At 37.9% G+C, this 61,043-nt stretch overlaps 4 protein-coding genes across 4 annotated transcripts; 1 reads left to right on the forward strand and 3 right to left on the reverse strand.

The window, feature by feature from the left end:
* Positions 1–20,512: 20,512 nt before the first annotated feature.
* LOC110897374 (protein VACUOLELESS1) lies at positions 20,513–33,319 on the forward strand. The gene is made up of 15 exons (XM_022144127.2): positions 20,513–21,408; positions 23,218–23,508; positions 23,608–23,747; positions 25,053–25,158; positions 25,687–25,779; positions 25,869–25,958; positions 26,948–27,061; positions 27,164–27,271; positions 27,772–27,845; positions 27,937–27,991; positions 29,131–29,312; positions 29,384–29,513; positions 32,102–32,204; positions 32,321–32,418; positions 32,859–33,319. The coding sequence occupies exons 1-15, from the start codon at positions 20,632–20,634 to the stop codon at positions 33,021–33,023; spliced, it is 2,526 nt and encodes an 841-aa protein (XP_021999819.1). The 5' UTR covers positions 20,513–20,631; the 3' UTR covers positions 33,024–33,319.
* A 1,129-nt stretch (positions 33,320–34,448) lies between these two features.
* Positions 34,449–38,867, reverse strand: LOC110897373 (ATP-dependent Clp protease proteolytic subunit 2, mitochondrial). The gene is made up of 2 exons (XM_022144126.2): positions 38,453–38,867; positions 34,449–35,018 (listed from the first exon to the last, which is right to left on the reverse strand). The coding sequence occupies exons 1-2, from the start codon at positions 38,766–38,768 to the stop codon at positions 34,615–34,617; spliced, it is 720 nt and encodes a 239-aa protein (XP_021999818.1). The 5' UTR covers positions 38,769–38,867; the 3' UTR covers positions 34,449–34,614.
* Positions 38,868–41,059: 2,192 nt separating this feature from the next.
* Positions 41,060–46,807, reverse strand: LOC110897372. Its single transcript, XM_022144125.2, has 3 exons — positions 46,280–46,807; positions 44,764–44,894; positions 41,060–42,163 (listed from the first exon to the last, which is right to left on the reverse strand). The coding sequence occupies exons 1-3, from the start codon at positions 46,481–46,483 to the stop codon at positions 41,338–41,340; spliced, it is 1,161 nt and encodes a 386-aa protein (XP_021999817.1). The 5' UTR covers positions 46,484–46,807; the 3' UTR covers positions 41,060–41,337.
* Positions 46,808–58,851: 12,044 nt separating this feature from the next.
* Positions 58,852–60,390, reverse strand: LOC110900408. Its single transcript, XM_022147298.1, has one exon. The coding sequence runs from the start codon at positions 60,388–60,390 to the stop codon at positions 58,852–58,854; it is 1,539 nt and encodes a 512-aa protein (XP_022002990.1).
* Between the last annotated feature and the right edge of the window lie 653 nt (positions 60,391–61,043).

Raw genomic sequence — 61,043 nt, forward strand, 5'->3', positions numbered from 1 at the left:
ACAGTATATTTACCCTTGTTGACATTTATAACCCTCGAATTTATATACTTTCAAGGTTTGTCAAAATTAGTCCTTTATTTATTATGGATGCCACGTGTAATCAAATGACACGTGTCAACACATCATTGGACACAAAAATTCGAGGTGTTACATCCTCACCCCCTTAAAATAAATCTCGACCCGAGATTTACTCAAATAAATAGGGGTATTTTTCTTTCATTGTAGCTTCGACTTCCCACGTATATTCAGGACCTCTACGAGCATCCCATTTGACTTTTACAATCGGTACGTGCTTTCTGCGAAGCTTCTTCACCTGTCGATCTTCAATCGACAAAGGTTTTTCAATGAACTTTAAGCTCTCATCTATATGCACATCTGTGTGTGGAATCACCAACGATTCGTCGGCGAAGCACTTTTTGAGATTGCAGATGTGGAATACATTGTGAATTCCACTGAGCTCTTCAGGCAAGTTTAGTTTATAGGCAACTGATCCGACTCGTTCAATGACCTCAAAAGGTCCTATGTATCTCGGACTCAGCTTGCCCTTCTTGCCGAAACGCATCACCCCCTTCCAGGGTGACACCTTAAGTAATACCTTTTCACCCACTTCGAAGTGAAAATCCTTACGCTTTGGATCAGCGTAGCTCTTCTGCCTATCGCGGGCAGCCTTGAGACGTTCCCGGATCTGGACAATCTTGTCCGTTGTCTGGAAAACAATCTCTGGTCCCGATAATTGGACCTCTCCTACTTCCGCCCAACAAACAGGCGATCTGCATTTCCTACCATATAATGCCTCAAAAGGCGCAGCCTTTATGCTGGTGTGGTAGCTATTATTGTAGGAGAATTCGATCAGGGGTAGGTTTTTATCCCAGTTACCACCTAGATCGATCGCGCATGCACGAAGCATGTCTTCTAGCGTTTGGATAGTACGCTCACTTTGACCGTCCGTCTGTGGATGGTAAGCCGTACTAAAGTTTAAACGCGTGCCCAAAGATTGCTGGAAACTCTTCCAGAAGTGAGATGTGTATCTAGTATCCCTGTCGGAGATAATAGACACAGGTATGCCGTGTAAGGCTACAATCTTATCAACATAAAGTTGGGCTAACATATCGGAGCTATACGTCTCCTTGATGGGTAGAAAGTGAGCTGATTTAGTCAGCCTATCAACTATGACCCATATTGTATCGTTTCCTTTCCTGGTCTTGGGTAACTTGGTTATGAAGTCCATAGTTACGCATTCCCACTTCCACTCGGGAAGCTCAGGCTGTTGTAGCAAGCCAGACGGCTTTTGGTGCTCGGCTTTGACTTGAGCACAAGTCAAGCACTTGGCTACATGGGCGGCTACAGACTTTTTCAAGCCTATCCACCAATAATTTGCCTTTAAGTCTTGGTACATTTTATCAGCACCAGGATGGACTGAGTATTTGGAACTATGGGCTTCCTGGAGAACAACATCTCGTAATCCTCCATAAATCGGAACCCATATACGTCCATTCAGTCTAAGGATTCCATCCTTGCTAAGAGTCAACTGCTCTGCAGTTACTCCCAGCTTTTCATTTGGATAATTAGCTTCCAACACAGCCTCTCGCTGTGCAGCCAAAATCCTTTCAATTAAATTATTTTTAACTTCAATGCTCTTGGCATTGATTCGAATGGGTTTTACCCTTTCTTTCCTGCTCAATGCATCGGCGACTACATTCGCCTTGCCGGGATGGTACCTGATTTCACAGTCATAATCATTCAGGGTTTCCATCCAACGGCGTTGTCTCATGTTCAACTCCTTCTGGTTGAACAAGTGCTGAAGGCTTTTGTGATCCGAATAAATCACAAATTTAATGCCATAAAGGTAGTGCCTCCACAATTTAAGTGCAAATACAACGGCACCCAACTCTAAATCATGGGTGGTGTAATTCTTTTCATGCACCTTTAGTTGCCTTGGAGCATAGGCAATCACCTTGCCTTTCTGCATAAGAACACACCCCATGCCTGTGTGTGATGCATCGCAGTAAACTACGAATTCATCTGTACCCTTAGGTAATGTCAACACAGGTGCGTTGCTTAGCTTCTGCTTCAGCATTTCAAAGGACTCTTGCTGCTTTGGGCCCCAAATGTACTTTTCTTTCTTCTTGGTCAAGGAAGTCAAGGGCGCAGCAATCCTTGAAAAATTTTCAATAAATCTCCGGTAATATCCTGCTAATCCCAGGAAGCTACGAATCTAGGTAGGCGTCTTTGGCTCTTGCCAGTTCATGACCGCCTCTACCTTAGCGGGATCCACTTGGATACCACGCTCACTCACAACGTGTCCTAAAAACTGAACTTCTCGTAGCCAGAATTCACATTTCGAGAATTTGGCGTAGAGTTTCTCACGTTGTAGTAATTCGAGAATGCAACGGAGGTGCTTCTCGTGGTCATCTTGGTTCTTAGAATAGATAAGGATATCGTCGATGAAGACTATGACGAATTTATCCAAGTATGGCTTGCAAACGCGATTCATGAGATCCATGAACGCAGTCGGTGCATTTGTGAGCCCAAAAGGCATCACTAGGAACTCGTAATGACCATAGCGAGTCCTAAATGCTGTCTTATGTACATCTTCATCTCTGACCCTTAGTTGATGATAACCCGACCTCAAGTCGATCTTGGAGAAGTAGCTTGCTCCTTGCAGTTGATCGAATAGATCATCGATCCTTGGTAAAGGATATCTGTTCTTTATGGTAACTTTATTCAGCTCTCTATAGTCGATGCACAACCGCATCGATCCGTCCTTTTTCTTTACAAATAGGACAGGAGCTCCCCAGGGAGATGAACTAGGTCTGATAAAACCTTTCGCCAGTAGTTCATCCAACTGGGTCCTCAGTTCTTTCATTTCCGTTGGCGCTAGTCTGTAAGGTGCTCTTGCTATCGGAGCTGCTCCAGGAATGATGTCAATTCTGAACTCCACTTGTCTATCTGGTGGCAAACCAGGTAGTTCTTCAGGAAAAACCTCGGGGTATTCAGAAATGACAGGAAGATCTTCGATCTTCGGCTTTGGTTCTTCTATTATTACTTGGGCCATGTAAATTACACAGCCTCTGTTTAAACACCTTGAAGCTTTCAGCATAGATACGTCTTCGGGCAATCCGTAGTGCGTATCCCCTCGAATGGTAAGAGATTCACCACTCGGAGTCTTTAAAACTATTTGCCTCTTGCCACAAATGATTTGGGCCTGGTTATGGGATAACCAGTCCATGCCTAGCACGATATCAAAACCCGCCAATTTGAAGGGAAGTAGAGATAAAGGAAAAGAATGGTTCCTAATGGATATTTCACATCCTTCTAGAATAGTAGAGACGGTTTCTATCGTGCCGTCTGCTAATTCTACTTCGTATTTTACGTCAAGGGTTTTGATTGGCATATTTAGTAGTTGGCAAAATTTCTGGTCTACAAAGGACTTGTCAGCGCCAGAATCGAACAGTACTCTTGCAAATATATTATTTACGAGAAAAGTACCTGTAAGCACATTGTCGTCCTTGACCGCTTCCTTTGCATCCAAGCGAAAAACTCTCGCATTTGTCTTCTTAGTCTCTTCTGCCTTCTTGGCATACTTCGGGCAATTACTCTTTATGTGCCCCTTTTCATTGCAATTAAAGCAGGTTGCATCCTTTATCTTTTTGCACTCCACTGTCTTATGATCCCTGGACTTGCATAGCCCACAGGATGGAGTCTTTTGTTGCGACTGTGAACCAGACGCAAACCTACACTTCCCGGAGTGAGGTTTCTTGCAGACCTTGCAGTAAGGTCTTCCATCAGCTTGCCCCTCCTTCCTTGCCTCCGACCCTTTCTTGCCCTCACCGTTTCCACGGTGCTTTTTACCGGACTTTCGTGAGGTATCATCCTCACGCTTTCGCTTCTCAGCCTCCTTGCTCCTTTGTGCCCTCAGACGGACAGCATCAAGTGTAAGAGACAAGGAGAGGTCAGTAACTGACCTGAAGGTCGTTGGCCTAGAGGCCTTTACACTGGCCTTAATCGCCGGTTCTAAGCCCCCAATGAATCGGGCAATTCTTCGTGGTTCTGGTGTCACAAGATATGGCACCAGGCGTGACATAGTGTTAAAGCTTGTCAGATAAGCTTGACAATCCAGGTTTGTCATCACTAGTGAGACAAAATCAGCCTCAATCTTCTCAACCTCGTGCTGAGGGCAGTAGTTTTCTTTTATGAGGGTAATAAACTCCCCCCATGTCATTTTATACAAGGCAGACTTACCTGAAGCCTGCACCAGAGCTCTCCACCATGCCAGGGCCTCGCCCTTGAATGACTGGGACACAAACTTAACCACGTCCCTCTCAGCGCACCCGCTGATGTCCACAATCGTGTCCATCTCGTCCAGCCAGGTGATACAGTCAACCGCACCTTTTTCCCCTGTAAATTCACGGGGCTTACATGATACAAAGTATTTGTAGGTGCAACCCTTAGCACTGGACGCATCAGTATATTCTCTATCGCGGTGAACGCTGTGCTCAGTAGACGAATGCTTGTCGTCATCTTTCTTAGGTTCAGAGGGTGGTTTGGAGTGTGTCTTTGGTTTAGAGGGTGGTTTTGACACAGATCTGCCTTGAGACTCAGTATGTTGACGATCAATAGCTGCCTGGACAGCATTGTTGATCAGAGCCTTTAGCTGTGCGCCTGTCAAATGTACTGACGCGTTGTCATAGTCATCTTCGTTTGTGTGGCTGTTCTCTCCATTGGGATCCGCCATTGTAACTTGAATCTGTTACAGAAGATAACAAAATTTTAATTTAGGAGATTATTATAAAATTGTCTTTTATGACAATTTGTCAACCATGGTACAGAGACCATATTTGGTTAACTTTTTATTTCATTAAATATTAGGATTTGAATATATCCTATTTTAACTATATAAATAGTATTGGCGGCATAAAGCCTAATCATGATGATGTTTTATAATATTAGCCGAGATTCCAGAGAATCAAAGGCATAGAGAGTTGAACCGTAGTTCTTCTATCTCTTTCTGACAGAGAGTCATAGACTACTACTGCCTTTTGTCTTATAAGACAATTTTTATGGCCCATAGGCACTACACCTCTAATGGATGTCTTAATACGGTTGGCCCGTAGGCACTACATCACTAATGGACGTTTTGATAATATTGGCCCGTAGGCACTACATCACTAATGGATGTTTTAATAATTCTGGCCCGTAGGCACTGCATCACTAATGGATGTTTTAATAATACTGGCCCGTAGGCACCGCATCACTAATGGATGTTTTTTTTATAATATTGGCCCGTAGGCACTGCATCGCTAAATGGATGTCTTTATAATACTGGCCCGTAGGCATTGCATCGCTAAATAGATGTCTTTATAATACTGGCCCGTAGGCATTGCATCGCTAAATGGATGTCTTTATAATACTGGCCCGTAGGCATTGCATCGCTAAATGGATGTCTTTATAATACTGGCCCGTAGGCACTACATCACTAATGGATGTTTTAATACTGATCACCTTCATTGGTGATTTAACCCACGATTTATAAATCATTTAGTTGGGTTTTGAAATCCTTAAAGGATTATTGTATAGGAATGACGTGCGTGATTATAACGAATCACATCTGTCATGAATGTTAACATGCGTACAGAGGTTAACAGGGAATCAGAATCCTTTCAGCTAGGTCGTACCATCTTGACTGATCGTAAAAGACCCCAAGCTAGGTTTCACCCCCTTAAGATTCTTTATTAGGCAGATCAATGTAAAAGGAATGGTTTTGATTTATTTTTATATATATTAAAACAAAACTCATAACATACATTCCGAAATTTCAAATACAATTACATATTGTCCTAAACGGGTCTTTCAAATAATACATACCTCCATAGAGGTTTTAAAATAAGTGACAAGTCCACGCAGGGACTAATACAGGATAGGTGTCCATGCAAGGACTAAAGATAAGTCCACGTAGGGACTGAAATACGATAAGTTGTCCACGCAGGGACTTATTTCAAAGTAGAAATTACAATAGTACTACTATTAAGGGCTAGTGGTCACGTTTCTTCTTTTTGCCCTTTAGTAGGTTCGCCAAGCCCTTGAGAAATCCTCGGTGGCTTTTCTTTTCTTCCTCGAACTCTCTCTCCACACGATCTAGTCGATGGAGTATTTCTTCCTGTTCAGGAGGAGAAAATCGTGGTTGTGGCGCTTGTAGCGGAACTGGAGGTCTGGGAGGTATTGGATACCCATGAGCTGAGTAATCCGGTGGCCCCATGTTTCCATGTGCTCCGTCAGGGTAGCGCGCATTATATCTAGCCGACACCACGTATGGGTCGCGCTCATAGCCGTAGTTGTATTGTGCTTGTGACGGTTCAAACGGGTTGTAAGCCGTTGGACCTGTGTAAGCTGGTATGGGTTGGTCATACCCAAATGGTGGCGAATTTCGTGCAGTAGGTGCGGAGTTCGCTTCTTGTATAGGACTTGAAGGTCCTTCTTCTTGTAGCGGCGGATAGTGGCTGCTACTAGAATGTCGAGGAGTGCTGAAGTGGTTACCCCCTCCTCCTCGTGTAGACATACGAGCATTGGTCCTCCTACGCCTCGGCGGATCAGGTATTACTGGTTGTGCCGGTGGTGGAGGTGGTGGCGTAACTGCCTCAAAGCGTGAATCCTCAGATGGATCCTGTGGATGTCTCGGTTGCGATGTCTGATGAGATGGTGTGTTGTACCACTCATGTCGGTCAAACAAAGCCATAAAGCTGTCTGGGCCTTGATACTGCGGACCATGATATGAAGATCCATCAGATACTTCTATCGGATGCGTGGGCGTACCACGAGCTGGTTCAGTTGGATCCTCATCTTCCTCCATGGGATCTTCAGAAAAATGGTCTTGTGGCCCTAGAGGAACAAAACCTGAAGGTTCCTGTATGTAGTCAGCCGGATTAAACTGAGCTACGTAGTATGGACTAGGGTCGTCATAATTCCGGTGCGAAACCGAACGTTGCAGAGGTATGAAGGAAGGTTGTGGATTGTTGGGATCATTTTCTGAGTTTGGCCCAAAGGAGTGCCGGTAGGATGGCGTCGAGCTGTGCGAAGTGGAATGCCTCGCGGGTTCGTAAAGATCTCTTCGTCGTTGTGGCTCTTCGCTCCTTGTCATCGAAGGATGTCTTGTACCAGATGGTCCAGCTTCTTGATCGTGATGTGTCACGATTTCTCCTCGGCCTCTACGTCCCCTTCCTCTTCCTCGGAATATAACAGGTGGCATTTTCCTGCTCCAAAACTTATTAAAAATCAATTCGAAAATAAAGACAAAAAGGAGTATAAATCCGAATTTGTCCTAAGTTCTGGTCTAGACTCAAGTATGTGCAATTGTGTCACTGAGATTAAACACAATAGGATAGTGTTTAATTCACTCAATGTTGGCTCTGATACCAACCTGTCACACCCCGATTTCCACGTGTCTCACCGGTGGGCCCGGTGGGGGATTACCGTGACGATGTTGGCAACAATATAGTCAAACCACACAATTATATAATGCACAGCGGAAGCATAAGATAAATATATAATTTCAACCTCTGATCGTAATATCAAAATGTATTACAGAAGTCGAATATCCACAGTGGATCGTAAATAGTCATAAATTATTGTTCCATCAGATACTGCAATCAAGCTTGCGAGGCTTATCCCGACGCTAGGGAGCTAATACCAGCCAATTACGTTTAGATACCTGCACTTAATCTTTTTGGGGAAAATACGTCAGTTTACACTGGTAAATACATTCAACTGACACATTTGAAAATGTTTATTTAAAATTGATTTGAATGCACAAGGCACAAACTCTTTTATAACTTGGGAAAATTCATAATGATCTTGTGAACGTTTTACATGTTCTTTTATGCGTTCAGTAGCCCGGGTCGTGCCGGGTTAAAGATTTATAGACACACCACGTTTGCGTAAAACCGTAGTACAGAAACCAACGGCTACGTCTTTTAGTTTTAATGTCGACACTTTATACCGGGTGTACGCCTACACCGGGATGTCGATGGTCGTGGCCATTTCGTAAAATGATGCCGAGGATATCCGGGACAACGGTCATTAAACCCCCCAAAGGCTTATAAGCAACAAAACTGTTTAAATGAGCCAATCATATTATTTAGTTATCCACCTAAGCGATGGACGAATATAGTGCTCAATCAAGCGGTATTAATATACCGTAACCCAAGCCCATATAGGGGAAATAAGTCAAAAGTATTTACCTTTGCAAGTATTAATCCTTAATTTAGATCAAGTCACCGATAGCTTTTACTGGGGCTCCTAATCTGGAACGAAGGTTTTAATTAACCTCTTAGAATCCTAACGGTCCTTGTATTAGCCGTAGCTTAAACCGGTTGATTCCGATATATAGATATGGTTAATTCGCACGAAAAGGCGAAAACCGAGAATGGAGTATGATTTGGACCCGACAAGTTCAGTGACTTGTTTTATATGGGTTTATAGTTCATACTCTGGATTTTGGGGTTCAAATAATATAATTTGACCCATATCGGCTATTGCACGAAAACTAGTTCCGTGGGCCGTACCGTGTGCGCAGATAGGCGAAACGGTTAACCATAAGAGTCGTACGCTTATTTCCTAAGTCAATATGCCTTAAAAGTACTTTGGTATCAGTAGGATACCTTCCGTAATGCCCGTAACGAGTTTAAGTTTATATTATGCCCCGTAGGGGCTTTTCGGTCATTTTAAAGACTTTAAAAAGGCTTTTCGAGTTCTACAGGAAATCTGAGTTTCCCGAACAGCTTATAAAGCTTAAAACACTTTATTTATTATTTAAAACCAGTAGCAACTGGAATCGGGTCAAAAGACCTTGTAGAACTCCCGTTTTGGCCAAAAAGGGCATATTCGGTATTAACCGAACCGTAGCCATAACCGCAGGTTATGAGCAAGGTAAAAATTATTAAAAATCTTTAAAATTCCCAAAATATTATCTTACCACAGTGGGTAAAAGTTTTGGTGCCGAAAACTTGGGTTAGATGAGCGTTATGCTAATTGCGCCATTAATTACAAAACTTTCTTAAAAGTGCGCCTTTTAGCATAACTCTCATTCTAGACCTCGGATTGACGTGAAACTTTAAGGACATGCTTATAATTTAATAAGCAAGGTTTTGGTCCGTTCACGTGTCCGAAATACTCGTTTTAATTTTAAAAGGCCGTTACGGTCATCTTTTAGGCGAATGACGGAAATGCGCTAAAGACTCGGATAACTCATGAAACGACCACAGAGGCTTATACCAACATGTGACCTGGTCCTAAGAGAGTCCTAAGGCATATTTATACCTCACTAAAACGGGTCAGAACTGAAGTCAAAGCAAAAGTCAAACTTTTGCGACTTTCGGCTCCGAACCGGTTCTATATAGTAAATGATCGATTCAAACGAGCGCAAACATGTTTATATACTTATTATCATGTTTTATGATTGTCAAAACAGGTTCCATAACATATATATCACAGATTATGCTTAAATTGCTAAAATAGCTTTCTGTTGACTTTTTAACCGCACGTTTGACTCGATAATTGACATAGTTAGAGTGGTGATCAGGGGGAACCATTTTAGAGGTTTAATACCCACATAAATACCAACTCAAAACTACTTTTGGTTCGTCATAAGACTGAACCATTTGCAAGACATTGCAATGACAACCGTTAGTTACGACGGTTGCGTTTATAGGCTATAACTATGGAAATGTGACACCACAAAGGGTTTGATCACTTACAGAGGTTGTGTTCTTGCTTATGGAACTTCAGAGAAGTCTTGAGAGCTTGAGAGATGATCAGTAGAAGTGTTTTTGAGTGTGTGAATGTTATGAGCCAAAGAGGCCTATTTATAGTCATACAAGACCCTCAAGATCATCACACAACATGCTATAACTGATCATGGATCATGGGCAGGTGTCCCTAAGGTGTATGGGTCATGTAGGGGGCACCCATGCTGCCATAATTGATCAAATGATCGTTCAAGAGCTCAAAAGTCAAGAAGTTACAACCATTCTGCATCTGGGCGTCGTACGCGACCCGCATGGACATTCCATGCAGCTTTTACGCGGGTCGCCTGGAATCAGAAGATCAGACGCGTTATTGAGGAGGCTCGCGGCCCGCCTCAACTTATGTTGAAACCTTACGCGGGTCGCGTGAGGTTATATTTTCTGGATTTTCAAATCTTTTTATAATCATTACAGAATCGGGCCATTAATAACGAAATCTTTCGTAATGATTCACCTGGCCTTTCGGTTCTGAAGGGGTAACTTTGCGGTTTGGCCCTCGGTTATTTACCGATAGGGGCCTCGTGTTAATTACCCGCATTATTAAGTCCCCGGTTTATTTATTAATTATATTGGAAAGCCTTAACTTTCACTGTTGACGCTTTTAACCCTTCTTCTACGAATTTGATCGTAACTTTCTCGTTTCAAATCGAAACTTCGCGAAATTCATATATATTATTTTAGTGAGGGTATAATACCGTTACAAAGTCTTTGGAACGTTAAAGGGTCACTCAGAGGTATTATTAAACATGTTGACACAGTTAACCCCTGTAGTTTGTAATCTCTCACTTTCTTCCGCGTTTTATTTTTGTACGACCTATAATTTATTCGTTTGAAGGTTTAAGCATTATTTAGGGATACTATACAGTATATTTACCCTTGTTGACATTTATAACCCTCGAATTTATATACTTTCAAGGTTTGTCAAAATTAGTCCTTTATTTATTATGGATGCCACGTGTAATCAAATGACACGTGTCAACACATCATTGGACACAAAAATTCGAGGTGTTACACGTGGTTTTCCTAATTTTGCTGGGGCGTCACATCATCCCCCCGTTGATTCGGAATTTCGTCCCGAAATTCTATAGTAGCTTCAGCCTCAGTGGTGGTTACACTGTTTCCACACAACTGGGACACCTGAGTTTCATTTGATCTTCTCGTTTCCAGGTGAACTCTGGGCCACGACGGGAGTTCCAACGAACTCGAACAAGAGGCATTGCATCAACCAATAGGCACTGGTTAGTACAAAAGCTAGCGAGAGGTTTACCATAATTAAGATAACTGTCGTAGAGTCAAAGATGTGACTCTTGTAGTGCAAGGGGAAAAAGAGGTAAGGTGACAACCCAGTACAAGAAATATCCTTAAAACAATAGAATAAGAAAATCTATTCAAATTAAACCATATAAGTCACTACATCGAATATTCGCAAAAGTTTTAATCACCATGATTGTTTACACGAAAACAACTGAAAGAAAAAAATAACTAGATAAACGAGTGGAAGACGAGTCAGTCGTCCACGTCTCCATCCCCGAGGTCACTACCATCATCATCGTCTCCGTCATTATCCGGGACCTCCTCCGGCTCTTCTTCCTCCTCTTCCGGCTCTTCTTCCTCCTCCTCTGGCTCTTCTTCCTCCTCTTGCTCGGGAGGTGCCGGGACTGGGGCTGGCTCGGGTTCAGGTGCGAAGCGGGCTTCCTCCAACTGATGGACCCTCCAATCCATCATACCTAGCCTTTCGGCATGCGAGTTAAGCCTTTCATGATCCACTCGAGCGTCTCTCAGTATCAGACCTTGTACCTCGCGCCCTTTTAGGGCTTCTGCCTTCAAATCAGTAGTTCTCCTATTAAGTTCCTGTATATGCTTCTCCTGAGCTTCCACTCGCCCTCCTAGGGTAGCAACCTTTTTTAGTAATTTCTGATTTTGCTCCATTAAGACTTGGTTTTGTTCTATTAGAATCTGGTTAAAATCTCGGAGGGCCTTATTCACAGCAGACTCGGCCTGGGCGCTGAGCGAGTTAACTGGTAATGCATGCGTAGGTCGGGAGGACGACTCCCCGCCCTGCGCGAGTCTCTTCCTATAAGCCGCACGCGTCTCCACCTGACGCAAGGGTGAGTGAGTAGCAGCGGGTGCCTTCCCTGGCGCCCGGGATTGGTCGAAAGATGCGGACGGTGCAGACATGCCTGTCGAGTTGATGATGTAACGCAAGTTAAACGAAAGAATGCACACTCACAACGTACCAAAAGAGGGTATTGACGCAGAAAGGGAAGAAAAGAATGACAGAAAAGGGTAAGCACACAAGGTTTCAATCAACAATTGCTATGTTTATCTAAGCATACCATGAGCAAAATTCTATGTAACTAGCAAGTAGGCATTAAAAGCATAAACCATACCACCTAGAATGTTGAGTCTTGCACGTGGAGCGAAGCGTCGTTGTGGATCGTTGAGAGCACTGTTCTGGTTATAGTCTGGTTTTAATAAAAACGTTTTCCCATATTAAAACCAAGTTCTCTATAACCAATGGCTCTGATACCAATCTGTCACACCCCCAAAATCCACCTGCGGAATATCACCGCTTGGGAGCGTGACTGACCAGGATCAAGCCACCAATCATATCGAACATAGCATTTAATATTAAAAGTAGTTAATGTAATTCATCACGACATGATTGATGTTCAACAAAACGTAAATTAAGTAGCGGAAGCATAATATGAAAACCCAAAGTAAATTATAAGTTCAAATGTTTAAGCGTTTAACATGGCATCCTCGATCCATGTCCCACAACAACCTGCTCCTCATTGTGCAAGCTCCATAAGTACCTAAGATCCTGCAAGGCATGCAACAGAGAGTCAACAACTAGTTGAGCGAGTTCACAGTGTACAGTTCAGTAATTGTAATAGTATGGGTAGCATTATGTTCGTTTGTTAAGTCATGTTTCGTATTAGTTTCCATCGCGGCCCTCTCGGCATGTATGCGAAGATTAGGGGAAATATTCCCAAATATTCTAGACTAGGTATGTTTGTATCGCGGCCACCCTGGCATGTATGCGAAGTTTAGAGTATAGTTCGCGGCCTTCCTAGGCATGTGTGCGAAGATTAGTCATAATATCGCGGCCAACCCTGGCGTGTGTGCGAAGATCAGTTCAATTTAGTACCATTAGTCTAGTTGTATCTTATCAATAACCCTTCCTCACCCGAGGACCATATAACTAAGTTCCATGTGCTAGGTAAACACAAATAAATAATCCAACCCATTCCCACCCTGGGAACCCATGCCTTGGCTGTGTGAACTCACCTTGGTTTTGCTCGGTATGACTAATTTCTTGTTTAACGGTTGATCAAACACGCCCTAACATTAGTACTAGTAACAATCAGTATCGAGTGTCCATACACTAGATATTTCACATATAACAACTCATGCATCCCTAATTCACTTATCACACAATCAAAGTACATGTAGCACACACATTTAATACCAGTCCATCCATCAATCCAATATTGCCAAGAAATCACTTTAGTATGTATTCCGCTACTGAGTAAGATCGTTTCATGGTTTAATGCTTGCAAACATACAATAATTAGTCTTTCCACACACAAGTATGTAACTGAGTCAGGTTAATGATTCACTTAGCATACGTGCGACCTACTGAAACCCCTTGGCCAATTACTCGACAATTCCATGCCGCATAATCCCAAGGATAATGAGTGGCCCATCGGATCATGCGGCTGCCCCGAATCAGCATGCGGCCCACACGGCTCAGGCCCAATGGATTGTACAGCCTACCACGAGTATACAGCCCAACACAAAAACAGTTTCACGCGGCCCAGTTAAAGTTTAGATAAATCGTTTTATTTATTCAGCCCAATTACTCGCAATACATTCAAGATATCAAACACACCGAATTATTCTACAACTAACATGCCTATGCACATAATTTATAACCAAATTGTTATAATCGATCATCAGCAGCAAATATAAACATATGCACATCAGGTCTTATCTAATCAGCAATATTCATACTCCTATATTCATGGCCGACATACTAAATATTTATATATATATATATATATATCAATCTGACATCTTTACATGGTCGAAATCATGAATAGTGAGCTGCACACTATGACTTTTACTAACACATGCACAAAGAAATAATGGCAGGCAACTATATTCAACCTCTTTTCCTATTGGACCTCCTAGATCACTTAACTTGCTTTTAATTTGACCACTTGACTTTTAATGCACAACAAACATGAACAATCATGGTCAACAATTCCATTGAAATATTATCTTATAAATGCATTCTGACATCTTCACATGGATTACTCACTTGTATTTAATTGATTGGACCGATTGTATTATGTGTGGGTGTGTTGTTTTTACATCTTCATATTTGAATCAAACCATATTAAGTTCACTGGCCGACAAAGATATTATATCACATATGATTGGACCAACTAAAAATACAAGGACTCACACAATAATAATCATAATGTTTCCTGACAATTTCACATGCAAGTTATCACATAGGTGGGCGGCAATTATGATGAGTTGACCGATTCAAACATTAAACACATACATGCAATCAGGAGATTTATTGGCAACAACTATATATATATATATATTACATAAATAATACTAACCGAATGGGTAATTGAAAACAGGCACAAGGATGAGCTCCAAAGATTGCGAATAGGGGATGGGTCTTCTGTCGCACGAACTTTTGAAAGCAGTAGGGTTTGTTTTGTTGTAGAGTTATTGTTATCAATATTATCATGTTGCGTGACATATATAACAATAGCTTGGAGGCGGTTCCTCCTTAACCTAGGTAATGGGCTTAAGCCCAAACTAAATGGCAGCCAATAAAGGATCAAGGGTCTCGAATTGGGCTCTACATCGTCTATGGATCAAGGCGAAGGCAAATAGAGCTATAATTGGGGCCAAGGACTTTATGTGCGGCCCGAATAGTGAGCAGTATGGAAACCGGCCCAAATTTTAGAGTGTGCGCACGCAAGATATAGTTGGCCCAAATACATGGAATACCGACACGTTTACGTTTAATAACTAATCGTAGCAAAAATGAAAGAGGAAATCAAGGAATCAAAACTTCAAGACTAATCTTGGAAATTCGGGTTGTCACATCATCCCCAACTTGAAAGAAATTTCGTCCCGAAATTTAGCGCATCGTTACTGAGGAAGCTAGGTAGGTTGCGTGGTTTTCCTAATTTTGCTGGGGCGTCACATATATCCCCCAAATATACAGATGGATAGTAATATTTTCTCGCACATCCACTCGCAACTACTTTTATGGCATAGATGTGAATGCTCTAAGAATCCTAAAATATCATCAATACAATAGAATGAACCTCGTAATGAAACCACAACGCCTAGGCCATTGAATCATAGACAACTCAACTCATGCCAACATGTAGCATGTGACCAATGCACGCAATTTAAAATTTTGTATCCATAATAAAAAACTATAAAAAAAAACTACATATGCTTGTACATGAATATATAGTGATAAGTTATATGCATGAAAAAAAACCCGAAACCTAAAGAAAACTTACCTAAAAGATATTTGAAAAGAACGACCAAATTTCGGGTGTTGTTTTAGTAGTTTATAGCAGATTGAGATCGCCTGGAAATAGCGAAAGATATCAATCGAACAAAGACTTTTTCACAGATGTGGTGGTGATATGTTTCCTAGTGAAAATTCGAACTAGGAGGGGGTTCAACTAAGGTTTTAGATTTAGCACTCTCGTGTTGATAATGTGTAAAGAAACAAAAGAAAAAGTAAAGAGGAGTTCGATTCATTCATATACCCATAACCATCTAATACAATGTATATATACACATACGAGTTGTAACCGGTAATGAATTATAAAGTAGAAAATTGTGATACATTATGGGGGTGTTTGTTTTTTCTTCAAACATCTTCAAGGGAACTGTTGTCTGCAGACGGGCAGATGTTTCCCTTGAAGACTGTTTGTTTTCTTTTTTTTTTAAACAGATCTGAAAATGGATTATTTTATCTTAAAACAAAAGCTATGAAAACTTCCTTCAAACATCTTCACACAACTCCTTCAAACATCCTGCTACCAACATCTCCAGCATCATCATCTTCTTCTTCTCAATTCCACACAAAACCATGAAGGCCTCTTTCAGAGGAAGCTACGACGCCGGCCGTCGCCTCCGTCTGCCACCACCACCGCCCCTTCACCCACCACCGCTCCCTCTCCTTCCGCCCCCTCAACCACCACCACCCATTCCTCCGACGAACCCACCGACTCCGCCTCCGTCTGCCACCACCACCGCCCCTTCACCCACCTCTGCCGTCGCTGCCCTCCTCCTCCCCTGCCACGCCGCCGCTGCTCCTGGTATACTTTCTCATGTTATTGTGTGGGTGTTGCATTTTAAAAACATAATATTTCTTTCCATTGTTTGATAATGTATTGATTATATGAATTTCAGAAGTATTATAATTTTTGAAAGTCTGCGAGGGCATGTTTGGTTGCCTATGAACCAAAATGTTGTATTTTTTAAGGGTTTAACAACTTCAAAAGGCTAATTAAAAACTGCAGGTTGTTCGATTTTATCCTGTTGAGTTTTGTTTTTTTTTTTTTAAATTGACTGTTAATGGGTTTGAGTGGTGGTGCTTGTGGTTTGGGCAGTGTAGTGGTGGTGGATGTGGAGGTGGTGGTTGTATTATGTTTTTTTTATGTTATACAGACGATATCCAGTTTATAAAAAACAAACAGTATTATATTTTCAGTTTGCAGACCTTCAGACCACATCTTCAGTTGCAGACATAAAATCAGCTGAAATCAGACTGCAGACAATTTTTGTCTGAAAAAACAAACAGCACCTATGTCTATTCATGATAATGATTTATGAGGTCATGCGTAATAGGCCATTATAGGGGTGTGAAGGAGTTTAATAACGCCCCTAACACCACCCATGGGCATTATATGAGCATAAAGATGAAGGGGTATTTCTAGGATAATGCCAAATGAAGTATAAGGGTGTAAGGGGCACTCCTCTCTTAGGGGAGTCCCCTCTCTTACACACACCCAATCAGCACGCGCCATGTCAACTCCCCTCTTAACTCCCCTCACACCCTCAATTTGATGGCGTCACTCCTCTCTTAGAGGACTTGCTTTTTTATTTTATTTTTTTTGTTTTTTTTATTTGTTGTAGTTATGCATGTATATAAATTAAACAAATATTAATAAAAATTAAATAAAATTTAATAAAAGACATTTCAAACTAGAAAATAAAAACAAAAATTACATTTAAACTAGAAAATAAAAATTACATTCAAACTAGAAAATAAAAATTACATTCAAACTAGAAAATAAAAAATTTAGAAATTGCACAGCCACTCGTACTTGTTAGCGATGTCGCGCTTTCGGGCGAGGATGAACGGCAACATTTCCGGAGGAGCATCGTCGTGCGGCTTGAGGAATGTTTTCATATCTCGATCGTACGCGTAGTTTCTCATCGTCTCGCGTTGTTCCGTTATGAGCTCGCGAGCCTCCGACTCTCTTTTCTTCCTCAATTCAATCGCCTCCGATTCAATCGCGTGCTTCGCTTCTTTCATGGCGGTGTACTCTTTGAATTGTGCCGCCAACTCGGCCGAGCCCTCGGACGATGTCGCTTGACGATTGTCTCGCCGTTGTGTTCTTAGTGGCGAGGGGTCTTCGTTCATATCGGGTATGGAAGGGTCCACGTCAACGGGCTTTCTTTTTTGTGCTGAATCTTCCCCTTCCTCACCCAACAATGGGACTTGGGCCCATTTGCCGTGTTTTCGAACGACCTCCCATGCCTCGGCATGTTGAAAACCGTTCGGATATCTATCTTTAAATTTCTTTAAAGCGACTTTCATCATGTTGAGATCGCTACACCCGCTTCCTCGTGTGCGATCCTACATATTAAAAAAATATGAACTTAGTAAACAAAATTAAAAAATATACTACATTAAAAAATATAATTTTTACCGCTTGTTGGTATAGGCCGTTGAAAAAGTTTATTTTCGTCATCATCGGGCCCCATTTAGACCGTACTTGATGCACGGTCCGGTTACTTCCACCAACGGTGGCGTTATAATGATCTAAAATCTCACGCCAAAAACTATCGCGGTTTTGTTGATTGCCCTTCTTTTTGTTGGTAGAGCAATGTACCCACGCCTTCGCCAACGCCTCTTCTTGGACCTTTGTCCATTTTTGGCTCTCCATTTTTCCCTTTTTATCCCGAGCGTCATCTTCTTCGTTGCCGGCGTCTTCATCCACATTATAATCATCGTCGCCGGTGTCATCTTCATAGTCGCCCAAATTTTGAGTTTCGGGCACTACTTCCTCGTCCTCGTCCTCGTAAATAGGTAGAGGACGTTCAACATTTCCTCGTGTAGATGGAACTTGTGGGGAACGAAAACCAAACGGGTCGAAGACGGGGGATTGAGGAGGATCCATTGATAACAAATTTTGAAAATAGCCGAAAGTGGGTTGTGGTTGGGTGTTGTAAAAGGAGGGGTGTGAAGGTTGCTGGTAAAAAAACGGGGGTTGTGAAGTATATCCGAAAGGGGGTTGTGGTTGTGCACTTGCACCGCTCGAACCACCACGAGACAGTTGCGAGCCGCGTCCCTTAGATTTTTTCTTGGCTTCGCGGGGTTGGTTCTCCATTGCTCGGTTTGGCTTTGTGTTGTATTTGATAGATTTTTAGAGTGAGTTTGAGAATGGGTGTGGTAAAAAATTAGATTAAGTTAGTTATATATATTGGTTAAAATTGATTTTTTTTAAAATTCGACCGTTGCCCAACGTATACATCTCGATCCTTGTAATTATTCCGCGGTGAACCCTCCCCGATCCCCCTCCCCGCGGTGATGGCGACGGTGTTCCCGCTTGGGGACTTGGGTCACCGCCCCACTCCCCGCATGGTGCCCCGTATACCGTAAACAAAATGGAAAGTGATTATTGAAACGACATTAAGGGACATTAATAATTACACATTTTTAAGACTCCCATTATTCCCACACTCTTAAAATCTTATTTTCACACTCCTAGAACTATACGGCTTGTATAGAGTTATACGACCCTATAAGAGAATCTTGCACAACAAATGTCAGAGAATGTTTTTTGTCTCCATGTATACGAGCTGTATAACATTATACGACTCGTATACAATGTTATACGATCCAAGCCTCATATAATGTATATGACGCAAACTTCATATAATGTTATACGGCTCGTATAAAATGTTATACGACCTAAAATTTTATCCGTGTATCCTAGCCGTATAAACATTATACGAGCAGTATAACATTACACGACCAGATATTTGTCACTTCTGATTATTCCATACGAACCATATAACCTGTATAGAGAGTGTGAAAATAAAATTTTGATGGATACCTTTTTTTAATCTTAGAAATTAATTCTTCTATTCCCTTTCCAAAACTAAGTAAACTAGTATTTTGACCCGCCGCGCGTTGCGGCGGCGTCGAAACTTAAATTAACTCGAACTTGTACAGTCAAATACCTGACCCGACTCGTTTTCAAACAAAATTTAAGTCAAAAACATAGAATAACTGAAAACACACATAATATTATATTTGACTGGACTCATTATCGCGAAAAAATTACTTCAAAACTTTAACTAACTTCGATTTAAACCGAAACGTACTTAAAAATAAGCACGTAAGAACATAGTGTTTTTTAATTTAGAAAAAATATCGTGCGTTGCGACGGCATCCAAATATAAAGTAACTGAATTTATACCACCTAATAAAAGCATATTATATCTGATCCAAGTAACTTTTAAACAAAATTTATGTTATCACGTAGACCAACCTTCACAGTTCTTGTATATATAATTACAAAAGAAATAAAATATTACCTTTAGATGTATGTTTTAATTTTGAAAAGCTTGAAACTAAAAGAAAAATAAATTGCTAACTTAACAATAGGAGAAAAATTATAGCAATAGCATACTCTATATTTTTTGGATTTCAAGACATCTCCAAATGGACTTCAGCATCATATTCATATCCCATACATCACTTCTAATCGAAATATTATCTTAACTAAAATTATCACCCGCCGCAATGCAGCAGGGATTCATTTGTTATATATCAAATTAGATAAAAGTCAAATATCTCTTACATGACCGTGAACCTGTGTGTAAAACATAAAAAGAATAACTAAGTTGATCTCTGACCCGCGCGTTGCGACAGACTTATCAAACTGGGGAAATAGATGCGTTGCGAAAGGCCTGTCAAACGGGAAAAATAGATGAAAAAACGTTGAAACCGCACACGCACGTTGCGGCGTGTTAACTCGGAAAATTTAAAACGAAACGTTAAACGGAAAACTTGCGAAAGATGAAAAGTATAAGGGTCCAATGTTGAATGTTAAAAAATGTTAGGGTTAAATTGCAAATGATGTAAAACTTTGAGTTAAAAGTAAAAAAAAAATCAAAGTGATTAAATTGCAAAAGATATAAACTTTTGAATTATAAGTTAAAAATCAAACTAAGGGTTTCAAATTTCAAAGAATGAAACTTTAAACTTAATTTGCCAAAGATTTAAACTTTAGGGTTAGAAAGGAAAAATCTATTTTTTTTTTGAAAAACTCCCACAACATATGATACAACTTGCATATGCATATATATGTTGCTTTTTTATAGTTTATAATATTATCTCCCAAAACCAAAACTAATTTTAAAATATTATATTCTCTCCCAAACAAGAACTAAAAGTCTAAAATAATAATTGTATGCAAATACACACTTTAATTAATACCTAACCGGTCACCACCACCACTCACCACCACCGATCACCATGGCCGGCGTCTCCATCGCCGCCGAGTGGCAACTCCTCGGCGACAAGTACTACCGCAAGCCCGAAATCTACCAATTACGCTGGAAAAACATCGATCTCGCCCGCAACAAGGTCGCCTGCGCCCCATTTGGCGGTCCAATCGCCCTCATTCGCGACGACTCCAAAATCGTCCAACTTTACGCCGAATCCGCCCTCCGTAAACTCCGCATCTTCACCTCCTCCGGCCACCAGATCTCCGAAACCATCTGGCGGAACCCCGGCGGCCGGTTAATCGGCCTCTCATGGACCGATAATCAAACCCTAATCTGCATCACACAAGACGGCACCGTTTACAGGTACGACATTCATTGTAAACTAATCGAACCTAATGTTAGTCTAGGGCACGAGTGTTTTGAACATAGTGTTGTTGAGTGTGTGTTTTGGGGGAATGGAGTTGTGTGTATGAATGAGGCGTTTCAGTTGTTTTGTGTGAGTGATTTGGGGAACCCGAAAGTTAGTAAGTTAGCGGATACCGGGCTTGAGGAGTTTCCGGTGTGTATGGCGGTTATTGAGCCGCAGTATACGATGTCGGGGAATGTTGAGGTGTTGTTAGCGGTTGGGGATCATGTGTTGTTGGTTGAGGAAGATGGGGTGCAGACGGTTGGTGAAGGGTTGGGACCGTTGCAGAAGATGGTTGTTTCGCATAACGGGAAGTTGATGGCGTCGTTTACTCATGACGGGCAGCTTCTTGTCATGCCTACGGATTTTTCCAGCATTATTTTCGAGTACGCTTGTGAGGTTTGTTTCTAAAACTTTATAATTGAATTATGTAGTTAATATCGCGTGATATATCGGTTATCGGTCCCCTCGTGAGATATCGGTGCAAAATGTTGGTCAGAATATTGACACAGATTTTCCACCTTTCTTCTTAGTTCTACCCATGGTTTTAAAAAACGTTTGAGGTGTGCGCCTTAAGGCGCGCCTCGAGGCGAAACGGCCAAAAAACGAGTCTGAGGCGCGCCTCATGGTGTTTTTAATGTATATGCACCTCAGAGGGGCTGAGGCGCTAAGAAAGCTGCGCCTCAGGTGCGCCTCAGCGGATTTTGATAGTTGTTTTTGACTTTTTGTGTCAATTTCAAGCATTTCATGTCTTTTTAAGTGTGTTTTTGATGATTTTGATGAATCTGATGATAAAATTAGTTAGTATTATTATTTTTATAATATTTTATATTTATTTATTAATACCGCCTCGGCCTTACGCCTCGTTTCGCCTCGAGGCTTACGCCTCATGAGGCGAAGGGAAAACGCCTCGAAACTCGTTTCCGTTCATTTAAACCTTGGTTCTACCATTTGTCTTTCTTCTTAGAGTAAAGTCCTTTTTGAGTCCCTGTGGTTGAGTCCAAAAAACCTAAACTTGTTTTGATTTGAGTCCTAGTGGTTTCTAATCTTAACTTTTTGAGTCCAAAAGACAAACTTTGTTAGATTTTCGTAGTTATTTTTTATAAAATTACCAAAATACCCTTGATGGTGAGCAACTCCGGTGATCGGAAGCAGAAATGGATGAAGATGATTATGGCGATGTTTCTTGTGGATGTACGATGGAGATGGTGGTTTCGGTAGACGGTAGTGAAGGTCTACGTTGTTGTTAAGTGTGTTAAACAAAGATAAAGATGGATGTTGCTGTTAATGGTGACCGTTATGTGTTTAGCAGCGATCGAAGATGGGTGGTTCATGCTGAATTGGTGATGTTGATGGCGAGGTAAGAGGTTATATGATGGGTGGTAAGGGTATATGCAAATTTATATATTTTGTTTTTATTTTTTTGTGGTAAGGGTATTTTGGTAATTTCATAAAAACTAACTTTGAAAATATAACAGAGTTTGTCTTTTGGACTCAAGAAGTTAAGATTAGAAACCATGGGGACTCAAATCAAAACAAGTTTAGGTTTTGGTCTCAAATAGTTAAAATGACTAAACCACAGGGACTCAAAAAGGACTTTACTCTTCTTCTTATTGCTGCGATTAGTGTTTTAAGTCTTAATTGTTAAGTGTTGTGCTTTAAGTCTTAATCGGTTCCTACTTGCTACAATTGTAGTGTTTTGCAAGTTGCAAAAGGATAGTTTGTTAATTGCTATATATATATAAATGCAGCATGATATTAAAAATTACGGATATCCCACCGCGATAACTATGCAGTTAATCTCGGTGATATATCGGTTATATCGGTCATATCGGTCCCCTAGTAAAATATCGGTCTCAAAATATCGGTACCGATATTATCGGCGATATTGACCGATATAACCGATATATCACCGAGATTTGACCGATATATCACCGATATAATCGATATATCACCAATATATCACTGAATTATTAGTATTAAATTGCTATATATATAAATTCTACATTGTATTAAAATCACCGATATCCCACCAATATCTCACCGAGATAACCTATATCTCAAATATCGGTCCTCGACCGATATCCAATATTTTACCGCATTAACTGCATAGCGTGATAACCGATATCTCAAATATCGGTCCTTAACAGATATCCATTTTTTCCCGCATTAACTGCTTAGTAATTGAATACACAATGTTTTGTATAGTCTGCACTTGCTCCGGAGCAACTTGTTTGGTGTGGGATGGACAGTGTGTTACTGTACTGGGATGATATGCTTCTGATGGTGGGCCCATATGGAGATCCGGTTCGTTATCTTTATGACGACCCGATTATCCTTATCCCGGAGTGTGATGGAGCGAGGATATTGTCCAACTCGAACATGGAGTTTCTACAACGGGTCCCGTCTTCTACCGAGTCGATCTTTAAGATTGGGAGCACAGAACCAGCAGCTTTGTTGTATGATGCTTTGGATCATTTCGACCGACGAAGTGCAAAGGTAGGAAATTTGTATAATAATAATCATACATGTTATGGTACGTATGATTATGATCGTTGTTATATTTTTGGTAGAAATTCTAATGTCGGTTTATTGCAGGCTGATGAAAATTTGAGATTGATACGCTCATCACTGCCTGAAGCTGTTGAAGCCTGTGTTGATGCTGCAGGTCACGAGTTTGATCCTTCGCTGCAACAGACGTTACTTAGAGCTGCGAGCTATGGCCAAGCGTTTTGTAGGTTAGTTTTGATGGTAATATATATAGGGGAAGGTTAACGTACAACATTCCTTAACGTGTGATGGTACGATATGAAGTTAAGCATGTTATAAAACTGAAAACCCTAATCACGCATGTTGAAAATCCATAAATAACGCATGGTTATGATTTTTCAACATGCGTGATTCTTGGTTTTAAAAAGCGAGAGGCGCACAAAAGCGACGAGGTCTAAAATTGAGGCGCGAAGCGCAACGCGCAAAAGCGGTGGGCTTTTCGTACCCGAGGCGCAAGATGTTTATATAATTTTTTTTATATATCCCATAGGTTTTTAGCTTCCTTTAACCAAAATATAGCTATAAGTAAGGCTTTTATACCATTTTAACTACATGTACAAGTCAAAAAACCCAAGGTACAACATTTTTATGCAGTAAAATGCCTAGGGTACATGAGGCGCGCGCCTCAGGCCAAAAAGCCCACAAAAAAACATCAAAAATGCGCTTTTTTGGCGCTTCCTGTAAAAACACAAGGCGAGAAGCCAAAAAGCCCAAGACCCTGCGCCTTGTTGCGCCTTGCGCCTAGGCGCGCCTAGGGCGCGCTTTTTAAAACCCAGGCGTGATTATGGTTTTGTTCATGCGTGATTACGGTTTTGAGTTAATAACATGCGTAATTTCATATCGTACATATCATACGTTAAGGAACATTGTATTTTACACTTTCACTATATATATAGGATCAGGATCAAGAGAAAACTCCTACGAGTTGTGAGAACTTAGAGAACTCCGACTTGTCGTGCGAGTTTTGCCCGCATTTTTTTCACACACCTAGATTAAAATGTTACAAACACAACTGTAAAAATAAAAAAAAATCGAAGTGGCGTTTTTGGCCTCTTTAAGCTGTTGTAAAAAGCTGCTGACATCAGCATGAATCAGCATTTAAACCACATGTAAGCGTTCTTTACGGGTGGTGTAAATCAACAAAAACTATTTTTTGGTAAAAGGTTATTTTTTTAGGATTTTTGGTAAAAGGTTATTTTTTTAGGATTTTTGGTTAAAAAAAAAAAACCTGTTGTAAGGCCGAGTTCTCTAAGTTCTCACAACTCGTAGGAGTTCTGCATTTTACCCTAACCCTATATATATGGAACTCAAAGTAAGAGGTATAGAAAGCAACAAATGAATAATTATTAGTTACTACTCAACAATAATAGCATTGTTGCCGACATACGTTTACGGTCATGAAGAATGTTATCTGCTGGAGAATCCCGTAATAGAATTTAAGTTTTTTTTTCTATTTTTTGTTTACGTTAGTGATATCCAGTTGGCTTTGGCAGCCAATTTCAGCGTGAAAGCATTCAGGAAATGAGTAAAACACTACGGGTTTTAAACGCTGTTCGCAGCCCAGAGATTGGTATTCCACTCAGTATACATCAATACAAGGTTTCTAAATTCTAACCACCTTAACATGATTCAGCTACATGATTCATCTTTAATATCTTTTTATAAAATTAAGAGTGAATTTCAAGGATTGTCCTTTATCTTTATACCCATTTTCAGGCGTTGTCCTTTATGTTCAAAATTGACGAGTTTTGTCCTTTATGTTTTTATATCATACACGTTTTATCCTTTAGGTCTAACCCAGTTAGTTTTTTCAGTTAAATTTGGTAATGTGCTTTGCACATGAGGGCATTTTTGTCAATTCAAAGGTAAGTTCAATGGCAGATTTACAGCTCAAAGCTTCTGCAACCTTTGAATTGACAAAAATGCCCTCATGTACAAAGTACATGACCAAATTTAACTGAAAAAACAAACTGGGTTAGGCCTAAAGGACAAAACGTGTATGATATGAAAACATAAAGGACAAAACTCGTCAATTATGAACATAAAGGACAGCACCTGAAAATGGGTATAAAGATAAAGGACAATCCTTGAAATTCACTCTAAAATTAATATATTTTCTGCTTTTAGTTGCTCACGCCGTCAGTTTTGATCGGCCGATTGGTTAATGCCCACCAACATCTGTTAGCACTCCGGATATCAGATTACCTTGGAATGAATCAAGTAAGTTCTATGATCTTTTCGTTCTATATGACAATCGGAAAAATTTATTTATTTAACCTATTAAATTAATTCTTTTGACTTTTATGCAGGAAGTGGTTATCATGCACTGGGCTTGTGCAAAGTTATCAGTATCATCGGCGATTCCTGATGCTACTCTTCTTGAAATTTTACTAGATAAGGTGTGCATACTGCGATGTTTTACACACAATTAACCGTGCCGTCTTAATTATTGTAAGAGTAAAATGCCATTTTTGTCCCTGAGGTTTGGTCACTTTTGCGACTTTCGTCCAAAGGTTTGGTTTTCCGCGTCTGGATCCAGAAGGTTTGAAATCTTGCCATTTTCATCTGACTCGTTAACTCCATCCTTTTTTCTCCGTTAAATGAGGGGCATTTCCGCCTTTTTAGACATTTTTTATTAAAATAAAAAACACTAAGAAATAAAGATCCACATCTGTTGACTTTCTCCCCACCCAAACCCCAAAAAAATGTCTAAAAAGATGACAATACCGCTGACTGAACGTTAAAAAAATGGATGAAGTTAATGTATCGGATGAAAATGGCAAGATTTTAAACCTTTTGGATCCAGATGTAGAAAACCAAACTTTTGGACGAAAGTCGCAAAAGTAGCCAAACCTCAGGGACGAAAATGGCATTTACACACAGTTAACCATGCAGTCTTAATTATTGTAAGAGTAAAATGCCATTTTCCCTGTGGTTTGGTCACTTTTGCGATTTTCGTCCAAAGGTTTGGTTTTCTGCGTCTGGATCCAGAAGGTTTGAAATCTTGCCATTTTCATCTGACTCGTTAACTCCATCCTTTTTTATCCGTTAAATGAGGGGCATTTCCGTCTTTTTAGACATTTTCTATTAAAATAAAAAAACACTATAAGAAATAAAGATCCACATCTGTTGACTTTTTCCCCACCCAAACCCTTTAACTGTCACAAAAAAAATGTCTAAAAAGACGGCAATACCGCTGACTGAACGTTAAAAAATGGATGGAGTTAATGTATCAGATGAAAATGACAAGAATTTAAACCTTTTGGATCCAGATGTGGAAAACCAAACTTTTGGACGAAAGTCGCAAAAGTAGCCAAACCTCGGGACGAAAATGGCATTTACTCTTGTTGTAATTTAAATGTAATAGCCAACTGTTTTGGAATTTCAGTTAAAGTTGTCTAGAAGCATTTCGTATGCTGCAGTTGCTGCTCATGCAGATCAGATTGGTCGCCGGAAATTAGCAGCTATGTTAGTCGAACATGAGCCTCTTTCCTCAAAGCAGGTACTCCACTTTTGTTTGTTTTTATTTAAAATAGCGTTTACAGAATATATATATATATAACGTATACATATGTTACACAAGAAACTATGGTTGACTTTTCAGGTTCCTCTGTTACTCGGTATAGGGGAAGAAGATACAGCCTTATCAAAGGCAACCGAAAGTGGTGATACCGATCTTGTCTATCTTGTTCTGTTTCACATATGGCAGAAGGTATTAGTTTTTGTACAATTATAAGTTCGCATAATCTATGTTGTCAAAGACGCAAGGCGCAAAAACGCGTGGGCTTTTTTAAGAAAAGCGCACATAGAGAAAAAAATATAAAAAATATGTTATGCTTTGAAAAATATAAAAAAATATAAAAATGAGTTTCTGAGCTTGAATTTAGTTGAACTCGTGCGTGCCCGCACGAATGCAGCTCCGGAAACCCGGGCCCGCGTGAGCCAGTTTTTCACGCCCTCGGTTTCGTTTTTAATATGGTCATTTGTTCTGTTTTACCTTTTTCCTGTGCCTCAACCACGTTTTTTGCGTCTAGGCGCGCGCTTTTTGCGCCTCAGAACCGTTTTTTCAAAAAAAAGCCCGTTTTTGCGCCTAGGCTACCACCAGGCGCTGTAGGTGCGCCCGGGCGCCTAGGCGCGCGCTTTTTGCGCTTTTGACAACATAGCGCATAATGTCAAATTGTTAGTTTAATATGATTTTTTTGACTTATACAGAGGCCAGCACTGGAGTTATTTGGAATGATACAAGCTAGACCTCTTGCGCGCGACTTATTTATATGTTATGCACGGTGAGTCAGGATAGCTTAAGATTTTCTTGTTATTCACATTATTCCAATTTAATATAAAATGAAATTTTTAACATCGGTGTTTAATGCACAGATGCTATAAGCATGAGTTCTTGAAGGATTTCTTTCTTTCTACCGGTCAGCTTCATGTAAGCTCGCTTCCTTAATTAAACTTGATTACTTCCTCATTTTTTCTAGGGTTGTTAAACGGGCCATGTTCGCGAACCCGAAAATTTTAGACAAACCTGAACCTTAAAATCGTGTCATATATATGAACCCGAACACGACCTGAATATTAGTGGGTTGACCCAAACAATCAAACACGACCCATTCAACCCGGATTTTTTAATTTTTTCCCCACAAATTGATATATTAAAATTACTAAAAAACATAGAGGTATATAATACAATTACATTTAAATTATAGGCAAATTGGATTTAAATAATCCCAGCTTTCTCAATTTGGCCGATAATAATCTCAACTTAGTTATTGGCCGATAATAATCCGAACTGGTCCACTTTTGGCCGATAATAGTCCCAACTTTCTCAATTTGGCCCATAATAATCTCAACTCAGTTATTGGCCAATAATAATCCGAACTGGGCCACTTTTGGCCGATAATAATCCGCCGTTAAAACTTACCTCGAAACGATGCTTCAAACGGCTTGATTTTTGTTAACTGGAAGTTTAAACACCCGAATTGAAGCACCGTTTTCGTCGTTTGGGGCAGTATTTCGAGGTAAATTTTACATCAATCGACTTGTATCCTCGTTCTCATCAAAAGCCCTAAAACATCAGTTTGTAATTCGGAAAAAAACTTAACTCCGTTAAGCTATATCTAACGCAGTCTATTATCGGCCAAAAGTGGACCTGTTCGGGGCCAATAACTGCGTTGGGATTATTATCGGCCAAATTGAGAAAGCTGGGATTATTTAAATCCAATTTGCCTAAATTATGAAATCTTATGTCAATTTCTCTTTATGTTATAATTATGGCATTAAATACACACCCAGTTTAATTTATGTCATAAAACATATTGTAAAAAAGTATAATAAAATATAAATAGGTTAAACAGGTCAACTCGCCAACCGACCAGGTTGACCCGAACCCAGCCCGTTTAGCTAAAGGGGTTCGCGGGTTCAACCTGAAATTGAATCAACCCGTTTAGACTAAACCCAAACCCGCGAATTTCGTGTTAGGTTCGTGTCATGTTAGAAATTCACATCCTTAGTTTAAAAATGTCTGTACCACTATCTACTGTTGCATAACAGGTTTTTTTAATGTTATAGGATGTTGCTTTCTTATTATGGAAAGAATCATGGGAAACAGCGAAGAATCCAATGGCGAGTAGAGGATCTCCACTTCATGGTCCACGAGTAAAACTCATCGAGAAAGCTCAAAATCTTTTTGCGGAAACCAAGGAACATGTTTTTGAGTCAAAGGCTGCTGAAGAGCATGCAAAATTACTAAAGTAAGAATTGTTTTTATAAGATTGATATATTTGTATGTATATTGTATCATTATTTTTTAAATTTAATGCAGATTGCAGCATGAGCTGGAAGTAAGTACAAAGCAACCTATATTTGTCGATTCAAGTATTAGTGATACAATTCGGACATGCATAGTATTGGGCAATCATCGGGCTGCTCTAAAAGTTAAAACCGAATTTAAGGTAAGAGATCACTATCTGAATTACGGGATTGTTTGAGTCGATCACCATTGGATAAACAAAACCAAAAACACCATGGACTAAAAACACTCGGTTGAAATGTATTTTTTAATATCAATATGGTACTCATATTAAAGATAAAAAAAACGCTCGTTATTATGGTGTACTTTAAAAAAAACCCGTTTATGTATAAAAAAGTTATTTTCTAAAAAAGATGGGAAGTTGCATTGTGGGTTTCTGAATTTAAGACACAGCGAAATTACATATACCCCTATGCCATTAAATCAGTCAATACTCATCTTTCTATACTAATAAACAAAAATCCTTTTTGGACACGTGTCATTCTCTGGTAATTTCTCTTTTACTAAATAATAATAATAATATTAAACATCAATTTAACTAAATTTATTTATCTCTTTTGTTTTCATAATCTGAAATTGATTTCTTTTTTAACTCTAAAGTTTCAATCTTTGGCAATTTAAGTTTAAAGTTTCAATCTTTGGTATTTTAACCCTTTGATTAATTTGATTTTTCACTTCTAATTCAATAGTTTTCATCTTTTTGCAATTTAACTCCTTTAATTTTTTTTTTTTACTTTCAACCCAAAACTTTTCATCTTTCGCAATTTAATCTCAACATTTTTTTTACTTTCAACTTTAGTCTCTTATATACTTTTCATTTTTCATAAGTTCTCCGTTTAACGTGTCGTTCTAAATTTCCGAGTTAACACGTCGCAACGTGCGCGTGGGGTTCAACGTTTTTTCATCTATTTTTTTCCTGTTTGACATGTCCGTCGCAGCGCGTCTATTTTTCCTGTTTGATAGGTCTGTCGCAACGTGCGATTGATTATTTTTTTATCGGTTTTACACATAGGCTCGTGGTCATGTGAGAAATATTCGCCTTTCATCTAACATAATATATAACTAATGAATCCCCCGCCACATTGCGGCGGGTGGTAATTCTAGTTAGATTAGATTATATATTAAAATACAAGTGAATTGCACCGGTGAGTTTTTCTTTTTTCTCCAACTAACCACAAGCTTTTTTTATTTTCTCAAATTGACCACAAGCTTTTCCTTTTTCCCTAATCAACACTTTTAAATTTCACTATGCCATTAACATATATTAAGTAATGTATTTATTGATCTAAATATAAACATCTTATAAAATAATCTTATAAGTTTTAAACAAAGCCGTGTTCGTAATTGAGCAACTATTTTACATGGATTCCGCCCGGATATCGGTATTGTTACTATTGTAAGCGTTACCGATATCCATTTTTATAGTTTTTTTTTTCGATGTAAAACACGTGTCGACATCCTTTTGGGTATATCACTATTGTTTCTTTTTCGGTTGCAACAGGCATCTGTACCATAATGATACTTTAACGAAACGAACCAATGCCGATCAAATTCCCGCCGCGTAGCGCGAGTAATTTTACTAGTTAAAAGTAAAACACAATTTACAAAGATGCCACTAATCAATCTCATCCATCCAAAATTACAATCTAACGGTCCATTGAACTTCTTAAGACTTCTTAGGTAAAACACCCTTTGTAGACTAAGGTGGTGTTTGTTTTTCTAAAAAAGATCTGCGCAGGCTCTTCTGTCTGCGCCGCGCAGACCACGCACAGACATTGCCATCTGCAGACTGTTTGTTTTTCCGAAGACGTTTCATAAAAAAACGTCTGCGCAAGCTCTTCTTGGTGCAGACTTGGCCAAGCCACTTCTAAGGTCTTCTAAGGTCTGCACTCTGCAGAGGGTTAAACACCACCACCACTGTCCACCACCCACCACCGTCCATCACCACCACCACCGTCCACCACTGTCCATCAACACCACCCACCACCTCCACGTCCACCACCCACCACCACCCTCCGTCCACGTCCACCACCACCGTCCAACAACACTACCACCACCCACCACCACCGTCCGTACACCACCACCGGTTTATTTTAGAAGTCTACATACGCTAAAAAACAGTCTTCTTCTTGCATACTGCAGAGGTTTGGTCCACCTCTTCTTCTACAGATGTCTGCAGATGTCGTCCGCAGACTGCAAGACATTTTACCTCTTAAAAAACAAACAGCACCTAACTCTACCCATTCAAGTTATCTATGTTGTCAAACGCGCAAAAAGCGCGCGCCTAGGCGCAGCGAGGCACAGCTATAGCGCCTGGTGGCAGCCTAGGCGCAAAAATGGGTTTTTTTGAAAAAAGCGGTCTGAGGCGCAGGAAAGGCGCGAAAAAAGCCTGAGGCGCAGCGCAAAAAACAGGGAAAAAACGAAAAAAAAGAGGAAAAAACGAAACTGAGTGAAGCCCGGGTTTTTCGGAGCTGCATTCGTGTCCGCAGGTGCGGGCACGCATGAGTTCAACCAAATTCCAGCTCAGAAACTCATTTTATATTTTTTTCTCTATGTGCGCTTTTCTTAAAAAAGCCCACGCTTTTTTTGCGCCTTGCGCCTAGGCTCCGGGCGAGGCCGATGCGCCTCGCCTGCGCCTTGCGTCTTTGACAACATAGCAAGTTATATTATTTTAGACATCTTTTTTTGGTATGAATTCCCAACTTATTGATGTAACATACTTTTAATCAGGTTTCGGAGAAACGATGGTATTGGCTCAAAGTTTTCGCGTTGGTAACAATAAGGGACTGGGATGCGTTGGAGAAGTTTTCTAAGGAGAAACGGCCTCCAACTGGTATGGTTTTCTACGCCGTTTTGAATCCTTTTTTTTTCGTACATATAGAATGAAAAAGAAATTTAAACTGAAAATAAAGTAAATGCATTTTTTTTATTTCCGGTGTGGTATTATAGGTTTTAAGCCATTTGTGGAGGCTTGCATTGATGCTGATGAAAAAAGTGAAGCCGTTAAGTATATTTCAAAGCTTGCAGATCCTCGTGAGAAAGCAGAGGTATTTTTATATTGAGTAAATTACACGAATGGTCCCTGTGGTTTACCAAAATTTAGGATCTAGTCCCTAGCTTTCCAAAAAGTACACGGATGCTCCCTGTGGTTTGCATTTTGTAACGCATTTAGTCCCCAACTTTTTCCAAAGTATAGGTAGCAAAATGATCCGGCTATGTTGGGTAACGGGTCAAAATAGGTGTTTCTAGCCCGGGTCAAGTAAGTCAGATTGGGTTGGGTCAAAGTCAAACAAAACACTTTTATTTTCTCGTTTTGAATTTTATATTAGTTTATAGAACTTTATTGTCATTTCATTTTGATTAAGCGCTTTTAAAAGGTTTTATACATTTCCGTTGACTTTAAACCCGTTGACTTGTTCGTTTAGCTCGTTTCTTTTTAGCTTTAGTTATTTGCAGTAGGCATAAAAAAAAGTGTATGTGTGAACAGGCGTATGCACGAATAGGCATGGCAAAAGAAGCAGCTGAAGCTGCGTCACAGAGTAAAGATGGCGAGTTGTTGGAGCGCCTTAAAAACACTTTACAACAGAATACAACTGCTTCTTCGATTTTTGATACTCTCAGGGACCGACTCTCATTCCCAGGCGTTTCGTAGTCTTCATGACGTGTGCACGTGCGTTTTGATCTTTATTTGCGGGTAATTAAATTGTCAATAAAAATTAGTCTGTGTGTAAAAGTGTGTTGTAATAACAAATTTATCGATTCTGGAAATTTTCTGCTTCTTAATCGGGTGTGTGTGTGTTAATTTATGTTTTTGGCTTGTAAGTCGTTCAATAGAAGGAAAACGTTTTGGATTTCGGTTTTAGTTTCTTGTTCATAAATTTGAATTTGTGAAAAGTTTGTATCGATGAAGTTGATGTTGAATTTGATCCTTGTTGCATTGTGTTTTTACATCCCACTGCTTTGGCTATGCCTATGAATGATTTTATATGCCACATAATGGAAGATTTGGTACAAATCTGATAAAATTTAATGATTAAAAAAAATAAAAAATATCACATTTGGTGGTCAAATAGCATAATCCTCAATTTAGAAAGACCAAAAATCAAATCAGAGGTATCTGGTTTGTCATTTTATCTTAAGATATTGTAATTTGTGTTAATCATGTTTGATTTTTTTTTTTTTTTTGAACGGCCAATGAATTCTCTAAACACCACATCGGGGTACACTCGTCTCCGAACTGGGGAAAACCCTCACCTAGGACAGGCCCATTCAGTTCAAGCATCGAACTAGCGATCGCCGCCTACTCGTCCGGTCTCCTATCATCACCAGGTGCCGCTGAAAACTAATGAAGAGAAGCAGGAATTGAACTTGGGTCTTTTGGAAACCCAAGTCTCTCCCTTACCACTGCACCACAAGCTCATCGGCAATCATGTTTGATTTCTGTTTGTTTTCTCAAAGAAGTTGATGTGGGGTGACGGTGGTGGTGGACTGGTGGTGAACCTAAAATGATGACAAACACAACTCGTTTAATCTGAATATTTTATTTTAATTTTTCCATATTGGCAATATACAAATACAAATTTACAATTAAAAACACAAACCTACATAAAACAATCATAAACTGTAAAACCCAATTCTTGATTTTTTTTTATGCATATTAACATTAACACTATAAATTACAAACTTTTAGTAAAAAATACACTATAGTGACATTTAAACTATAAAACTTAATTCTAATTTCTTTATCTTCTGAATTTTGAAAAAGAAAAAACCAAATCAATTTAACTTGTCATAAAACATACATTGTTTAAATTTAAAATAAACAAATCAAACAAGTTCAAATGCGATACATTTAACTAAACATAAACATGTATGAGTATGATCCGAAACTGACCTAACCAAACACAAACCGGCGAAACTCATGTTAACGCTCGGTAACTAATTTTAACGTACAAGAAATAACTAATTTCAACAGATAACGAATGAAAAAACTCCAGATTCTAATTCTATTGAAATCTAACAAATTCAAACTAATTAAAACAACATTTTGTTAATCGTTAATTAAAATGCTATAATATTAAGTGTCAACCATAATAATCATGCAAACCATAAAACAATACCAGTAAAGGAAGCAAAACACCTTAATTCCCCATTTATTTTACCAGTAACCGTTACAAATAAATAAAAAAAAAACAACCCAGAAATCTGCTTTTTAGTTTTTACGCCTTCAATTCGCTCGGGTTTCACTCTGAACCTTTCCCGACAGCATCGGTGACCAAAGTCAACGGTCTCTCATCTATGACTTCATCAATGATACCAAACTCTTTAGCCTCTTGTGGGGTCATAAAATAGTCTCTATCCATGTTCTTCTGAATTACATCGACAGGCTGTCCGGTATGCTTTGCATACAACGCATTCAACGAATCCCACATCCGAATAATCTGTTTTGTGTGAATAGTCATGTCTTTAGCCTGCCCGCTATATCCGCCTGACGGTTGGTGGATCATGATGGTTGCGTTCGGAAGAGACCGCCGTTCACCCTTGGCACCAGCCGCCAATAGCAGAGAAGCCATTGATGCGGCTTGACCTAAACATATTGTGTTGATTGGAGAACGAATGTATTGCATTGTATCGTATATCGCAAGACCTGCAAGAAGAAGAATCGACCACGTTATGATTTGAACACATGGTTAGAATTTGTGATCGAAAGAAAAAGTAAACAGAAGACTTTTAGCGACAGCTTGTGGTTATATTGTTGGAAGAAGAGTATTACACTAAACTAGACTATGCCTGCTTTAGAGTAAATTGCCATTTTAGTCCTTGAGGTTTGACCAAAATTGCCACTTTAGTCCAAATAGTTTTTTTTCTTGCCATTTTAGTCCACATAGTTTTGTTTTCTACCAATTTAGTCCCTGACTTTTGTCATTTTTTGCCATTTTGATCGACCACCACCACCTCCCACCTACCACATCACAACCTTCTATCATCACCGCCACCTGCCTACACCGTCACCACCCACCCACCCCCACCCACCATTTCCACCACCACCGGCCACTTTTCGGCTACCCACGCCATCAACCAACACCACTGCCATCATCGTAAAACCAAAAACCACTGCCATCATCTTCACTGTAAACCAGCACAACACCATCCCCATTCCATCGCACCTGCAAAAAAAAAAAAAGAAAGAAAAATGTGGTTTGACCAAAATTCACCTAAATTGACTAAATTTTTTGAATGGAGTTGGTGGGTTGGATGAAAATGGCAAAAAATGACAAAAGTCAGGGACTAAAATGGCAGAAAACAAAACTATTTGGACTAAAATGGCAAGAAAAAAACTATTTGGACTAAAGTGACAATTTTGGTCAAACTTCAGGACTAAAATGACAACTTACTCCCTGCTTTAATATTAATAAGCTTCAAGTGTAAGCATTGTAAAATTGTAAAATAATAAGATTTAAAGATAGCAACAGTTGCAGATTTTTAGTTGTGTTATATCAAATTTTGTGTCTTACTAGATTTGGGAAAACATGATGAAACATCAAACTTCAAACTTCAAAAACAATATAAAAACATGTCCAAATGCAAAATTTGAAGAAGAATAGTTCAAAACAATTCATTTTTTGAACCAGTATTGCATCTTAAAAGTAAAAATGCTATATGCCAAGAAAATATTTCTATCTATATACACATTCAAGTACATTGTACATCAAATTTTTTTTGGAACCATGCTAACACCAACTGCAGCGAACATGCTCCACGTGGATATCTATTATTCAAAAACTGTACAGTTACCTACCTTCTTCCCCTATAAGCTCCTCCAAATACTACACTGTAACTTGATATTACATCCAGAAAAGTACTCAACACTTGAAAATCCAATGAAAGGGACAATCTGCTGAATCTAGTGAAAGTGTTGAAACTTGTTTCGAAAACCATAATGCGTATTACAGATATAATTAAACTGAAAACTAGAAAAGGTTCTGAGATATGATGAATTCAAGGATAGTGTATAAAAAAACTTTAAATTTTATTATTATAATAATACACCAATTTTACAAGAAATGAACTTTTGTTTGTTCTTCCACTTAATAAATGAGAAATATTCCTGATAGATTCACCCACAATATAATCTGGTTTTGAATTTTTTCCTCTCTATGCTTCCACTATAAGCTCAGCTACAATTCTATAATGCATTTTGAATACATTATCCAAAATGAGTGTCAAAACACCTTTTTTACTAAGATTATGTGTATATCTCTACCACTTTTTAACTGAAATACAACCTAAAGTGTCTAGCAACAAAACTGAGGCTACTAATTAACAAATATTACCTTACAACACCTAACTTTTTGTGTTTTAAGCAGAATAGTCCTTCAAATGATAACACGTTGACGCCTTGATGATCTTTAAAGGGTTTTAAGGTGATTAACTTATATCAAACCTTGCACTCACTCCCCCAAAACTAAGTTACGCGTTGATGCCTTGATGGTCCTCAAATGATTTATGATCCCAATGAGGTAAAGTTCAGGTTATATTATAACTAAAACTCACATAACACTAGCTTCAAGAATGCAAGACTACCTCACTCCCAAAAGGAATAAAACAAAAACACTTTGTTTTGTACTCAAAAGCTAGTACTTTCCGAAACTCAAAATCAAGATAAACTATTTAACACCAAACTACTAATCATAGTTGTTAAAAGCCATCGCCTCTCGCGCCTAGGCCCATTTTTCAGGCGAGGCGAGGCGAGGCAGTTGCGCCTTGAGTCGAGGAACTTGCGCTTTAATTCTCCAGGTGATGGTTCAGGTGCACATTCCGGCGAGATTCCTAGATTCCGGAGAGTTTCCGGCCAAATTTTCTAATTTCCGGCAAGATTCTAGCCAGATCCGTATTTTATCTAAGGAAAACTACTTTTCTACACTAATACATTAATATTTTATAACTTTTGGTACTAAAGTAAATAAATGATATAAAGTGTTATATAGATTTTGTTTATTTTATTTAAAGAATGGTATTCTTTTTCTAATACATAATATGTTTTTAATTTTTTTTTCCATTATGCGCTTTATTTTTCTCAGGCCCTTGCTTTTTTTGCGTTTTGCGCCTAGGCCCCAGGCGAGGCCTATGCGCCTAGCGCCTTTAATAACTATGCTACTAATCATACATGCAGTCAAAAATTTATTCTTCTTAGAAGAGCTATAAACCTCTAACAACAAAAACTATTCAAACAAAAGCATTCAAACAACCACATATAGAGCTGTAAATAAACCGAACGAACACAAACAAGGCCTTGTTCGTGTTCGTTCGTTAAAGAAATAAATGTGTTCACGAGCGGTTCATGAACACTTACCGAACGAGATTTTATGTTCGTGTTCGTTCATTAAGGAAATGAATGTGTTCACGAACGATTCACGAACACAAATAAATTCGGCAAACGCGATGAAGGCTAAAAGTGGATGGCGGAGAGAGCATCGCCAGAACTTTAAGCCGTATCCCTAATCGTTGAATGGAGGTCGATAGTGTTCGTCGATGTGAATAATAAGGAAAGGGAAACAGTGCATAAACAAGATGGAAATAAGGTTTCCTAGTTTAATAGTAAATAGTTAGGGTAACAAAATAAATAAAAATTGAAGAATATAGAAACTTTAGATAAAGTATATAAAAGTACAAAATCTTTAATTAACAACACAAAAAAAAACGAACAAACATAAACGAACGTAAATAAACGAATGATCATGAACACGTTACCGAACGTTCACTAACACAATTGAACGAACGAGACCTCTGTTCATGTTCGTTCATTTAACTAATCGAACAAATTTTCTTGTACATATTCGTTCGTTTATTAGACGAACGAACGTAAACGAACAACAGTTCACGAACTGTTCGCTAAACGTTCGGTTCGTTTACAGTCCTAACCACATACATACAAACATCAAATTGAAATTAAAACTTACCACTTCCAGAATCAAAACACATAGAAACTGCCAATAAACCCTAATTTGCATAATAATAAGGAATCAAAGATAACACTCAACATACAAACAATCAAAACAAGTAGAATCAGAATTCAACTACCTGCAGTAACCGCTCCACCAGGAGAATTAAGATACATGTTAATAGGCTTCGAAGGATTCTCCGATTCCAGAAACAGAAGCTGAGCAACCACAACGTGTGATGTGTCATCGGAAATCGGACCGTTGATAACAACAATTCGTTCTTTGAGGAGTCGAGAGAAGATGTCGTAGGCTCGCTCTCCACGAGACGAGTGCTCGATTACCATCGGTATGAGACTGTACGGCCGCCATTGATGGTTTACAGTGGACCTTGTTGCAGCAGCTGTTGATGCAACTCTCCAAAGGTTGCTGAAACTGCGAGTGATTGGGTTCTGCATTGGTTTGAATTTGGGGGAAAAATTAGGGTTTGAAGGGGGTTGTGTTTGTTTATGGAATTGTGATTTCGGAGTCTAATTGGTTCTGGAACAGAGGTGGTGAGGGGAGTGGTTGGGGAAAGTCTTGGTGTTTCTTGTGATCCAAGTTCGATTACCACTTTCTTCATTATTTTCTACGGCATCCAGGTGAAGGACGAATATGAGTGGCGCATGTTCGTTTTGGATGGGAGGCGACGTTTTACCGATTATTCCACTGTCGTGTATTTGAGCGGGTGGAGGTTGGGTTTCCGCGCATCTTGGAGAGTCAAGGGGTTGGCGACGGTCGAGTAATTGACCTTGGCCACAACGCTCGGTGTCACGGTGGTTGGCACGTCATTCCTTGTCGTTAAAAAAAAATTGGTTCTGGAATTAGCATAGTCATGCTGATGTCACTATATTGAAAATGAAACCGCTTCTAGCCTCTGATTAGTGATCGATTGATCGTTACTCAGAGGTTTACCGAGTAATTTTCATCTAATCGGTCAATTAATCGCAAGACAATTAACAGTGATCAAATCTGGTTCTAATCGGTGGCAGTCTAGTGATTAGGGGCAAAACGTGTAAATTTTGGCCAGATTTCGGCCAAAACATGTAAATTCCTTAATCGTATCAACTTCAAAATATGAGTCAAAGTAGTTGTTAAAACATGCCTGCTTTAAAAATAGGGTTATTGGATTTTATCACTCTCAATTATTGAGTATTGGCTGCTGTCACTCCTAACTATCACTTTGGCTCCCATCACTCCCAACTTAACGCTTTGTGTGTTATGTCACTTCGGTTGAGGAGTTTTTGGCTCCCCTTTTGTCTTTTAGGAACAGATACACCTGCAATCATTAGTAATTCACAAAGGGTTAGCCTAATTTCACCAATAACACAAGTCAAACACTAAGAAGTGTTCACTTGTGGAGTGACACAACACACAAAGTGTCAAGTTGAGAGTGGTGGGAGTCAAAGTGATAATTGGGAGTGGCAGCGGGCAATACCTAATAGTTGAGAGTGATAAAATCCAATAACCCTTAAAAATATTACACATAAAAATGTGTATATATACATATAAGCTGAAAGTTACATATAAAATCTAAATCCAATTAATCCCTATTAAACCCGATTAATCGCTAGTCGGTACCCCACTGAACGACTAGTGCCTAGCGATTCTTACAACACTTTCGTTTAATGGTGGGCCTTCCTCGGGTTATGTGAAACGAAAAAAGTACGTTTAGCAACACCAAAATTCTAAGGTGGAATTGTATTCAAGCCGAGATGGCTTGGTTTGTAATAGCGCTGAGTTCGAGTCAACGTCGGCTCGTTCGTTTTCTCTTTTTGTAAACATTATGTTTTTTCTATCGAAAAGATATTGTTTAAACTATAAGTATTAACTAAATGGAAACTCTAGTACCACCGTCGTTGCCACTGGTGGCTTGTCCGCTATGGTTGTTTCCCTCTTCCTCTTGTCTTTCTCTCACATGATTCTCTGGTCTCTCTCTCCTCTCGTACAAAACAGTTCATTCCTGCCCTCTCTTTCTCTAATATGATAGGGTTTGGTGGTATTCTACCACCTCCCTCCAGAATGGACAACGCGTGAGGCCCACCTCCAGATAGGCCCAATCACATATGACCAGCACAAAATTTACTATTCATTCCCTTTGCCTTATTAACATATAGTAGTAATAGTAATAATAATAATAATAATTACTTAATTAGTAAAAACTAAAAGCCAAGGGAATCAACAAACACTGATATTTTTTTTGTGCAATACTGTAATAGGTCTACATTTTTTTGTTTGGGTAAAGACTTACCATAAGGTCATTTATCATGTAACTTCCTTTACATGAGTATTTTTAGATTACACAGTGTGGTAGGCAAGAGCATGCAAGGTAGGCGTCATATCACCAAAAGGGATTTTACTCTCTACGTCACAAAAGTAGAGGGGTGGTGAAAGGCAAGGTTGTGAAAATCAAATGGGTCAAAGAGCACCCATGCTCGTGGGATTATTGCCTTTGGCTTTGGCCAACGCCCCTCTTCTTCCCCGGCAAGGTGGTGGGCAAGACGTGGAGAACCCCCCCCCCCCCCAATCTATACCATGTTAAACTTAAACATCTTTTTGAATAAACAGAATAGAATTAACTAAACCGTCTGTAATTGAAACTAATCGGTTATGAAAATCCGAAAAGTAATTATTATAGTTTATAGATTCGGTTTTCACCCATAACCGAATAGAAGTATACTACTACAAAGGAAATAGAACAACTTTTTCATAAATGAACCCAATAATACAATTTCATTAAAGAATATGATCTTCATAAACAAACATTTTGGTTTAAAAATAATTTAGATAATTGAATAGGAACATATAAACATTATCTCTCCATTTCTCAACACACAATCCTAAACATCTAATACACAATTTTCTATCTAGATGTATACTTTTAGCCCAAAAATCAAAATGATTATATCAATGGCTTGCTTTATTTCTATTTTTCTATATCATCATCTCTTTCTATTTCCAATTCAATTGTTTGAAAGTCCATATGTACTAATCAATAGCCGCTTTGCTCTTCCGCCCACTCATCGGCTTCGGCAACCCATCAAATATCGGTCTAGTCATGGCGGCACTAGACAAAGCTTGAAGTTCAACAGTCAAATTTAACACGGAAGATTGCCAAATCGACGATATGGATGTACCATTATTACCGTTACCATTACCATTATTATATGAATCGTAAAAGCTTGGTGAGCTAGAAGACTTTTTCACTCCAGAAGCATCTGAAATTGACGAACCCCCTAATTTTATAGGCGGCATGTTCTGCAGACCATCGGAGTCATTGGCGGTCCGGCTGGCGGCTTTTGGTCTCAAGGCTAAGCCTTTTCCGGCAGCCGCTGAAAACGCGCTAGTGGTGTTGGTGGTGTTGTTGGTGTCGGGTTTAAGCAACTTTTCTGGGGTGTGAGTTTGAAGGTTAACATCGGATAAACGCCTTCTCATTAATTTGTCATACCATGTATCGGAATCGGGTTTTTTCCCATTTGCAACGGGACCATCGCCATTTGTGGCGTCACCTTGTTCTGACATCCCGTTCGCTAAACTTTTACATTTCCTGTGAAGGCCGATTGGCGGATTGGAACTTTGGGGTGGTTCTGGCCCGTGTTCTATGTTTTTTGGACCCGCTTTTTGATAAGCACCGGACCCAAATCTTTCACTAGTACCGTTTTGATTGGCTGGTTTGAGACCGTAATAGTCTCGTAAAGCATCCATGGATGGTGAAATGGTTTGTGGGGACGAAGATGATAACTTTAGGGATTTTATCGAGTCGAACATATCAGAACGTCTACGGTTGGGCGGTGTCGTCTCAGACTTTCTTGGCCTACAAGAAAATAACTAATTTAAGCAATCGATTCGTTACACTAACGAATAAATAAAAGACAATGCCAGCTCAATTATCCTAAAAAATCAAAACGAGTTAGAAGTCAAGTAAAGAGTATTTCTAATGCATAAAACCTCTTAAATCATATTATTCTAAAAAATTATATTACTACATACATAATATCATGAGTAAATTACTTTTTTGAGTCCTTGTGTTTTAGTGATTTTAACCATTTGAGTCCAAAATCAAAATATTTAACGCCCTGAGTCCCTAGACGGTTTTTAATAACCATTTGAGTCCAAATTTTAACCTTTTGAGTCCACTTTTTTTAACAAAATTGGACTCAAAACGTTCTAAAATGAACAAAATTGGACTCAAAACGTAATAAAATGAACGGTTAGGGACTCAGGGCGTTAAACTTTTGATTTTGGACTCAAGTGGTTAAAACCACTAAAACACAGGGACTCAAAAAGTAATTTACTCTAATATCATATTTAAAACACGATATATGTTTAAAATAGATTACACAAATCATCAAATCATTGTGGCACTGGCATATATGTTGTTAGGTACGCGAAATAACATTGTTGGTCCCTATTTTGAAACTTGTAACACGAACGGTCCTTAAAATGGACGTATGTTAAAATTTAAAAAGGGTATTATATTTCATAAAACAACAGTTTTATCGAATGCTCACGTCACGGCCTACCCGTTTAGCCACTATATTACATATAACTACTGGTTTGATACGGTTTAAGTATGACCAGAACTTCAACCCACTTCCCTATCAGCAAAATATTATACTAATACTAGTTTATATTGACGTCGCGCGTCGCGGCGAAACCGAGCAAATGATAATGTAAAACAAACGTGATTTGAAAATAAAGCATATTGTTTAGAAAGTCAAACCATTAGAACGGCTTAGTATATCATCGTACCGTTTTATGATACCAAATAAATACTTTATTTTGAGTACAACTTCGTTTTTAACAAAAGTTATAACGGAATGTCAGGGGAAAAATCAAGCACAATTATGTACTTAAGTTTTTAGAAAAAAGTTATAAATGTAAATTATTGAAGAAGTATCAAATTAATCGATAAATTAATATATGTTATAAAAAAGAAAAAAATTAAAAATGTTATTAAAAGTAAATATAATAGTAAACTATTATAATATATTAAATAAATAAATAATGAAAAGCTATATATTATTATAAAAATAAAGTTACTATTCATCAAAGTTCATTAACAATATATATATATATAATAGTGGCATTACATATGCATACATGTATATTGAGGTGTATATATAATCTAGTCATTCAGTGTGTTCACAATTAAATATAAGATGAGATTCCCCTATGATTGAATGGTAGGAACCAGTCAACCAACCAGCCAATAATCAAACACAACACCAACTTATTAATAAAAAACCGTTTTCATTTCAGTTTTTAATTGTGGTCACCCAAGAATACATCATCACCAATTTTAATAACTAAAAACAACCGTTATCTATTATAGATAGCATTTTCCAGGAGCAACTATTTAGTAAGAATGGACTCACCATAAATATCAACGTGAAACTCAAATATTACTTCGGCCAAATAGAATAATGGATACGATAGTTGTCAATAGCGGTCGCTATAGCAAATAGCGTAGCGTAGAGGTCGAAAGTTATGTAGCCACAAATAGCGGGATTTCAGTTTTTTTTTATAAAATCATCATCATCATACTCAGTAAATCTCACCAATAGCAAAGCTAAGGTAGGGTCTGAGGAGGGTAAGATGTAGACAACCTTACCTCTACCCCGTAGGAATAGAGAGGCTGCTTCCAGTGAGACCCCCGACTCGATAGTTTTGCATCAAGCCTTGGACATAATGCACATAACACTCAGCAATTGAGACAACTGCCGATTAGTGCATGTACCCCCTTGTCTTTCGGCTATCAGCGCCACCACATGATGCATGATTAACCATCCCCCTCTTTTAACGTTATTTTCACAAAATTAGTAAAATAACGTTAAAATTAGTGCACTTTCACTTTTGCCCCCCGAGCGCCCACACATATATACATTATATGCGCATACCGCAAGTGGGGCGTAGATTTTTTTATAAAATATAACTAGCAATTAAATATAGCTATAAAATAGCTAGATTTTAGGTTTTTGTTAAATATACATGTAATAGTGTATATACCAGGGTAATTCGATATAATAGACATGCAAAAAAAATCTAGTGGATTGCTATTTATCGCTATTCGCTATTAACAGCTATGACAGATACCTGTATATTATGTGCTCACAACAGTCTGCACACTTTTACAAAAAAAATCATAAAATTTTATGTGTGCCTTAGGTTATAATATGCTTCATGACTCACAATATACGAAATGGGATCTTAAGACGTGGAACTATGCATCATTAAGATAAAAAAAATGGTGAAACGGTGATTAGTGTACTAAACGAAAAGAATGGCACCTTATGCCGACTATATGTTAATCATGTATACCAATCAATAAACTAAAAATAAGATTCATCAGATTCAGACATGACAATTGGACGCTTAAAACAAATTAGCAGACATTTAGTGATGTATAATTACCCGTGAGTATCATATCCATTTGACATGATGGGAGAAGGCGGGTGCCTTCCTGGTAGAGGTATATGAAGCGTCTTTCGCGCAAACATTTGTAGATCGGTTGTCAGCCCGTTCATCCTTTTTATGTCAGCCACCTGATAAAATCCAATAAAATTTTAAACACAGAAAACAACAAATAAAAAAAAACTCCAAGTTTCATTCATCTAATTTCTATCTAGTGTCCTTCAGATAAATACATAAATAAACATCCCTATGACTTCACAAAGTCTAATGATTGAATTGAATCAATTCAAAGAAAGATTTGTTTACAACATTTTTGTAACAAGTATGAATATTTGATGCAAATTAGTACATCCAATTCAAGTGATGTCATTAAACATCCAAACAAAGAGTACATTACAAAAATCGTCCTTTATGTATGTCACTTATTGCAAATTGTGTCCTTTGTCTTCAATAATTACAGAAAACGTACTCGATGTTTGCAAACCCTTGCAAGTTATGTCCTTTAGCCCTAACTCAGTTAATTTTTGTGGTTAAATCTGACCAAATGGACCCCACCTGATGGTATTTTTGTGGTTAAATCTGACCAAACGGACCTCACATGAGAGTAAAATGACCAAAATACCCTCATGTGAGGTCCATTTGGTCAGATTTAACCACAAAAAAATTAACTGAGTTAGGCCTAAAAGACATAACTTGCAAGGGTTTGCAAACATCGAGTACGTTTTCTGTAATTATTGAAGATAAAGGACACAGTTTGCAATAAGTGACATACACAAAGGACAATTTTTTGTAAATTACTCCCAAACAAAATACACAAAATTCTTGTTACAAATTATCACCAAAATTAGAGAATTATCAAATTTTCATTTCTAATTCTTCACAAAAATCTTGTTACAAATTCATTTAATCCTTTTTTCTGTACATAAAGTAAATAAAATTAAAGATGAAAAACACAAAACCAAACAAAATACACAGCTTTTAACCAAAAAAAATCGCTTTAAAATGCAAAATTATCACCAAAATTAGAGAATTATCAAATTTTCAGTTCTAATTCTTCACAAAATTCTTGTTACAAATTCATTTAATCCTTTTTTCTGTACATAAAGTAAATAAAATTAAAGATGAAAAACACAAAACCAAACAAAAAACACAGCTTTTAACCAAAAAAAATCCCTTTAAAATGCAAAATTATCACCAACATTAGAGAATTATCAAATTTTCAGTTCTAATTCTTCACAAAATTCTTGTTACAAATTCATTTAATCCTTTTTTCTGTACATAAAGTAAATTAAATTAAAGATGAAAAACACAAAACACAGCTTTTAAACAAAAAAAATCCCTTTAAATACAAAATTATCACCAAAATTAGAGAATTATCAAAGTTTCTGACAATTTTTTTCTACAGATTCATTTAAACATTGAAGGTGAAAACATGAAATCAAACAAAAAACAAACAGATATTCACATTCAATTTCTCAAAAAAAAAAAAAAAAAAAAAAAAACATAACACAATTACCTCAACACCATACTTAATCGCAACACCAGCAAGCGTATCAAATTTCGTAACCGTATGTTCAATAAACCCCAAACCACCACCACCACCACTACCACCACATAACGGTTGCATCAAACGCGAATGCGGTGGTGATTCCATCAAAAACCCCCAATTCGACTGCAAATTCCAATAATTATCCCCACAATTTCGCCTCTGCAACTCCATATCCTCCAGTAAACATCATCTGTCCACAATCTCAAACCGAAACCCTAACCCTATCGCAAAACACGTTCACCGCATTGCTCGAACAACCACAACAACAACAACATAAATTCATGAATAAATGAATAAATAATGATGGAATCAAATGATATTATTGAAAATAACACTGAATCGATTATGAATAATGTGTTGCAGATCTGGTCGATTGATGATTTTGCGTATGAAAGCGTGTTTTCAGAAAAGGTATTGAATGAGAGAGAGAGAGAGAGAGAGAGAGAGAGAGAGAGAGAGAGGGAGGATGATGAATGATGATTTTTGCCTCCAATTAAGGCACGTTAGATGTTAGTGAATTTGTACCGTTTGTATTGTTGGGTTGGATCGCGTGTTGCGATAGAGTCGAAACTTAAATAACTCTAATTTGTACTGTCTGTTTTCGAACAAAACGTATCTGAAAACGTAGATTAACGAAAAACATATATAAAATAAGTACGAAAACGTATTATATTTGACCCGACTCATTACATAGAAAAATTTACTTTAAAAAGAAAACCAACTTAGATTTATACCGAAACATATTTAAGAAAAGCACGTACGAAAATGGTGTTTTTTAAGTTAAAAAATGTTGTACGTTATGGTTGTGTTGAAACGTTAAGTAACTCGAACTTATGTACCGACTAGTGAAAATGTATTATATTTGACTTTACTCATTTTTGAACAATATTTATGACAATACGTAAACTAACTTAGATCTATAAGACACGTACTTAAAAAGAAATAAAATAGCAAATCACTTTGCTATAGCGATTTACCTTTTGAGAATTGTTATATGTATATAATATATATATAAATAAAAGTGACTTTATGGTCAAAAATGGTTCTTGTCTTCTTTTTTTGAACGGTAAGGAATGATGTGTCAACTATCATGACACCGGACGCTATGGTCACGGTCGACTACTCGACTGCCGCCAGCCTCTTGGCTCTCCCAGATGCGCATAAACCCGACCTTCACCTGCTCAAAGGCACGACAGTGTAATAATCAATAAAACCTCACATCTCATCCAAGACGAACCGGCGCCACCCGTATTCGCCCTTCACCTGGATGCCGCATAAAATGGTGAGGAGAGTGGGAATCGAATCTGGGTCACAAGAAACATCAAATTTTTCTCCAATCATTCCACCACTACCTCACTGGTGTTTCTTGTCTTCTAATCATTTATATGCAAAACAATGAAATTTTGATAAAATTAAATAAATAAAAGTGACTTTACGGTCAAAAAATGGTTCTTGTCTTCTAATCATTAATATGCAAAAAAACAATGAAATTTTGAGTTTTAGTTTTGGATAAGGTGATAAGGTTATCAAATTTTTATAAGTTTTTTCTCTTTTGGAAAATCTGAAAACATTTTTACTGTTAACGATTGGTAGTAGTTTTCATGGTAAGAAAGAAAAAAGTTTGAAAATGATATGTTTTTAATATGTAATTTAATAAATGTCCTAGTCGTGTATAAAGTTGATAAAAGTAGCATTTAAATTCATAAAGTATTGTGTATAAATCAAGTCATAATTATTCATCGGTGAGTTAAAGCTCATCTTTGGGACGAAATGCGTTTGATATCATTATAGAGTAACCCAATAAAAGAGTCACATATCATCGACCTATCATATGCCATTGCCTTTGACACAAACTGCAAACTGCAACCTAAATATTGACTTGGACTTAGCGGTTGACATACATTCTTGAAGCTCAATAACAAAATTGACAAACATACGCCCACCTTGTTTATTAGCTCCTTGTAGAACTACGTCTTAATCGTTTGGAAATGGCTATACACAACATCTATTATGCAAACTTTAGATCCTCATACATACATTAGGGCCATTTATCCCTAATTACATAAGCAGGAATGGGATACCATGAGAGGTCTAGTACAACCACTCCCAACACAATCACACTTGCTTTTACACATGCCATAAACGTGCCTAAGGCATGTGGGATCATCATAGAATGTGGTGTGTTTGCTAACATGTTTTCGAGCAATTAGTTGTATAGTAAGTCCCTATGATAATAACATTGTTGTTGCTTAAGAAATTTTGAGAAAATGATGTAATAAAATGATGTAATTTTTAAATTGTTTCCGGAAGTATGTAATATTCATTGAAACTTGTACAATAACTAGTGTTATGCGCCGCCCGCGTTGCGGGGCGCTAAACCGAATATTTCTTAGTCTAATAACATGTAAAATCATACTATTTATAACACGATCTAAAAAAAAAGATACATCGATTCAACCAATTAAACCAAATCACTACCATAGTTTTGCCAAAAAAAATAACTAAAACGATAGCAAGCATGTAATTTAGAGTTTGGGGCAAAACAATAATTTGTTAGAACCAATTAGCGAGTGCTAGACAACTGTTTGGCACGAAAAAAAACAACACTGACTCAACGAAGTAAAATAAAACACTACCATAGTTCTGTCAAAAAAAAAAAAAAAAAAACGATAGCAAGATTGCAATTTTGAACAGGGGTAAAATCGTTATTTTGAAATGGAGGCAAAATTATATTTTTGAACTAAAGGGCAAAACCATATTTTTATTTTGAACCGGGGGCAAAATCGTAATTTTTAACTGAGGGCAAAATCGTACTTTTATGATACGGGCAAAAGAAAATTTTTATTTTGAACCGGAGCGAAATCGTAATTTTAAACTCAGGGTAAAATCGTAATATGGCAGGACCATAGCGGGGAAAAAACATGGTTTTTATTTTGAACTGGGAACAAAATCATAATTTTTAATTGAGTGCAAAATCATAATTTTAAGTTAGGGGCAAAACCAAAATATTATTTTTAAATAGGGTAAAATCGTAATTGTAACTATTATATGATAAATTTAAAAAAAAAAAAAAAGTTGCTTGTTGTTGCCGCCATCTTTGTCCAATAAGGAAACACTAGAATTTTGACCAGTGCCGCGCGTTACGGCGGCAACATCACGTTTGTGACTTCGATACACGTGTAGTAATGATGGCAATAACGTGTGAGGTAATAAAGGTCTATTGCATCGTCGCTTGGTTGATTATCGACAATAAAGAGAGTCTGAGAGTTAGATAGTCGCGTGACATAAAAGGCCGGAATTGACGACGACGATGGTTCCGATGAGCCCATTTCATCCCCAGCCAGAACCATTTTTGTCCATCGTCTTCTTCACCGGTGACGGTTTCCAATAACATGCGGAAGCTATCTTGAATGAACAGTGCTAGTGCGGCGACGTTTTTTTGGCGAATAAGCTTAGATGTTGGTGGTCGTTGCCGGAAAAAAAAACTTGGAAAAAAAGAGCCAGACGCTAGAAGTAGAATCGAACCGGGTACCTCAAGATCGTTGTCTCCATGCTTGCTTACTTGAAGAAGATTTGAGACATTCACAACGAAAAACAGTTGTAGTGGTCATTAAATCTAGAGGCTATTTATTTAGAGTGTTTGTGAATTTGATTATCCAAAGTAAAGTAAGTTCAGAGTTAGTTTAATGGCATTCCCAAACACCCCTTGTGAAACTGAGAACATCTACGGTGGTTACTACAAATCAAGGATCTACCACATCAACAAGACAAAATTTGTACTAAAGGACAAATATCAACAAAGGACAAAAAGTGTACATTTTAAAAGTTAGAGAGATTGGATATGAAAAATTATAGAGGTTATATATGAAAATATCACCGACCTTCTACTTTAATATTATATAAATAACTATTCCTAGTAAATATATCATTTCATTAAAAAATAACATAATGAAAAAATAGATTTGAATTATTTCTCTAAAATATGTGCATGACCATGTGAAAATACTTTGTAAAGTTTTTTAGTTTAAATATAGAAATATATATAAAGTTTATCGTACAATTGGCCTTACTATAAATTACGTACGTGATTAGAAATCACACATTAGGCCATGGGGTATGGGGCTTGGGTTGGGGCGTGGGTTGGGGTAAAACGCCCAAGCCACCATCCCGGGTGGGCTTGGGTTGGGGCGTGGCCCCTTGGGGCTTGGCTTTCAAGCCAGGCGTGGGGCGGTATGGCCAAGCGAGCTGGAGGAATCTCATTTGCTCACCCCGCCATGTCAGGCGGCCATTTCAAATTTTGAATTTAAAAATTCAAACGGTCCCCCATACCACCAAACCGCCACCCCGGTCTCCCAACAACCTCTATATATTTGTAACCCCCAACCCACTGGTCCCCCCATCCCACGAACCGAAACCCCACCGGCTACCCCTTCTCTTGAACCCGCTACCCCACTGGTCCCCCCATCCCACGAACCCAACACCGCTATGGCATCCTGGACCCATGAAGAAGAAATGGCACTCGTCACTAGCGTCATCGATGCTATGAAGGGACGGCCACCGGGCCAAACAAAATATTGGGTGGAAGCATTCGCGGCCTACCGACATAACGTCGGTAACGACCGCCACAACCTCAAGGCGTGCCAACATAAATGGCGCGAGCTACAACCCAAGCTCGACCGTTTCAAGGCTTATTACGAAGCGGTTCCGAGCGGCGAGTTGTGCCACGAGGACCGGGTGGCGGTGGCGAACATAGAGTTTCGAGGCAAGGAGCGAAAGGCGTTCGACAAGATCGACCTTTTTGAAATTTATTTAACGCTCTAGGTTTATTTTGTAATTTGAAGATATTGGTTTGAATCGATTGTTTTATTAAATATGTTGTAGTTCATATTTATTTTCGTTTGAATTTGTACATGGTTCATGTGCTACAATTTTCCAAATGTTTAAAGAGAGTATCTTCATTTTTTATTAGTTTTATTAATAAAAATGTGACCCATTTCCTACAAACATAAAACAGATTTCATGAGATTGTTGGTACAATCTTAAAAACCTTATTTATAAGGATTTTGGGTTTACGAAAGGATTTATAATAGAATAAAAAAAATATTTTTAGAGGTTATGATCTTATAAATATTTATTTTGGGAAATATGTATGTAGTACAACTTGTTGTGTTTGGATTTTTTGAGATTGAGATACAATCTTAAATCCTATACCGTGGTACAAAACGAATAGTTTTAGTTCCAACGTTTGGTTTTGAAACGATTTTGGGAATCGTTAATTTTTCTAACTTTTGTGTTAGATCGGGTTTATTAGTGTAAACCATACGTTTTTTGTAAACGTTAAATTCTCTAACATGTGTGTTAGACCGGAATTATTGGTGTAAACCATACGTTTTTTGTAAACGTTAAATTCTCTTAAATAGTGTTTTTTATGTCTTTAAATAAGAGTTTTATGTTACTTGATTAGAGTTTTATGTCTCTAATTAAGTCTCTATTTAAAGTAGACTATTCATCCATCCATGGATTGATATGAACAAATAAGTCTTATAATGATTTTTGTAATCATTTGTCTTCTAACATGTGTGTTAGAAACGTTCATGAAAAGCGTTAGTTTGGAAGCAATTTTTTAATTGTTTAGTTTCGAGTAAATTACAAGTTTTGTCCTTTATCTTTACATCAAATTTCAGGAGCTGTCCTTTAGCCAAAAAGTTGACAGGCGGTGTCCTTTATCTTGCCAAATCTTGCAAGTTTTGTCCTTTTAGCCAAACCCAGTTAGATTTTTTGATTAAATCTAGTCATGTGCAAGACACATGAGGGTATTATTGTAATTTCACCTCTCAAGGACTATTTTGTAAGATAAATTATATCAAGGGGCTATTCTGCATTAAACTTAAAAATAAAAAAATATATATAGTCTCATACTCTCTCTTGATCTGAAACATTCAACTCTTCTCTTTCTCTCTCTAAAACAAAATCAACAGCCCTGTAGTTACCCTTCTCTCTCTCTCAGACAACCACCACCACACCCACCTAAGACAATCACCTCTCTCTACTCTCTCTCTCTATCTCTTCACCTACCACCACCATATGCCGCCACCACCGTCTTCAGCAACACCACCATATGCTGCCACCACCACCACCGTTTTCACCTCCTCCCTTGCAACCATGACTGTCTTCATCACCACCACCGCCATCTTCACCATCCAACCACCACCTCCTCCAATGCAAACACCAACTCCACCATCGCCTCCCCCATCGGAACCCTAACCCCAAATAGATCCGGCAACACCATCTTCTCCGGCACTCCTTCACCATATGCTGCCACCACCGTCTTCACCATCCAACCGCTGCCTCCTCCCCTGCAACCACCGCCGTCTTCACCATCCAACCATCGCCTCCTCCATTGTATAAATAAATAAATAATTGTTGTTAATAAAAAAACTCAATCTTGAATTTTATGCTGATTTTTAAGAATCTGCGTACAATTTAGGGGCTTCTTTTTGACCCATAATCTTCGATCTATGTTACTGAAAGACCAAAAAGTGACAAATCAGTTTCATTTTTCAATTTTTTTCGATGAATCAAATAAACTCACCTCAAATTTTTGTTTTTTTATTAGATCGTTAAAGTTTTGGTTACAGAATTACAGTAGAAAGTTATAGAGAATGTGGTGATGGTGGTTGTAGATGACGAAGGGTGGTGGCGATTTTGATGATACTTAATAATTCCGATTTGGTTCTTCATCTTTTGGGTGTCATGATTGTTATGTTGGGCGGTTTAAGGTGTGTTTGATGGTGGCGGTAGTGGTGGTGGTGGTGGTGGCGGTGGTGGTGGTGGCGGCGGTGGAGGGTGGTGGTGATGGTGATGAAGGGTGGTGGTGATGGTGGTCAGTAATTTACTCTATATATATATAATAATAATAATAATAATATTTTAATTTTTTTTGTTTTATTTTTAGATAATATTAAATAAATGGGGTAGAAAGACTAAAATGCCCTTGAGTGACCAGATTTAACCAAAAAATCTAACTGGGTTTGGCTAAAAGGACAAAACTTGCAAGATTTGGCAACATAAAGGACACCGCCTGTCAACTTTTTGGCTAAAGGACAGCGCTTGAAATTTGATGTAAAGATAAAGGACAAAACTTGTAATTTACTCTTTAGTTTCTAACGTGTGTATTAGAAATGACTTATTTATTTGAACCATATATGTGTTTTTAGCAAGTCGAATTAACATTTTGTGGAAATGTTAATATTTCTAACGTATGCGTTAGAATTTCTTTCATTTTAACATGATTGTTAAAAATGGTTAAAATACAAATGCTTTAAATGTTTTATGTAAACATTTTATATAAGTAATTTGTTGTAGCATTGTTTTTAATGCTTTGTATGATTTAGAAATAAAATGTCATACATTGAAGTTGATGTTTGATTGGCTTCAAGGAATTAAATCACCATAAAGTAATGGTGTGGTATTTATATGAATTTAATGAAAATAAAATCATTTACTAGACTCTTCATATGAAGATAAACTCTTAAGGAGAGTTTCATGTCAATTTATTAGTTTTTATTAGAGTTTATGTCTCTAATAAAATCTTTAATTAAGTGAGAGTTATCTCCACCCATGTCTCTTGTATTAAAAGTAGGCTATGTGCCTAACTTGATGAGATTGAAAAAAAAAAACAAGAGTAAGAATACAAGAATTAAATCACCATAAAATGATGGTGTAGTTGTGTGTGATTTTATCACCAACTTTAATTTGTGATTTCTAAATCTAAATGGTCATGTTTCATATGAAATGACTTAAATTTTCTAACACATGTGTTAGAAAATGTGTATCACGAATACGAGGTTAGAGATTGTTCATAATGAACAGGAATGTTTTATGTAAACATTTAATTGCCTATGTGTGTATTAAAAATGATGAGAAATGGTTTATTTTATAAACTATATCTTTCGAAAACGTTTTATGTAAACGTTCAATTTTATAATGTGCTTGTTATAACATTTTTTTTCTTACATGCGTGTTAGAAAATGTTATTTGGTGAAAAACAACTTGGTGTTGTTGTGAACAAATTTAATTGTTCAAGTTTACTACTTGAATGTAGTATTTGTAACAACTTGGTGTTGTTTTGAGCATAATTGTCCAAGTTTAAAGTTTCAAGATGAAATGGGGAACTTGTACTTACAAGTGCATGGAGTCTTATTGAGGGAGTACCTCAAGACATGCCATGGGACGATATTGTTGAGAAGATTTCGGTCAGATTATAAAATGTTGAAGATAAAAGCACTTTGCTATTTGATGTCTACATATTGTCTATGCTTCCGTTTAAATTTCAAAAGTGATTGGCACTTATGATTTAGTTTCCAATGTATTTTATTGTTTTGTGTTCAATATCTTCGGATAACACATGCAATTTTTTTACAAAGAAATAAATCACTAATGGTTGTGACGTATAAATTATTTTTGTGGAAAATAATTAACGTCGGTTATACATTGTTTAAAAAAATATGGTTTTAAATGGATAGTACATGAAAATACTTCGACATAAACGACTTGAGAGTTGTTACATTGACTAAAAGTCAAAGACGAAACATCAAATGTATAACCACATCATGAGTGAGTAATGAAAGAACGTAGTGAGTGTATTGAGATGAAAACACTAACGACATTCATGTCGACATACTTCATTAGAAGTCATTGGAAAATCCACAAGTGTAAATTCTAACATATGAAAGTAAAAGTACTATATGTTATTGTATACATTTAATAAATCTTGCGAGATTTATAAGTAGATGCGCCTACCACTTGATTATTGTGAGATCTATATGGAGATTACCTTCATTTGGGAGAGCATCCTAAATATACATATCTCCTAATGAATAACAATAGATGTGTGCAAATCACTTATGGCAAAATTATGAATGTCATGTTGTTGAGTGTCGATCTAGTTGACTCTATCTCACACATAATAGTGATTGTAGATGAGAAACATTCATCTTATTTAATAAATCTTGAGATTTATAAGTAGATGCGTCTACCACTTGATTATTGTTAGATCTATATGGAGATTTTACCTTCATTTGGGAGAGCATCCTAAATATACATATCTCCTAATGAATAACAATAGATGTGTGCAAATCACTTATGAGTGTCGATCTAGTTGACTCTATCTCACACATAATAGTGATTGTAGACGAGAAACATTCATCTTGTTGGTGATGAATGTGTTCACCAAGTGACTTGGATTAAGACTTTTGTTTAAATACTTATGAGTCAATGGTAGATTGTTGGAGATAAAAGGTAAACAAGTTATGTTCCTTAAATGAATGATGAAATTTAGCTATGTGCTATATACAGTAATTTGTGAGACCTTCCTAAATATTGATGTTTTAGGATTATGAATAAGTCTCATTATTTTGTCTTAACAAGGGATGAATGTTGCAAAGTGATATTATGATATCCTTAGGGCTGTGAAGAATCAGAATGATGCATCTTCTGTTCACATGCTAAAGTATTGTAGTCTAAAGCATGCTAGACTAGTACTTGGTTAATTATGGGTCTTGACGGAGACTAATTAACTCTAAACATTCAAATGTGTATGAACACAAAAAGAATTTGTGTATGGACAAAGTTGAGGGAGAATTTTCATTCATTATAAGGAAAAGACATGTAACTTTTGAAGAGTTTGTTCGAAAAGCTAATGAGGAGAACTCATTGTCTAGGCTTATTCTAGGTGTTAAATTAGAATTATTCTAAGTTGGTGACAAACTTATGACAATGGCATGTGTTGCTTTGATTAGCTCGGAAGCTCATGTAAGCTAATGCAATATGAGTTGAATTCACTGATACAATGAGGTTGATCTTGTTCAATCATATGTGTATAAATGTCGCCATAAGTGAAGTTACGGAAATGTTGATCAAATGACAAGAAATGTGGGGGATGATCCATTTAGAAACAACCCTATAAGGGTATGTAGAAATGGTTTTCATTACCCCATCTGGATGATATCCTATAACACTTAAATGTGGGGGTGTCTTGCATTTGTATCATAAAAGTTTGGCAATAAGGATTTTGTAATCAAATCTAACATTGCAAACAGACGACTATGTGGAGGACACAAAGGTCGTAGTGCATAATGGAGATGTGTTTGCCTTAATTGATAAGCGTATCTTACAAAGACATATTATAACCAGATTCAGATGGCCACTGAGGTTATAGTCTTAGAAGTTGACAATAGGCAAAATTAACTTACGAGCTAAGAACACATCATGACAACTGATCTCAAATATGCAAAGTTATTTGTTAATGTTATGGATCCAACAACCTGAGGGTTTATTAGAGATCAAGTTGTGGAATGAGACTGAAGCCCATGGAAAAGGGTATGTGAAGGACACCTAACTTAATTGACTGGAGATCCCAAGATCTAAGTTCAATAGGACAACTAACTCATATGACTAAAGGTGGTCACTGTGGGGGCATAAATAATATGCATAAGCTAGTATATATGGTTATACATACCCCAAAAGTATAAAAGGGTGTTTAAATACGTCCTAGTCTATTCCTATGATATTCAGTGACAAAGAGTGAGGTTAAGCATAATATGTGGTAAATGATTTGGATAAATCACGATAACCACAATGCTTTTAATGATCTAAGGAGAATCACCTATGTTAGAGAGAAGTGGGGTCGCTTCGAATGGAATTGAGGGCACAATTCCTAGAGCTCTCGCAGAACCAGAAAAGTGTTCCACGACCATTATTGGACACGACTATGAGGAGATGACCCGGCTAAGGAGAGTCTTGTGTGAATTGTATCGTCTTATACACAAACGGCAGACGAGTTCAAAGACATCGAGATCTACTCAGAGCTAATGGGCTAAGTGCATTTCATGAGCGACGATTCAAAGGGTAACACCTACCTATCGTATGCAAAACTCAACTGTCGAGGTTACATTGGAAATTTTAAGTGTTTTGAACAATCTCTATTCATGTGGGGGATTGTTGGGAAAATTAGTGAATGGATATTTAGTTAATTTATAATTGAGTGAAATTGTAATTACTAATTAAACTCCATATGTGAAACTCTTGAATAGAGTTTTATGTCACTTGATTAGCTTTTATTAGAGTTTTATGTCTCTAATTAAATCACTAATTAAGTGAAACTTTTATTAGAGTTTTATGTCTCTAATAAAATCACCAATTAAGAGAAACTCTTCACTGCCCATAACTCTTGTAAAAAATGGTAGGCTTTGTGACTCATTGGAATGATGAGATAACTACAAGAGAAAGATAATATATATAAAGAATTCTTGGAGAAGTGGTGAAGGCTTGAACATCCATATGTTGGGAATTATAGAGAGATGAGTTTTCTCTACTCGATTCCATCACCTTCGTATCATTTTTTTTTCCACAAGTTCAAACACTATAATTCTATTCGGTGTAACCTCGGGCGCGTGGCCATTTCCGGCAGTACAGACTGCTTCGGCTGTTGTACCCTGGGAGACAGAGGCGTTGTCTTTAGTAGAGGCGCGGAATCTGTTTTAAGGGAAGCGTGTTGAACACGTGCCTCAGCCATAATCGTCAACATTTGTTTGTTCCTTTTGTAGGAAATTATTGTACAAGAAGACGTGGTTCAAGACCTCGTTGAATCTTACACAACAGACTGAAAAGACAACGAACCATACAAATAGACGAGGTTAAAGATCAATTTGAAGACTTTATCTTTTGAAGATATTGGTTTGAATCGATTGTTTTATTAAATATGTTGTAGTTCATATTTATTTTCGTTTGAATTTGTACACGGTTCATGTGCTACAATTTCCCAAATGTTTAAAGAGAGTATCTTCATTTTTTATTAGTTTTATTAATAAAAATGTGACCCATTTCCTATAGAAACTTAATCCTGACTGCCAGGCTCGAACCTGTGACCCCGGTCAGGAACCCCACCAAGATGGGTAAACCTTACCACCTCACTTGCAGTTAATAGGAATCGAACCTGAGCCTCATTTAAGAACTCAAGCACTTTGCACCACTGGACCACGCGTCTAGATATTTAGATGAAAGGACGTCATTCAATACCCAAGAAATATAACATTTAGGCTTTAAAAAAATGTCGAATTCATATTGAAAATTGAAATTTGCTCAATAAGTTAAGGCAAAGTTCATAGGTATCTTTTATCGATCATAGAAACTTCATTAAACTTTGATTTTATTTATTTTAATTATTTGTTGGTGATACAAAAGTCTACGTACTATATTGCATTATTGACATGTATCATATCATATAAGTTCACCATCTCTTCTCATGGCCCTACTCTGTCGGTGGCTCTCTATTTTGGCCCACCCATGAGTTTTCTTCCTCATTGTTTTATTTTATTTTGGGTAAAGGGTTTTACCCCGGTGATTTCATTCCAAACAAAAAATACGTACAAGTGGTGTAGAAAAGCCTATACCAGTTCTCTTACATGACATGCCACATAAGAGTAAAACAAGCAAACAAGCCAAACTAGGAAAAAACAACCCTCAAAACACTAAAACAATCAGGTCTCGCCGAAGAACTCAACGGAGCTCAGCTTCCAATCTTCCAAGATTTTCCTCACATGCGGCTTATCCTTGTAGTTGAATGATAATAACTTCAGCCTCACGTTGTCATTAATGATATTTATTAACACCTCAGGCGGTCTTAACTGGTTGTTGAAAAACCTGTAATTTCTTTCTTGCCAAACAAAATACGCAGTCGCCTTGATAAGAAGTTTACCAATAACCGAATTTAGGGACCTTGATGTCGCTTTCGGTAGTAGCCATCCAACAATGTCAACCCACTTGTTAGGCACCATCTTCATACTAGACTTATCCTTGATAGCATCCAAAACTGAAGAGGAGTAAGAACATTGGAAAAACAAATGTTCATGCGATTCTAGTTCCCGTTGACACAACAAACAACACATCATGTTCATAGAGCCACTGGTGAGATAATTCCATTTTTGAATCCGATCTTGGGTCCACAATTTCCTTCTAAAGATCAGCCAGCAATGAAAAGAATGTCTCGGAATATTACAACCCGACCACACAATCTTTGACCATGTCGTTTCTTGACCTCGAGCACGAATAGCTTCCCATACCTGTTTAGACGAGAACGACATGAGTTTACCTCCATCAGATCTCCAAAGCGTGACATCTTGCTTGTTTGGAACGATATAGATCGGATTCAGCTGGAATAAAACCGGAAAAAGGTCCCGCCATGCCTCCGGCCACGACCACATGCCATTATGCACAACCTCGGCTACTTTAGAAAAGATCGAAAAACCATGTTGATACATGTTTCTGGTAGAGATATAACGGCTGAGCGGGCATTGGTTGCACCAAGTATCATGCCATAAAGACGTAGATTCACCATTACCAATTTGTTTCCAAAAAAATTTGCGGACCAAACTCCTGAACGACAAAAGCTTCCGCCAACCCCAAGTTGAGCTTTGCGGTACCTTGATGTCCCAAAAACTCCTACCTCGAAGCCGGTGAGCCTGAATCCATTCCACCCACAACGATTTCCGACCCGAGACAATACTATAGATATGAAAGGTCATTAACGACTTGTTAACATCCGAAACCTTTCTAATACCCAACCCCCCTTCAGACTTAGGGAGACAAACATCCTTCCACGCCACCTTCGCTCTTTTCGAACCCAAAGATCCGTGACTCCACAGGAAATCTTTCATAATCCTCTCTATGCTTTTGATGATACTAGCTGGGAGACAGAAAACAGCAGCCCAATAAGAATACATAGCCGCTAAAACTGAGTTAACCAACTGGAGCCTCCCTGCAAAAGATAAGAACTTTGTCTTCCAATCTAAAAGCCTCTTAGCAATCCTCTCAACCAACACCTTGCAATCACTTTTAAGCAATCTAGAAGCAATCAGCGGCACTCCAAGATATTTAATAGGCAACGCTCCCTCTGGAAACGGAACTAAGGACAAGATCTGGTTCTTTACTCGAGCTGGGACATTACAGAAGAACGAAGTGCTTTTGCTCAAGCTGGGAACGAGCCCAGACATGTCCCTGAAACTATTTAGCGACTCCATAATGATTTTTACCGATTCGAAGTTAGCTCTGGCAAACAAAAACAAGTCATTAGCGAAGCACAAGTTGATGATTTTTTGTCTCTGACAATTATTATGAAACCGAAAGGTATTGTGATTAGCTGCCGCATGCTGAAGAATGGACGTGAGGACTTCCATGACTAGAGTGAACAAGTACGGAGATATGGGGTCACCCTGTCTTAACCCCCTTTGGCCCTTAAAATACCCATGTTTTATTTTATTTTATATTATATTATATTATATTATATTATATTATATTATATTATATTATATTATATTATATTATATTATATTATATTATATTATATTATATTATATTATATTATATTATATTATATTATATTATATTATATTATATTATATTATATTATATTATATTATATTATATTATATTATATTATATTATATTATATTATATTATATTATAAAATAAATTAAAGTTTAGTATAAGTTTTTAATGCATGTAAAAATAGCAAACTAAGAAAGTGAGACAACACCACCAACAAGTCATCAACCTTTTTTTTACATCTCATAGTAAAAAAAAAATATTGGATTTTAATAATCCCATATATTCGTCGTTGGCCACCAATTGTCTCAATTTTAAAAATAATCACTCCAGTCCTAGCTATAAATAT

The sequence above is a fragment of the Helianthus annuus genome, chromosome 13, assembly GCF_002127325.2.
Source record: "Helianthus annuus cultivar XRQ/B chromosome 13, HanXRQr2.0-SUNRISE, whole genome shotgun sequence".
Lineage (NCBI taxonomy): Eukaryota > Viridiplantae > Streptophyta > Magnoliopsida > Asterales > Asteraceae > Helianthus > Helianthus annuus.

What these genes read in the sequence shown, in the direction of transcription:
- LOC110897374 (XM_022144127.2), top strand. Translation starts at nt 20,632, where the DNA reads ATGGCCGGCGTCTCCATCGCCGCCGAGTGGCAACTCCTCGGCGACAAG. An exon ending in TTTCTACCGGTCAGCTTCAT is followed by an intron (nt 27,992 to 29,130) that starts GTAAGCTCGCTT and finishes TTAATGTTATAG; the next exon opens with GATGTTGCTTTCTTATTATG. An exon ending in AAGTTAAAACCGAATTTAAG is followed by an intron (nt 29,514 to 32,101) that starts GTAAGAGATCAC and finishes ACTTTTAATCAG; the next exon opens with GTTTCGGAGAAACGATGGTA.
- LOC110897373 (XM_022144126.2), bottom strand. Translation starts at nt 38,768, where the DNA reads ATGCAGAACCCAATCACTCGCAGTTTCAGCAACCTTTGGAGAGTTGCA. An exon ending in TGGTGGAGCGGTTACTGCAG is followed by an intron (nt 35,019 to 38,452) that starts GTAGTTGAATTC and finishes TTCTTCTTGCAG; the next exon opens with GTCTTGCGATATACGATACA.
- LOC110897372 (XM_022144125.2), bottom strand. Translation starts at nt 46,483, where the DNA reads ATGGAGTTGCAGAGGCGAAATTGTGGGGATAATTATTGGAATTTGCAG. An exon ending in CGATTAAGTATGGTGTTGAG is followed by an intron (nt 44,895 to 46,279) that starts GTAATTGTGTTA and finishes GGATTTTATCAG; the next exon opens with GTGGCTGACATAAAAAGGAT. An exon ending in AATGGATATGATACTCACGG is followed by an intron (nt 42,164 to 44,763) that starts GTAATTATACAT and finishes ATTTTCTTGTAG; the next exon opens with GCCAAGAAAGTCTGAGACGA.
- LOC110900408 (XM_022147298.1), bottom strand. Translation starts at nt 60,390, where the DNA reads ATGGAGTCGCTAAATAGTTTCAGGGACATGTCTGGGCTCGTTCCCAGC.